At 41.5% G+C, this 72,089-nt stretch overlaps 2 protein-coding genes and 1 pseudogene across 2 annotated transcripts; all 3 read right to left on the bottom strand.

The window, feature by feature from the left end:
* Window positions 1-16,729: 16,729 nt before the first annotated feature.
* Window positions 16,730-24,581, bottom strand: LOC106555591 (vomeronasal type-2 receptor 26-like). The gene is made up of 4 exons (XM_087712066.1): window positions 23,769-24,581; window positions 20,556-20,783; window positions 18,547-18,673; window positions 16,730-17,628 (listed from the first exon to the last, which is right to left on the bottom strand). The coding sequence occupies exons 1-4, from the start codon at window positions 24,579-24,581 to the stop codon at window positions 16,730-16,732; spliced, it is 2,067 nt and encodes a 688-aa protein (XP_087568192.1).
* Window positions 24,582-26,166: 1,585 nt separating this feature from the next.
* On the bottom strand, window positions 26,167-43,324 carry LOC148046590 (vomeronasal type-2 receptor 26-like; annotated as a pseudogene).
* Window positions 43,325-57,380: 14,056 nt separating this feature from the next.
* Window positions 57,381-66,222, bottom strand: LOC148046589 (vomeronasal type-2 receptor 26-like). The gene is made up of 4 exons (XM_087712065.1): window positions 65,398-66,222; window positions 61,975-62,190; window positions 60,423-60,549; window positions 57,381-58,282 (listed from the first exon to the last, which is right to left on the bottom strand). Exons 1-4 carry the CDS (start codon window positions 66,220-66,222, stop codon window positions 57,381-57,383), a joined length of 2,070 nt encoding a protein of 689 aa, XP_087568191.1.
* Window positions 66,223-72,089: the final 5,867 nt, after the last annotated feature.

The following is a 72,089-nucleotide window of genomic DNA, read 5'->3' as shown; positions in this document are numbered from 1 at the left end:
GTCTTGCCACACTGTTCAGCCCTATTTTTAATACTTATGAGGAAGTTGGAGAGAAAGTTCACTCCAGCTAAAAGTCAACTTTGGAACTCCAGGACACTAGAATGAAAAGCCAAGCTAATATGAATTTATAAGGTCCATTCTATTAAGACCACCTAACCTGGCCAGCCACTGGTGGGTTTACCTATGCACCCCTCCTGCATCACGTAAAGGGGGTGTGCACAAGCACGCCAGAGTGTCTAATATTCCTGTGCTATTGTCCCCACCTATTGGTCTCCATTTCCTGTGTTCATGTCCATGTTTATACTTATACCTGTTATCTCGTACATATTTGACAAACTAAATAAAATAAAATAAAATAAATAAACTGGGTAGAGGTTCCAATTCTCAATGCAGTATCTGATCAATTGTGTTTCGATTAAGTTAGAAAATAAGATGTTCAATTTACAAAACATTTCTATTTATCAAGCCTTTGTAAAATGCTTGCCCTTCATACATGTATATTCTTTAGCACATCATATATAACTGTTTTAGATAGACGGACAGAAGAGAACAGGGTTAGATTAAAATCAGGCTTGAGAGATTTTAATATATTTCTTACAAGTAGATTTCTTGTTTAATCTATTGTCACCTTATTATAATAAATACCTCCTCACAATCCAATCGACTGCATTGAGTGTGGTAAAAAGTAAACATTTTGACCTTTGAAATGAGACCAAACATTGGGCAGAAGTAAACATTGAATCCTCCAGAAGAGGTGCCTCAAAGCTTTAGAAAGTTTACTGAGTAAGAAAAATTGAAATGTGTTGATTTTTCCATGAGATGGAAAGAACAGGATGAGATTAAAATCAGGTTTGAGAGAGTGATTTCTTACAAAGGGATGTTAACCGATTCCTCAGATGGATGTCTTTCAAAAATAATTTTGGGGAACATGTAGTGAACATGGGACATCAATCCACCCATGAGAAATTCACCTTCCTGGTACCACTCCTGTGGAATTCGAATGGCTTCATCTCCAGTGCACTTCAGAGGCTGTGCCTTCATGGCCAATTCTCGAAGCAACAATATGACAATAATTCCCAGCATTCCTTCTCTCCTGTGTTACTGTTGCCAGAAGCTTCAATTCAAACAGGATGCTATAGACAGCAGAATAACCGCTACTTACACTGAGATCTGTCTTGAAAATATATCATGCCTCAATAATTGATGTGGCCCCTTTTCTTAATCCCCACTTATGTCTGGATGCCTGGTTTTCAGTCTCTTTCTTCGCTACCCCGTTAAGGAGTACCGACCTGCCAAAATTGTTGCGCTGGTATTTTTCACAGGGGTGGGAGAATGGAGAATCTGTCTGCTTTGAAAACAATCAATAGTCTGATAAATATTAGCAGAGAATCCACTGTATATTTGTGCTATGAGCAGGAAATAAGTCAAATCCTGGGAACCAAATGCAGCACACCTGTTATCTTGTTGACCCTGTGACAGTTTGGGAACACTTCATCCAGGTTTGAGGAATGACCCTCAGTTGGGAGTGATATATGGAAGGTTTTTATCTATTCTCTATTTTTCTCCTGCTATTTCCTGGGAGGCATCTTGAGAGCCGCAGGAGGATTGACGTGATAATTTAATCATAGTCTTTATTATAACTGGAGAGCTGGTAATTCCTTCTAGCTGAAGATGGATAATGTTTGTGAACTGCCACAGGAAACATGTTCATGTACTTTTGGAGATTGAGGAAATGAGCTCTGTAATTTGACTCTGTGACCTATTGCCCAAAGTTATGTATATGAAATTTGTGGCAATATATATATATGTTCTCTCAATCAATCAATCAATCAATCAATCAATCAATCAATCAATCAATCAATCAATCTCCCTCTCTCACACACAAACAAACACACAAAGAGACTAATTTTAGGCTCCTAATCAGGGGTGGGCTGCTACGGGTTTGTCCAAGTTTGGGATAACCCATAGCTAATGTTATGGCCATTTTGTAGACTCTCTAAATCCCATCGCTGGCTGGCCCTCCCCTCCCCTCCCCTCCCCTCCCCTCCAGAAGTCTCCAGCAGCCCGTTTTGGGTGCAAGATCTGATAAGCGCAGGGCCCACATGGAGGCTCAGGGAGGGGGAAGAACAGGCCTCCCAGAAGTTCCAGAAGCCTGGAAATGGGCCCGTTTCTCGTCGGAGCCCAGCGGAGGAAGTTTTTGCTCTCCCAGAGACACAAGGAAAGCCTCCAGAGCCCGGGAAAGGCAAAACTGCACCCCAGCCGTGGTGCAGGAGGCTGACTAGGCCACACCCACAATGGCCATGCCCACCCAGCAACAGGGCAGAGAACCCATTGCTGAACTTTTTGGAGCACACCCTGCTCCTAATCTTTCACATATTGTGGTAGTAAGATGGCTGCATTCACTCCCAATATACAGGAAGCCTCCAATAGAGGGAAACTGCAGAAAGCACCCTGTAAACATTCAGAACAAGCTGGACTGTCCCACGATGTTGTCAGGAATAAGATTTAATCAGGAACCTGTGGCTCAGAAAACCAAATTGTTCCTTTCATTGCCCATATCCCAGCGATAGGATAACCAGCATGGTGATCCATTAGGAAGGGAAAATAATATTATGGTCACATGGATGGGGTTCTCTCAAATATTCCATTGTCACCTATAATTTCTTCTGTATCAGCTTTTTCCGTTGTATTGCTTTAATGAATGCAAAAGTATATAAACCCTAATTTGCTTTTTGCTTATGTGTGCTCAGCAAAATATCAAAAGCTTTGCTGGGGATGCAGAATATATTGAGTCATTGCTTGTATTCATGTAAATAAAATAATGTTATATCTTCAAAGTGATTTGGTTGGTTTACCTGGGTTCAATTTTGGCCACTATACTATGCTATCTTCTCCTTTTCTAATCTATCTGATAAAACCACAAGAAGGCAAAGGTTTCATCTGGATATACCGTATTTTTCGGAGTATAAGACACAGCTTTTTCCCTCAAAAAAGAGGCTGAAAATCTGGGTGTGTCTTATACACTGAATTTTTTGCCTCCCAAAACGCCACCACTTCACCAAAATGGCCGTGCATAGCTTGTAGGAAATTTTTAGAGAGCTCCTGGGGGCTGGGGAGGGCAGAAATGAGTAAAAAATGGCCTATTTTCGCTCAATTTTACCTCCCCCCGCCCCCAGGAGCACTCTATAAGCTTCCTAAAGGCTATCCATGCCCTTTTTTTCTTTACAAAAAATGGGCCCGTTTTTTGCTCGTTTTTGCCCCCCTCCCAGGAGCACATTAAAGGCTATTCATGCCTTTTTGGGGGGAAAAATGGGCCCATTTTTGTGAAAAATGGGCCATTTTGGGGAGGTTTGCAGAGTGCAAAACCTTTTTTAAAATTTGCCTCTTCAAAACCTTGGTGCGTCTTATATTCCGGTGCATCTTATACTCCGAGGTACACTTAAAGCTTCATGTCATCAAGCATCACCCATTAAATAATGCTCAAATGGCACCATGCATCTCCCACTTTAGCTGGGAGTGAGGTAAAGAGTTTGTAATGATTATATTATCAGCTTTGGTGGGAAAAAACCAATGGTATTTAAGAAGTCAGAAAACCTCTCAAGAATCTAATGAATTTTGAAGCTTGCTCACAGTCTGTTTTTTTCTATTATCTATCTTGGTAGTGACCCAATTATTTTCTTACTACTATTGAAAACCTCAATGAAGAAACTTAATTAAATCATATGGAAAATTGCTTGATGAAAAATTCTAAGAGGAAAGACAAACTCAGTCAAACGTGTGTGTTTGTGTGTGTGTGTGCGTGTGTGTGTGTATGTATGTATGTATGTATGTATGTATGTATGTATGTATCAGTGGTGGGTTTCAAAAATTGTTCGAACCTACTCTGTGGGTGTGGCCTACTTTGTGGGAGTAGCTTGCCGCCCATATGACAGGATGGGAGTGGCTTGCTGCCCATGTGACCAGATATGAAGATGTCGACGACACTTGTCAGAACCACCTTAAATTACACACAGCACTGGCATGCATAAGAATATGATGTAAACTTGCTTTTTAAAAGGCATCTTTGGTTTGCATTAAAACAACTTCAACACACGCAATGTTCTGATTGCACCACAAACGCAGTAGTCATCCTTACCTTTCACAGAGGCACTGAGTTTTATAAATATGAGCATGATAGTGTAGAATAATCATATCCAAGGACCAGTGGTGGGTTTCAAAAATTTTTGGAACCTCTTCTGTGGGTGTGGCTTGCTTTCCAGGTCCACTGGTGGAACCTCTTCTAACCAGTTCGGTAGATTTGACGAACCGGTTCTACCGAATAGGTGCGAACTGGTAGGAACCCACCTCTGGTATGTATGTATGTATATGTATCTATAAAAACAAGGCTCATAGAACTCACAGAATTCTTCAAACTTTAACTGTTGTTTTCTGTAAAATTCCCATCCCGTCACCCTATCTAAAAGCTCTCTGGGAGGGACCAATCAGTAGCCACCTGTCCCTATTTCCTTCTGAGGATGTGGGTTTCAAAGAAGGGGGCAAGAAGGTCATCCAGTCTTTCTTCTCCAGTACACTCCCCATCTTCAGGAGCATCTTTATTTGGTATTGAGCAGCTAAAAGCCTGATTCCAAAAATCTCTCCTAAAGCCATCCTGATTTGCCCCAGAAGGGGTGACAGCCTGAATGTATTGTTGGAAGCCTGGAAGTTCTTTTTTGGAAATCGAGAAGGAAATGGCTTCATGGAATATTTGCATATCAACCTCCCTTTGGAAGGCATGCAATGTGAAATCATTTTGTGCCATTGCGATCCACACTTTTTGTATGGAATCTTTCTGTGAAAGAGGTGACGAAGCAAAACCTGAAGTCACCAGTAGAGTGGAGACCAGCCACATAAAGACTGTATTTTCTCCATGTATAATAACTACATTTGCTGTTTTCTCTGTGAATACAGTACCATGACTCACAATTCGGTCAATCATGTCCGCTGGTTCATAAAAATGGAAATTTCTGTCAATTCTGTCCGTGAATTCGGAGCAGATTTTGTTTCGCGAGAGCATGGGTTCCATAATTTGAATGAAATGTTCTCCATGTTTGTCATTGGTAATGACAAATCCTACATTTCCATGCAAAGTACAGGAGGAGCTGGACTAAACCCTCGTACTGGAGATCTTCATCAGGGGCCATGCGATAAAAAGGGGGGAAACGTGATTCATCAGTTGCTACCAATTGAAATGAACCATATGCAATCTAAAAAGAAAGAAAGAAAGGAAGAATGACCAAGAGGGAATAATAAAGTAAGTGAAAGTATCAATGGATGCATTTTATTTTTTATAGATTTTAAATCACCCCATGTTTCACAATATGGGTATTTAATATTTTAATTTGGTTTAGAGACATGGCTTGCATATCATATATCATATATCATATATCATATATCATATCATATCATATCATATCATATCATATCATATCCAGAAGGGGTATTCAGCAGGTTCTGACCAGTTCTTCAGAACCGGTAGCAGAAATTTTGAGTACTTCAGAGAACCAGTAAATATCATCGCTGATTGGCCCAGCCCCCATCTATTCTCAGATTCCTGAGTCCCAGCTGATTGGGAGGAAATAGGGATTTTGCAGTAACTTTCTCCTGGAGTAGGGAGGGAATGGAGTATTACAGTATTCTTCTCCTGCCACTTCCACCCAGCCACGTCCACCAAGCTACACCCACATGGTAATAAAAACTTTTGAATCCCACCACTGATCATATCATATTAATCTATCCATCCATCATCTATCTACCTACCTACCTACCTACCTACCTACCTACCTACCTACCTACCTATCAAGCAACATGGAGAAAGCAGAACTACTTAACTCATTTTTGCATCTGTCCAACCTATCAAAAACAGCACCACAAAAAACAGAGTAGGATCACGTTAAAATAGGGAAGAAAATGGTAAGTGAGCAGCTGTCCAGATGGATTACACTCCAAAGTTCTGAAGGAACAAGGAGGTGTGATCTCAGACTCACTGGACTACATTTTTCAAAAATCTTGGAGCACTGGGAAACTACCAGAGGACTAAAGCTAAAGTAGTTCCCATTTTCAAAAAAAGAAAAAAGTAGATCCAGGAAACTAGACCTATCAACCTGACCTCAATACCTGGCAAAATTCTCGAGAAGATAATCAAACAATGAATGAGTGAACACCTAGAAGCAAACAAAGTAATAAACAAAATCCAACATGGGCCAAAAACACATGTCAAAACAAAACATGCTAGATAAATCTCCTTGCATTCTTTGTCAAAGTGACAAAATTAGTGGATGAGAGATATACGGTGAATATAATTTACTTGGACTTCAGTAAGGCATTTGACAAAGTAGACCATAAACTACTACTAGATAAAGTAGAAAAATTTGGGTAAGACAGAATCACCACCAGATGGATTCATAACTAGCTGACCAACTACACTCAATGTGTGGTCCTCAATGGAACTGCATCTACATGGAGGGAAGTATGCAGTGGAGTACCCCAAGGCTCTGTTTTAGCCCAGTACTCTTCAACATCTTCATCAATGATTTGGAAGAGGGGATAGATGGGGAACTCATCAAATTTGCAGACGACACCAAGCTGGCAGGAATAGCCAAGATGCCAGAAGATAGGCTTAAGATACAGAAGGATCTTGAGAGATCTTGAGAGATTTGAACACTGGGTGCTATCTGGAGAAATAAAATTCAATGATGAAAAAGGTAATTTAGGCAAGAAAAATAAAATGCACAGGTACGGTATAAGTGGAATCTTGCTCAACAGAAGTAACTGTGAGTGGGAACTTGGAGTCCTAATGGGCAATCTCTTAAATATGAGCCAGCAGTGCACTGCAACTGCCAAAAAAGCCAACATAGTTCTAGGCTGCATTAACAGAGGGATAGAAGTTTATGTGAAGTGTTAATACTTGGTTGGACTAGAAAACCTCCAAGGACCCTTCCAACTCTTATTCTATTCTGTCCTGTCCTGTCCTGTCCTGTCCTGTCCTGTCCTGTCCTATCCTATCCTATCCTATCCTATCCCATTCTATCCTATTCTCAGCCCTTTTTCTTGTACAGTAGTTAATGTAATCAAGATTTTTAATTTATCCTAGGTCAACATTTATTTCATATGTTGTCCTCCACATTTTTACATATTAATCCAATATGCTTGTGTACATTATGCTTAATGCTTAAAGAGCCGAGGTGGCGCAGTGGTTAAATGCAGCACTGCAGGCTACTTCAGCTGACTGCAGTTCTGCAGTTCGGCTGTTCAAGTCTCACCGGCTCAGGGTTGACTCAGCCTTCCATCCTTCCGAGGTGGGTAAAAAGAGGACCCATATTGTTGTTGGGGGCAATATGCTGACTCTGTAAACCGCTTAGAGAGGGCTGAAAGCCCTATGAAGCGGTATATAAGTCTAACTGCTATTGCTATTGTTATTGCTATTAAAATATACAGATTGAAATCCGTGAGACAGTAGTGGTAGCCCCAATAATTATGAAGATTCAAACAAATATGTTCTAAAATTCTCTAAGTGTGGATTCATATTACAATTTCTGAAAGCAGTCATATACACAAATGAAACTTAGTCAAACTCTATATATTAAACTACAACTATATCCACATCTTTTGACTGATAAACCATGAAATTGCTCTGTGATAGGAAAACCACGAGCTGATAAACACATTCAACCCATCCTCATCTATGCATCCAACCTGTGGGATCTTGAAAAGCTGTAAAATTTCTGCCACGTGTATGGAAGTTTCAGGGCTCATCCCTCCGATGATTCCCACAACTTTCTTTTCAGTCCCACAGATATAGTTGGGGACAATTTTATGCAACTTAAAAAGCAGGTCCAGAGTGGTACGATAGGTCATTTGAGAACAGTGACGTGCGGTGACGGTTACCGTTGGTGAGGCAAGACCACAGCAGCAGCGAGAAGCAATGTCCCCGGCACTGTGTCCGACAGGCGTCTCGCATTTATGGTGGACATAAACGTGAGATGCCTGTCGGACACAGTGGTGGGGGTGTTGCTTCTCGCCGCCGTCGCGCTCCACCGCCTTGTGCCCCGCCTCCTCCGATGAACAATCCTGCTGCCCCGGCCTGCAGCCAGCAGAAAGGGCTCGACCCCTCGCCCGACCTGCTCCCTGGGTGTCCCGGCTCCATCTGAGATGCTTCTCGCCGCCGTCACGTTCCACCGCCTTGCCCCCCCACCTCCTCATACGGACAATCCTGCTGCCCCAGCCTGCAGCCAGCCCGCCCGACCTGCTCCCTGCCTGGACTCACCGCTCTCCTCTGCCTCCTCCTCCCCGCTCGGTGCTGGGCTTTAAAGGGGTCTCCCCTCCCCAGCCAGCCAGCCCACCCAGCCAATTCCTCCCCCACCACCACTGTGTCCAACAGGCCAGGTGTCTCGTGTTTATGGCGGACATAAATGCGAGACGCCTGGCCTTTTGAAACACAGCGGCGAGAACGTCCCTGCTGCTTCCATGCTCCGCCACCTCGCCCCCCTGCCTCCTCCGACCCCACCGCTGTGAAGAAAGAAAACAAACACACACACAAACCTCACAATAAAAATTATTTTTTTATTAAATTACAAATTACAAATTAAATTACAATAAATTTGAACCCCCCCCTCCATCTGATCCACCTTTTCCAGCTGTGGAAACTCTCTCAACTCTCCTCTTGTCCGCCCAACGTAAGCGTGCTCAACGTAAGCTCATAAGGCATGATTCGCTGCTCCCCGATCAGAAGGCGGGAGAATCAGTGCCTCTTTTGCATATGAAAGTGTTCGCTTGTTAACTCCTCCTTAACTTTTAAAAGGCGAACAATTCCTTAGGCAAAAGAGGCCCCGAGTTCTCTGGCCTCCTCCCATAGTTAACACTGAGAGCAGACACCAAGCCACCGTGACTTTGAATCTGGTAGCAACTACCCTGGCTTTAATTATTTAAAAAAAATTATTTAAAATTCTTCCTTTCCCTCAGGAGACTGGTGAGGCCCCGCCTCCCCTGCCTCTAGTGACTGCACATCCCTGTTTGAGAATCAGAGTAGCTGTCATAGATGTGGAATCCAAGAGTGATGTTGGGTAAGAGGTGAGGATCCTTGTTGATCTCTTTCACAGCAAAGGCTAAAGCCAAGAGGTGTTGGTAGAACTTTGTCACCACACTTCAAATAAAGTGTTTCAAAAGAGAATTTTACTGTGCATTATGCCACTAGAACAGAATAGAACAGAGCAGAGCAGAGCAGAGCAGAACAGAACAACAGAATGGAAAGGGACCTTGGAGGTCTTCTATTCCAACTCCCTATCAAGCAGGGAATCTATACCATTTCAGACAAATGATTGTCCAGCCTCTTCTTAAAAAAGTCCAGTGTTGAAGCACCCATAATTTGTGGAGGCAGATTGTTCCACTGACTAATTGTTCTAACTGTCATTAAATTTCTCATTAGTTCTAGTTTGATTCTCTCCATGGTAAGTTTCCATCTATTGCTTCTTTTTCTGCCTTCAGATGCTTTGGAGAATAGGTTGACCCTCCCTCCCCCTATTCTTTCTGGCAGTCCTTTAGATATTGGAATACTGCTATCATGTCATCCCCAGTCCTTCTTTTTCGTTAAAGAAGATATACAGCAAGGGGAAGAAACCTGAAATATGTTTTGATTTTGCTTCCTTATCCTCTTCCTTATCCTTATACCTCTTGTTGTGTATACTGGAGATATTTTGGAATTTTCACAGTTTGTTTCTTAACATTCAAGTTTTATATCTTTCTATAAAATGTTTAATTGTACACTTAACAGTTATTTAAACTGTGATAGATCATGCAAGGTAAAATAAGAGTCTTCTACATAGCTGAGTACAAAGTATTGAGTTATCTCAGATTAATAGGAGGAAGTATTGAAAGACTATACCAAAGGATTCCATTTCTGAAATATCTGAAGAGTTATTATGTAAAAGAGGTCTACAGAAGAATTCCTATTTTTCCTGTCCTTAGAAAAGAGATTATTTTCATCTTAAATCTCCATGCAAGTTTTAGTCCTCTATAAACTTGTTTAATCTATTGTCACCTTATTATAATAAATAGGTAAATGTAAAGGTTCCCCTCACACATACGTGCTAGTCGTTCCCGACTCTAGGTGGCGGTGCTCATCTCCATTTCAAAGCCAAAGAGCCAGCGCTGTCCGAAGACGTCTCTGTGGTCAAGTGGCCAGCATGACTAAATGCTGAAAGGCGCACGGAATGCGGTTACCTTCCCACCAAAGGTGGTTCCTATTCTTCTACTTGCATTTTTACATGCTTTCGAACTGCTAGGTTGGCTGGGACAAGTAACGTGAACTCACTCCATTACGCAGCACTAGGGATTCTAACCACTGAACTGTTGACCTTCCTAATCAACAAGCTCAGCGATTGAGCCACCGAGCCACCGAGCCACCGAGCCACCGAGCCACCGAGCCACTCAGCCAGCGAGCCATCGAGCCACATCATGCCATGCCACCCCACCCCATCTCATCCCATCCTATCGTTTCCTATCCTATCCTATCCTATCCTATCCTATCCTATCCTATCCTATCCTATCCTATCCTATCCTATCCTATCCTATCCTACCCTATCCTATTAAAATATTATAGAGCCTTTTATGTTATGGTCAATTAATGCTTTTTTTTCTCCAACTAGGAATCGTTTGCAGTTCTCAATGTAGTATGTGGTCTATTGTCTTTTGGTTAAATTAGAAAATAGGATGACGAATGAACAAAACAATTCTATTTATCAAGCCTTTGTAAAAGATTTCCCCATCATACACTTATATTCTTTAACTCACAATGATACAATATTTCTGATTTACAGAGATGGAAAGAAGAGAACAAGATTAGATTAAAATCAGGTGTGAGAGAGTGATTGCTTACAAAGGGATGTTAACCGATTCCTCAGATGGATGTCTATTGAAAAAAATCTGAGGGAACATGTAGTGAACATGGGACATCAATCCACCCATTAAAATCTCTCCTTCTTGGTACCACTCCTGTGGAATTTGAATGGCTTCATTTCCAGTGCACTTCAGAGGTGTGCCTTCATGGCCAATTCTGGAAGCAATAATATGGCAATAACACTCAACATTTTTTTCTTTTTTTATATATCCTGTATAGCTGTTGCCTGAAATCTTGAGTCAAAGATGATACTATAAATAGTGGAAAAACTGCTAGCTACGTTGAGATCTGTGTTAAGAATCTGTCAAGCCTGGATAATTGATGTGATCCCTTTTCTTAATCCTCTCTTGGGTCTGGATGCTCTTGATCTAAATAACTGATTGTCTCTTTCTTCACTAGCACTTTAAGGAAGCATGATAAATGTTGATCAACACAATATTTACTTTTGGTTCTCCCGCTGTGAAATTTTAACAGAATTTCAATGATCTTCTTCAGATATGGTTGTCCTGGTATCTCTCACATGTGTGAGAGAATGGAGGAAGTTCCACTTACTGAAATTTAGGAGAAACCTGTCAACTGTGGAAATAATCAGTAGTCTAATAATATTACCAGGACATCCAGAAGGAACATAAATTTATGCTATGGGTAGGAAATGTTACAAAACCCTGGAAACCCAATTTAGGACACTTTTTTTCTTATTGATCCTACGATAGTTGAGAAACACTTCAACCAGTTTTGAGGAGCGACCCTCATTTGTGAATCGCATATTGAAGATTTTTATCTATTCTTTGATTTACCCCTGCTATTTCCTGAGAATCATCTTGAGAGCCACAGGAGAATTGATCTGGTAATTTCATCATAGTATTTGTTATAGCTAGAGAGCTGGTAATTCCTCCTTGTAGAAATGCTGATGTTTTTGAAATGCCACAGGAAACGTGTTCCACTTACTCTTGGAGGATGAGGAATTGAGCTGGAGGTTTATAATTTTACAAAGTGGCCTACTATCGAAGGCTATGTATATAAGATGGAGGATTATATCAATTGTCTACATCACTCAATCAAATATACAGCCAAAGATGCCTACAGAGAGAGGAAGGCACACAGTATCCAATTTTAGATTCATAATCGTTGACCTTACTTGGGGGTAAAATGGCTGAATTTATTACAGAATTTATGAGTTTGCCTCTCAGACATCTGAACTGCTGAAAGTGCCCTTGTAAGAATAACAAAATAACGGAGTTGGAAGGGACCTTGAAGGTCTTCTACTCCAATCCCCTGCCCAAACAAGAGACCCAGTGATGGATAATCTTTTCTTCCTGTCTACATCCATAAAGTAATATGACCCATCCCCCCAGCACATGCACGTATGACCCCTTGCGGTCCCCCACCCCTGTGCATGCATGTGACCCCTCCGTGGCCCATTTTGGGACTAGCAGGGCTCCCTGAAGCCTTCCGAAACCAAAAACAAGGTGCAAGGTGGGGTGGGTGAAGCACCCCCGCACTTCCCTAACCTTATGCATGTGTTCGCGACCCCCACTCCCACATATGCACCTTGCACATGTGCAACTGTCTATCCCTCCAGTACATGCACACACATCTCCCGCATGCGTGGCAGAGACCCAAAAATCAGCTGGCTGGCAGGAGGCCCATGTCCATGCACAGTGGAGATGAGCTGTGTGACGGCTCATGTGCCCATAGAGAGGGCTCAGTGTCCTACCTGTGGCACATGTGCCTTAGCTTCACCATCACAGCCCTGTATTGTGGGGGCATAAAACTCAAGGCCCAAGAGCTAGATCTGGCCTGCAGGGTGCTTAGATCTGACCCATGGAGCTGCCCTGGAAACAATGAAGAACCAGTCCCTGTTGCCTCTGCCAGAGAAAATAGAGCTCAGGAGGGCCTCCCAGGCTCCATTTTCAGCCACGATGGCCTCCTGAGCCCTCTGCCAGTGAAACCAGAGCTCAGCCCCCCCGTGTGTGGCCCCACCAAGCCCCATTTTAACTGAGAGAGGGATAGTAAAACAAACTATAAACAAAACAAAAGGAAAAATGTTTTCCCTTTTGCATTTGAGCATCCAAGAAGGGATAGGAGAAAGGGAAAGAGGAAAGACAAAGAGAAAGAAGGAAAGATGGTGTCAGGGCTGCTTCCCTCAATAACCAAGAAAGAAACCACTCAACTCCATTTTTTAGAATTAAGAGAACTTTTACTGGTTATGAGTAGATAGTAGCTAGGCAAAGCAAGATCTGAGGCAAAAGCGTGCATAATCATAGATATCAATATCAATAGCAATAGCAATAGCAGTTAGACTTATATACCACTTCATAGGGCTTTCAGCCCTCTCTAAACGGTTTGCAGAGTCAGCATATCGCCCCCACAGCCTGGGTCCTCATTTCACCCACCTCGGAAGGATGGAAGGCTGAGTCAACCTTGAGCCGGTGAGATTAGAACCGCTGAACTGCAGATAATAGTCAGCTGAAGTAGCCTGCAGTACTGCACCCTAACCACTGCGCCACCTCGGCTCTCAATATGTGACTCAACCCCCTCCCCTTGGTAACCCCATCCCATAGTCCAATCCAAAACCCCACAGGTGTCATGTGGGAGACATCTTCAAAAATCACCATCAGGTTGGTATGCCAGACAGTTGGCCTTGGCGGCAACCCCTCTCTCTGCAGCATGTGCAGTAGATGGTGAGAACAACTCCCTTATTACAGTCACTCCAGCACAGAATATTTCCCTCACCCAAATACCATTCTCCCCCTCCCCGTTTCAATGGCAGCCGAAAAGCAAGCAGCAAAACAGAGTCTGACAGATGGGAAGAGAGTAAGGAAGGAAAAAGAAAAAAAATAGAGGAAGAAAGAAGAATGAAGAGGGAAGGAAAAAGAAGAAAAGGAAGGAAGGAGATTATAAGGAGAGGGAAGGAGGGTGTGAGGGAAGTATGCCTTAGCACTTGGCCACAACAGGTGCCCTTGACAAGTGATGTCAAGCTGGTCACACACGCCTCCCCCCAAGGTTAAACACAACCCTGATGTGGCATGAAATCAAGTTGATGAAGGTGACTCTCCAAAACAAACGATTACTAGAATTAGAAGACCATGAACTAGGATTTGGATGGTCCATCCACTTACGGTATAATAAGGTTAAAATAAATGCTGATTTTGAAGAACCACTGTGTAAAGCGTGCAGTGGTGGGTTTCAACATTTTTTAGAACCTCTTCTGTAGGTGTGGCCATATGACCGGGTTGGAGTGGCTTGCCAGACATGTGAATGGGTGGGCGTGGCCAACTTGTAAAATGTGGTGAAACTCACTTAACAATGCTCTTGCTTAGCAACCAAAATGTTTGCTCAGAAATTGCCATTTGAAGCACACAAGTCTTAAAGCTGTCAAGTTACAAGACCCTTGTACCCCTAACCCTTTAGAAAAGAAAAAACCCAAGGGTGTTCAAACTTGACAGCTTTAAGACTTGTGGACTTCAACTCCCAGAATTCCTCCTCTCGCTCTTCATCTTGATGATGTGCGGACGGGCGGGGGAGGGAGCTGGAATCGGTTTTAAACAGCACTGTAGATTTGTGGAACCTTTTCTATAGAAGAGATTAGAACTGTCATGAACCCACCCCTGAAAGCATGCCATCCAAAGGGTTTGGAACAAGGCTCAGTAACAGTAACAGAGTTGGAAGGGAAATTGGAAGTCATCTAGTCCAATCCCCAGCTCATGCAGGAGACCTGTACTAGGGATTCGAACTGCCGAACTGCCGACCTTTCTGATCGAAAAGCTCAGTGTCTTAGCCATTGAGCCACCTAGTCGGGCTAGTCAGCTTCTTTTGAAGCTACCTCTTTGGGTGTCACTGCAGGAAGACTTTTTTTTTGAGAAAAAAGGTTTAACCTAGATTTTTAAAAAAATTATGGGTTTGTATTTGTAAAATAATATATTTGAATAGTATTCTGTAATATTGATGAACATGTTATAGCCAAAGTTTATAAGTTGTAAGTGAAATTGATTTTGGAGAATGAATGTGTGGAGCATTGCATGATTCAAGGGACAAAGAATTCTGGGTATAATACAATGCTTGAACAATAGGAAAATCTGTGGACAGAAGTTTTAAAACTTACAGTGAATTTTAACACAAGAATTTTTTTAAATAAAATAATGGATTGTTGTATTTAACACCCAATAAACTGTCAAAGATGTGCAAAACTATTTCAAATGTAGAGTGTGTTGGAAATGTAAATGCGAGGAAAGAACTTTTAGTCATCTTTGCTGGACTTGTAATAAAGCAAATGTCAACTCTCAAAGCATCCCTGGCCTGCTCTCGAGTTGCCATAAGCAAGAAAGGTGGGGGGAACTGATGGAGCAGCACAGCAGCCACAACCAGAAGCACATTCCACATATATTTTTCTTAAGGCTGTCTCCCAGGTTACCTGCAATAGGCAGAGGGTCGTGATCTCTACAGCCCACAAAAGTGCTCTATTGAAGTATGTGATTTATGACACTCCTTGGGGGAAGGGGGAAACAGGGTCATACTTGGGCCGTAAATTATGTAGGGTCAGAGCTGGCTTCACTTGCTATGTGTTGACATATTGCTCCTAATAAATAACTAGCTTTCTTTTGAAGCTTGGCTTGAGGCTCATGATTTAATTAAAACCATGACAGCAAAGAAATATTGGGGAAGAGTCATATTTTAATACAGAATATTTGCAAAAAGAATGTAAAAACTAAACCAGAGGCTTTTCTTTTAGGCTTAAAGGGCAAAGAAGTTGAAAAAAAAAGAAATGCTGAAGAATGCTTTATGCACAAAAATGGAATTCCCACAATAGATGGATAGATGGAAAAATTGATGGAACTGGCAGAGATGGCTAGTTTCTGGATTTTTGTGCCTGAGATGGAAAAAAATGAACTGTTCACTTTGGCTAAGTAGATAAAATTGTTGTTATAGAAATGACTAGTTGATATTAAGTATGTAAAATTGAAATGTTGATGCTGTAAAATTTCATTCTACTGCACTAAAAAGAGTCAGAATTTCTTTCTTTCTCCTCCTTTCCTTCCCCCCTTTTCCAATTATTTTCATTTCCACTTGTATTTTATATATTGACAAGTTAATAAAATCATGAAACAAATGTTCAGTGAATCTTGAGATTGATCCCTCCCTGGATCCACTTCGCAAAAGGGTGCTCCAATTGGGAAGGTTCAAAGGGCAGGAATCTGACTGTCTGCACAGAAGACCACCTTGTCTCCCCATTGAAGTGGTGCCTATTTTATCTACTTGTATAGAACATGCTTTGAACTCTTAGGTGGAGAAGTCCTGAAGTGTACCCTGACAAGCAATGCTAAGATGTGAACTGCTGGTGTAGAAACCATCTCCACTGCCATTGAGTCAATACAACTAATGCTCATCTTGATATAGACATAGTTCTTTCCCTCCCACAATAAATTGGTTTATAAAACATTGAAAACTAACATGGAACAAATTAATTAAATCATAAGGGAAATATCTTCCAGCAAAATAAATATCCCCTTCCAGAAAAGACACAGCAGGCTCTGAGAAATTCTAATGTAAAGGACAAATGCAGCAATGTCTCTTTTAACTTTATTATCTGTTTACATAATTTATTTCCTAATAGATTAGTTTTATATGTACTAACGGATTTGGAAATAAATGTACCTCATAAGTGTTTGAAATGTTTGCACATCAGATTACTTTTTTTTATTCATGTTTATGAAGATGGCCGTATGTATAGATCCAGTTAACTATTAGATAGATAATAAGATCTCATAACAATTTGCTTGTTCAAAATTGGTTCTTTTTCTATTTCTTATGTACTAAATGCTCTCTAGTGTTGAGCTCAGGCCTAAATATAATTATATAGAATTTAGGGATGAAAATGCATCCCAGTAAACCAGCACTGGAAGACAAGATAGAGAAGATCTCCACAGCCACCATGTATTTCCCCTTGGTGCTCAGGTAGGTGGGGACAAAGGTCAGCCAAACACTGCAGAACACCAACATGCTGAAAGTAATGAACTTGGCTTCATTGAAACTGTCTGGCAACTTCCTGGCTAGGAAGGCCACAATGAAACTGAGAAGAGCCAAGAAGCCCATATAGATTAAGACACAGTAAAACATGGCGATGGAGCCTTCATGACATTCAACTATGATTTCTCCATGGAGTGTCACCATGTCCAAATCTGGAAATGGAGGAGAAGTACTCAGCCAAACAATACAAATACCTAGTTGAATGAAGGAGCAGAACCAAATAATAGAATAGGCCAACTTTTGCCCCACCCATTTGTGGAATAGGCTTCCTGGCTTTGATGCTAGGAATGCTACAACAACTGTGATGGTTTTGGCCAATATAGAAGAGATTGCAATAGAGAAGATGGTGCCAAATGTTGTTTGTCGGAGTAGACAGGTGGCCTTATTGGGCTGTCCAATGAACAGAAGTGAGCAGAGGAAACAGAGAAAGAGGGAGGTAAGTAGAAGGTAGGTTATGTTGCGATTGTTGGCTTTGACAATAGGAGTGTCCTGTCGCTTAATGAAGATTGTAAACACCAAAGCTGTAAGCAGGGAAAAAAGAAGAGCCAGAGAAACCAGAGTAATGCCTAGTGGTTCTTCAAAGGAGAGGAAATTCATTGATTTTGGAATGCATTCATCATGAGCTTCATTTGGAAATTGATTCTCTGGACAACGTGCACAGTTCTCCATGTCTGAAAAAGAGGAAAAGAGTTTCTGAACAGAATGAAAGTTCCAGAATTGCTTTTCTGGAGTTTCTGGCAAAGAACATTTACACAAAAGATGTAAAGTCTTTTGTAACTCTCTAGTCTATCTATATATAAAATGAGCATTGAGGGGAAAAAATTATATAGATTTCCCTACATTAGAATCCTCTTGGCCTATAGGAGTGCACTAGCTTTAACAGCATTTCTGAGGAAGACAATAGCATGTAAAAATTTCTAAATGTCTGTTATCTAGTGGAAAAGAGAAAAAAGAAATTTTAGATCCTGGAAGACAGGCAGTAGCATTAGAGCTGTGATGGCACACAGAGCCCTATCTGCGGGCGCATGAGTCATCATCTCAGCTCAGCTCCACCATGCATGTGTGTGCCTCCTGCCGGCGAGCTGGCTTTTGGGTCTCTGCCTTGCATGCAAGGAGGGTGGGGTGCATGCGGAAGATGTGTGTGCATGTGAAGGGGGCGGAGCATGCAAGAGGTTCATGTGCATGTGTGGAAGGGTCATACTTGCATGCGCGAAGAGTTGGGCACCCATGGGTGTGTGTGCATGCATGGGGGCAGGGTGCATATGGGGGCCACGTGCAATTGCAGGGGTGGAGGACACCTGGGAGCACACATTGCCTTTGGCACTCGGCGACAAACAGGTTATCCATCACTGCACTAGAGGATAGTAGAATAGGAAGTGTCCTTCTGATTGACTGCTTGCTTTACATAAGGTTCCCCATCACTTGGATTAAACTTCACCTCAAGGATAGAGAGGTGGGCTACAGGATAGCTCTTGCTTTTCTCAATTTAAGATGAACCAATGCACCAAGCAATACAATTGAAGAAATTCTTGTTAAGTAGAAGAAATGAACTTTTAAGCATGGGTCAATTGGTATGCCACGAATCTTACCCATTTGTCTGGATATCATCTTTTCTGGACACCGAACACAAGCATAGCAGCAAAATTTCCGGCCTTCAATCTTGTTCTTTATTTTCCCCAGAGGACAAGGGTCATTACATAATGAGGAAGGAGGCAGCTATCCCCAAAGAAACAAAGAGGTCAGTATTAGTCTTTTGTTTTTGCTTACAGCCAATGAATATGAATAGCTGCCCGGAGTCCCCTGGGATTGGGCAGCCTATAAATCTAATAAATTGAATTGAATTGAATTGAATGAGATAGTAGAGAGTCAGCCCTGCCATGAAGCAGACTCAGACGGTTTAATCATGAAAATGGTTTCCCGAACAGAACAAAAAGGTGAGCATTAACCTTTTCTCCCTTCCACAGACAATGAATAAGAATCAGACTGTTGATAGTCCTTACATAAAAAAGACAATCTGACTGGGAAATGATTGCCGAAACCAGGAACTTAACTGATTTGTTTCTAGTTTAGATGAAGTTTAATCAATGAAAGACAGCCTAGTGTGAGTGCAGTGGTGGATTGCTCATCCCGTTCCAACCGGTACGGTTGGAATGGGGCCGGCGGCATCCTCGTGCATGCGTGCAGTTCACGCATGCGTCTTAGCACCTGCGCGATGCTCCAGCTGCTCACAGAGAATTGCACAGGTGCTGTATGTGCCATGCGCCTGCATGGAAGCGCAGAAGTCTCCAAAGATCGGTAAGGAGCGCGGGCGGGTGGGTGGGCCCTTCGGCATTCCCGGAAGTTACTTACTTCCAGGTTTACCGACCAACTGGTCCGCGCAGACTGCCGCGGACCAGTTGAAACCCACCCCTGTGTGGGTGGGTGACCAGGCTGAGACTGAGGGAAGGGTGAAGCAGATCATCAGTTTGGAATCTCTTTGCACCCACAAGAGATATAAATCCAGCCCTCCTTTGATTTCGTTGATTCTTATTTACCGCCAACTTGGTTTAACTGTTAGTAGTTCAGATTTTTGTAGAGATCTTTATCAGGCAATAAACTGAAGTTTAGCTGATGTCTAATTAATGAAACACAGCCTACTGTAGAAGATGGCCAGACTGAGACTGAGGGAGGGATCAAGGACATCATCAGTTTGGAGATCTAAGAGATGTAAGTTCAGCCCTCCTTGTTTATGTTGATGCTTATTTACCACCCATTTTAGTTTGACTGTTAGTAGTTCAGATTCTTGCAGAGACCTTCAGCAGGCAATAAACCTTTATATTTATTTGAACTCCTTGGACTCCTGATTTTCTGAGCTTGACATTCACATTTTCATATACCGTATGGAGTGGTTACTTGACACACAAGTAAAATTGTCACCGGTATGTTTCTCACAGTCACCTTGACCCATGAGATGAGCAGGAAATAAATTAAACAATCAACCAATCAACCAATATTCAAATTCCTATCACCTTATTCCTATAGGTTAGAAACTCTAAAGGTTAAACACTTTAAAGAATGAGAGTATCCATCAATAAGCAGTCCAGTAATGTAGTACATCTGTTTTGCACACCTTTGATAGAGATGCACTGAAATTTAATTGGGGCCTAGGGGCTAGTTGTCCTCTATGGACTAAAGAAAAGACTGGAAGGACAAAAAGCAGTGTATATGAAATTAATTCTTTTAGTCCATTTCATTGTAATGGTAAAAGGCAAAGGTAAGGGTTCCCCTTGCACATATGTGCTAGTTGTTGCCACCTCTACGGGGTGGTGCTCATCTCGGTTTCTAAGCTGAAGAGCCAGCGCTGTCTGAAGATGACTCCGTGGTCATGTGGCCGGCATGACTAAACACCGAAGGCACACAGAACACTGTTAAGTTCCCACCAAAGGTGGTCCCTATTTTACTACTTTCATTTTTACACGCTTTCAAATGGCTAGGTTGGGAGAAGGAAGTAATGGGAGCTCACTCCATTATGCAGCGCTAGGGATTCAAAATGCCGAACTGCCGACCTTTCTGATCAACAACCTCTCAGTGGCTTGGATACTGAGCCACCTGATGGTACCTGAGTGAATTCATGATGCCACTGGATTTTGTCTGAATGTATGTGGAAGGTTTTTCCTGGAGGAGCTTGGGGGTTCATTTCTCCAACTGGGATGTTGATGTAAGAGTTGTTTGGGAAAGTAATCAGGTTCACAATGTCAAATCCGGCTTGTAATGTTCCATCTTCATTAAATTTAATTTCATCTCTAGCATTGTTGTTGAAGGAGATCCTCTGCAGGAACGGGTGGAGCTTGCAGGAGAAAAAGCATAAAGGTTAACGAGCACATCGAATATAGAATAACCAAATTGGTAGGGTCCTTGGAGGTCATCCAGTCTGCTCAAGCAGAAGACTCTATACCAGTGATGGTTAACCTTTTTGGTAACGTGTCTCAAACGGTAGCGAGATTGCTATGTGTAACACCTCTGGCACGCATGCCCGAGGTTTGCCATCATGGCTCTATACTATTTCAGACCAATGTCCAGTTTTTTTTTTGAAAGCCTCCAGTGATGGGGCACCCACAACTTCCGAAGACAAGCCATTCCAGTAGTTGATTTTTCTCACTGTTAGAATTTTTCTGCTTATTCTTAAGTTGCTTCTCTCTTTAAATACTTTCCATCCATTGGTTCTTCTCTTGCCTTCTGGGGTTCACTGACAAATACACGCTCGACAAAAGCGCGCGGATGAAACCGCGGCGAGAAAACCGCAAAGTCAAAATCACGCCGACAAATGCGCACAGAAGCGTGCCGACAACAGCGCGCTGACAAAAGCGCGCCTTCAACAAACAACTAATAACAACCTAATAACCCTAACCCTAAACCTTACCTTAACTTAAATCACGTTTTGTGGGTGCGGTTTTGTCGGCGCATTGTTGTGGGCGCGTTTATGACATCGCGGTTCTCTTGCCTTGGTTTCGTCGGCACGCTATTGTCCTGCGTGCATTTGTCAGGTCACGGCCTTCTGGTGCTTTGGAAACTAGGAAACTCATCTTTGTGGCAGCCCCTCATATGTTGGAACACTTCTATCATACGTCCTTAGTCCTTCTTTTCACTAGACTAGTTATCCCCAATTCCTGCAACCATTCTTTATATGTTTCAGTGCCATGGTGGCAAACCTATGGCACATTTTTGAAAGCATGCGAGGTGTTGCCTTGTCAGCTCCAGCTGATTTTTGGCCATTTTACATCCTCTGGAATGTTCAGGAGGCTTCCCTGAAGCCCCCAGAGGGCGAAAAACAGCCCATGTGCAAACCGGAAGTTTGGGAATGGACTTCCGTTTTCCGTGTTGGGCTGTTTTTCAGCCTCCAGAGGTTTTAGAGAAACCTCCTGAAACTTCCAGAGAGTGAAAAACTGCCCAAGGTGTAACCGGAAGTTTGAGAAAGCCTGGGGAGGGTGAAAAACCAACCGACCAGGCCATTACTATTTCTGGAGGGCTCCCAGGTTGGGTGTTAGGAGAGGCTATTTTCACCTTCCCTAGATTCCAAGAAACCCATGCCCGCATGTACAGGGCAGAGGGGGGGGCATGAACACAGGCGCAGGGGGCATGGTGCAGGAGGGGATTAAATTATGGGGGTGAGCACATAAGCGTGCACGATAGCGACCATATTCCATGTTAGATTTTTTTTTAAAAATTGTACTAAATGATATTGTTCGCTGATAACTCAGAAAGGTAGTTGGAAAGAATAAGAAGCAGCAATGGGAAGAAAATCTAGGGCAGAGAACTAGAAAGGCAGAAGAAAGTTGAAGATCCATTGTTTGGTGTGGAAAGAGAGATTTTGCAGTGTCCTTCCCCAAGGAGTGAGGAGGGAATGAAGATTTTGAGTATCTTTCCCCTGAAGTGGGGTGGGAATGTAGATTTTGCAGTATCCTTCCCCTGGAGTGGGCTGGGAATGTAGATTTTGCAATATCCTTCTCCTAGGAGTGGGGAGGGAATGGGGATTTTGCAGTGTCCTTCCCCAAGAAGTGAGGAAGGAATGAAGATTTTGAGCATCTTTCCCCTGAAGTGGGGTGGGAATGGAAATTTTGCAGTATCCTTCTCCCAGGAGTGGGGAGGGAATGGGGATTTTGCAGTATCCTTCCCCTGGAGTGGGGTGGGAATGGAGATTTTGCAGTATCCTTCCCCTGGAGTGGGGAGGGAATGGAGATTTTGCAATATCCTTCTCCCAGGAATGGGGAAGGAATGGGGATTTTGCAGTGTCCTTCCCCAAGGAGTGGGGTGGAAATGAAGATTTTGAGTATCCTTCCCCTGGAGTGGGTGGGAATAGAGATTTTGCAATATCCTTCCCCCAGGAGTGAGGAAGGAATGAAGATTTTGAGTATCTTTCCCCTGGAGTAGGCTGGGAATGGAGATTTTGCAATATCCTTCCCCTGAAGTGGGGTGGGAATGGAGATTTTGCAGCATCCTTCCCTGGAGTGGGGAGGGAATGGAGATTTTGCAATATCCTTGTCCCAGGAATGGGGAGGGAATGGGGATTTTGCAGTGTCCTTCCCCAAGGAGTGGGGTGGAAATGAAGATTTTGAGTATCCCCCTGGAGTGGGGTGGGAATGGAGATTTTGCAATATCCTTCCCCCAGGAGTGGGGAGGGAATGGGGATTTTGCAGTGTCCTTCCCCAAGGAGTGGGGTGGAAATGAAGATTTTGAGTATCCTTCCCCTGGAGTGGGTGGGAATAGAGATTTTGCAATATCCTTCCCCCAGGAGTGAGGAAGGAATGAAGATTTTGAGTATCTTTCCCCTGGAGTAGGCTGGGAATGGAGATTTTGCAATATCCTTCCCCTGAAGTGGGGTGGGAATGGAGATTTTGCAGCATCCTTCCCCTGGAGTGGGGAGGGAATGGAGATTTTGCAATATCCTTGTCCCAGGAATGGGGAGGGAATGGGGATTTTGCAGTGTCCTTCCCCAAGGAGTGGGGTGGAAATGAAGATTTTGAGTATCCCCCTGGAGTGGGGTGGGAATGGAGATTTTGCAATATCCTTCCCCCAGGAGTGGGGAGGGAATGGGGGTTTTGCTGTATCCTTCTCCTGCCACACCTACCAAGCCACACCCACAGAACCAGTAGTAAAAAAAAATTGAATTTCACCACTGGGACAATGTTTCTAATGTATGAATGTTGAAGAAAGGTGAACATCAGTGATGTTCGGATAGCTGGCCTAGAATGATCTATTGGTGAATTAAGTCCTGCCACTCAGTTTTAACCATGAAGAATCTTTTAAAAGAGCATTGAGAGAGGGGAAATCTTACCTGCCAAGGTTCTACAATCTTTGACCGCATTTGATCCCCATCCTTTTGTCTCTTCTGATGTGTCCTAATTGTGTGAGCAGCATGTAAGGCTTGAGCCAAAGCATAGACGGCATTGTAGATACTATAACTATGACCAAGTATGCTAGTTTCAAAGAAGGGTGCGGGAAGGTCCTCCAACCTTTCCTCTCCAGTACATTCCTCACCTTGAGAAGCACCATGATTGCGTGGTATGCAGTCAAAAGCTTGGTGCCAGAAATCTCTCATAAAGCCATCTTCATTTGCCCCAGATGGGGTGACAGCCTGTACAAATTGTCGGAAACCTGGAAGTTCTTTTTTGCTAATTGAGAATGAAATGGCCCCATGGAACATTTGCATATCAAGAACCCTTTGTAAGGAATGTAATGTAAAGTCATTTTGGGCCATCGTGATCCACACTTTTCTCGTACAAAAGTCCTCTAAAAAATCAGAAGTTGTTGGGAGAATAAATTTGGTCAGCACTATAGTAGAGGCGAGCCACATAAAGACTATATTTTCTCCGTATATGACAACTGCATTGGCCACTTTCTCTTTGAAAATGGTAATATGCTGCGCAGCTTGTTCAATTATCCCAGATAATTCATAAAAATGGAAATTTCTCTCAACCCTTTCGGTGAATTCGGAGCAGATTTCATTTTGAGAGAACATGGGTTCCAGAGTTTGTATGAAATGTTCCCCATGTTTGTCATCTACAATGACAAGTCCTACCCATCTCCATCCAAAGTGCAGGAGGAGCTGGATTAAACCCTCGTACTGGAGAGCTTCATCGGGGGCCATGCGATAAAAAGGGGGGAAACGTGATTCATCAGCCACTGTCAATTGAAATGAACCATAGGAAATCTAAAAGAAAGAAGGAAGGAGTGAGTGAATTGTCTATTAATCTGCCTCTCTGTCTCTCATCCACCTAGTTCAGGTCTTTTGCTCTAGCTAAGCTGTTTGAATTTAAAGATACAAAATGTTGATTTTTCCCCAGGTTAACCATTCTTCCATATGTTGTCCTCCACATCTGTCAATAGAAAACCCAGATCTTAAAATATATGAATTGAAAACAAAGCAGCAATGATAAGTGTTCTGAACCCCTCCTCCATCCAGTAACAAATGCCGAGACAAGCTTAACTGGAATTTCTCAGTACTTTATTAGCAAGAAACCAAAACCTCGGTGGCTGAAAGCCAAGCATAACAAACAGATAAGAACCTTGGCAGCAACTCAGACTTCAACAGATAACAGCTTCTCCAGCGTTAGGAATGACATTGAATCCTGCAAAATCAGGCTCCTCCCAGTCTCTCTTTAAATACAATCTTGAGAGGAGCCTAATTATAATCACCTGGATCCAATTATCTTTTGTAACTGCGTAGCTGCTCTCTACGTCGATCTGCCCGCCGTTGCCGGGCATCCAGGATCACCTCCCTTGTCTCCTCCCCACTGCTCCAATGCATGACATCAGGATCACACACCCTTGTCTCCTCCCCACTGCTCCAACAGCTCCTGCTGGGCCACAACAGATAAGTATCATAACCACACACATTCAACTTTGCTCTAAAATTCTGTATGTTGCAATTGCTGAAAGCAGCCATCTCCTGAAGCAAAATTCATATTAATCACACTCTGAACCTTAAAAGGTAAAGGTTCCCCTTGCACATATGTGCTAGACATTCCCGACTCTAGGGGACAATGCTCATCTCCATTACAAAGCCAGCGCTGTCTGAAGACGTCTCCGTGGTCATGTGCCTGGCATGACTAAACGCTGAAAGCGCACAGAACACTGTTACCTTCCCACCAAAGGTGGTCCCTATTTTTTCTACTTGCATTTTTATGTGCTTTTGAACTGCTAGAATCTGGCAGAATCTGGAACAAGTAACGGGAGCTCACTCCATTACATGGCGCTAGGGATTTGAACTGCCGAACTGCCAACCGTTCTGATCAACAAGCTCAGTGTCTTAGCCACTGAGCCACTGTGTCACCTCTGAACCTTACATTGTTTCTTATCTAATTCTACATCTCTTCACTGATGAACCATGAAATTGTTCCTTGAAGGGAAAAATATAGATTGATAATCTCTGTGATAGCAATTTCACAAGTCCACTCATCTTAATCTAGGGTCACTACCAACATGACACAGTCAACTCACTGCAGAACAACTTGCCCAGGGATAACTTAATTGAAGATAACTGTACTCTAGAGCCTCTCCCCTCTTAGTATCATTAATATTACTATTAATAATAGTTATCTCATGTTGAGTTGTCTTGTGACAAGTTGTACTGCGGTGAGTTGGCAATGGTGAGTTGGCAATGATGAGTTGGCAATGATGAGTTGGCAATGATGAGTTGGCCACAGCTAGTTGTTCCATTCTGCCTGGCTAATCTATAGTTCAACCTGTGGGATCTTGAAAAGCTGCAATATTTCTGCCATGCGTATGGACGTTTCAGGGCTCATCCCTCCAATGATCCCCGCAATTTTCTTTTCGGTTCCACAAATATAGTTGGGGACCATTTTATGCAATTTAAAAAGCAGGTCCAGAGTGGTACGGTAGGTCATTCGAGAATCAGAATAGGTGTCATAGATGTGGAATCCAAGAGTGATGTTGGGCAAGATGGGAGGATCCTTGTTGATCTCTTTCACGGCAAAGACTAAAGTCAAGAGGTGTTGGTAGAACTTGGTTACCACGCTGTAAATAAAAAAAAGATCTGCTTCAAAAGAGGATTGGGCTATGCATTACGCTATTAAAGAGATACTCAGTGAGGAAAAAAAATCATAAATGATATTGAAAACAAAGTAAATATATTGTGCTTTTCCTTTCCTAGACTGCCCCATTATTGTATGTATTGGAGATACTGTATTGTTGAATTTTGCAGTTTGTCTCTTTTGCCTCAAATTCACCTTCAATATAAAGTGGATTGTTGAACTGTACACTTTAATAGATTCTTAAACCGCGATACCCAGAAAAGTTAAAGTAAGTTCTTCTGTGTGGTTTAATATAATGACATGTGGTCCGTTTAGAACTATTGGCTGAACCATGAAAGATAAAAGGGAGATATAAATTCCTGAAATTGCTGAATAAATATCATGTGAAAGAGTCTACACACACACACACACACACAAATTCATATTATCCAGGCTTTAGAAAGGAGAGATTATTTTTATCTAAATTTTTCCATGTGAATTTTAGTCCTTTATCAATTTTCATTTGATCTACAATTGGAACACATTCACCTTATTAATTACTGCACAATCTGCTAATACCATTCAATCTTGTAAAAACATTTTGCTCTTTGTAATGACAATTGTATGGGAGAGCAGCAGTAATCATTAAATCATTCCAGAAGATGAGCGCCAAAACTTTGAAGAAATTACTGAGATGGAAAAAAAATGGATTGGGTTGATTTTTCAGTGAGAATCTGAGCTGAGTGTAACTAATTTATGAGTAAATATTTCAGACTAGGTCAGCAATGCATCTGAGAATCCCAGCCACCTATTTAGAAATTCAGGTTTCTTCCCATGGAGAATTGTTTCTGCTGTAAGAATTTCAGAGAAGATTGTGAGTATAGAACAATCTGTGTTTCTACCCTTCTGGAGAATGTTTGTATCGCCCCATTGCATTGCTCATTCCTAAGATTGCAAGAAGCCTGGAGATATTTTGAAACAGGACAAGTGGACCTCAAAAGTTTAACCGGTACATTAAAAAATGGCAGTCATGACATGAATAACTAATGCCTCCCCAAAGTTTTGGAAATTATTTTTCAGTCCACTGTCAATGCATTGCTGGACTCAATGGTCTAAGGCAGCGGTTCTCAACCTGGGGGTTGGGACCCCTTTGGGGGTCGAATGACCTTTTCACAGGGGTCACCTAAGACCATCATAAAACACATATTTTCGATGGTCTTAGGAACCGAGACACCAGTTTAATGGTTGGGGATCACCACAACATGAGGAACTGTACTAAAGGGTCGCCACATTGGGAAGGTTGAGAACCACTGGTCTAAGGAAAGGCTGAGGATAGAAAAGAGTATATCTAAAATATTATAGTACTTTTTATGTTAAGGTGAATTATGGCTGATGCTTTTTTTTTCTCCAACCAGGAAGAGGGTTCAGTTCTCAATAGAATAGCTGCTTGCCCTAGTCCAGTGATGGCAAACCTTTTCAGCACCGAGTGTCCAAACCAGAACACCTGTGAATGCGTGTGCATATATGCGCACCGTCGCACCAGAATCCCGAAGACCAGCTGCCTGGCACGTGGATGCCTGTTGTTTTGGCTGTTTTTCGGGCCAAAAACCTGTTTTGGGGCGGTTTTCAGCCATTTTCCAGCACTCCCTTGTGTGCGCTGGAAATTAAAAGAGGAGCTGGTGATGGGGAACATGCCCACAGAGATGTCTCTGCATGCCACTTCTAGCACGCGTGCTATAGGTTCGCTATCAGGGTTCTAGTCTATTGGCTTTGTGTTCAATTGTCTAAAATAGGACGCTGAGTTAATTTATTTCTAGTTATTAAGCTGTGACAAAGGATCAGACATTTCTATTCGTTATCACACGATGATGCCACCTTTCTGTTTTACAGAGATGGCAAGAAGAGAGCAGGGTTAGATTAAGATCAGGCAAGAGAGTGATTTCTTACAATGGTATGTTAACCGATTCCTCAGAAGGATGTCGATTGAAAATAACTTGGGGGAAGAGGTAATGGAAATGGGACATCAATCCACCAATGAGAAGTCCTCCCTCTTGGTACCATTCGTGGGGAATTCGAATGGCTTTATCTCCCATGCAATTCAGAGGTTGTACCTTCATGGCCCATTCAGGAAACAGTAATATCGCAAAAATGCCCAACATTCCTGCTCATTTCACTTCTTCTGTACTGATGTTGTCAGAAGCCCTGATTCAAGCAAGAGGTCGGCAGAGCAACTGCTAGAACAACTGTGTTGAGATCTGTTTTAAGAATATCTCATGTCTCAGTACTTGATCTGTTCCTAACCTTCAGCTTCTTCTATGTCTGAATAAAGGGATGCGGTGGCTCAGTGGCTAAGACATTGAACTTGTCGATCAGAAGAGTTGGCCATTCGGCAGTTCGAATCCCTAGTGCCACATAACGGAGTGAGCTCCCGTTACTTGTCCCAGCTTCTGCCAACCTAGCAATTTGAAAGCACGTCAAAAATGCAAGTAGAAAAATAGGAACCACCTTTGGTGGGAAGGTAACAGCGATTCGCACACCTTCGGTGTTTAGTCATGCCTGCCACATGACCACAGAGACATCTTCGGACAGCACTGGCTCTTCGGCTTCGAAACGGAGATGAGCACGGTCCCCTGGAGTCGGGAACGTCTAGCACATATGTGCGAGGGGAACCTTTACCTTATGTCTGAATGCCTAAATACTCAAAGTGTTGCTCTTGATTTGAATACCTGATTTTTAGGCTCTTTCTTTGCTCATAATTTAAAAAAGCATCAGCAGATTATGTCCATCACAATATTTTCTCTTGATCCTCAAGCTTTGCGAATTTTGAAGAATTTTAATACATTTTATACATTTCCTTTAAGATGGTTTTCCTTGTATACCTTCCACGTGTACAGCCATGTAGGTAGCCTCACTTTTTGAAGTCTGGAGAATCTCTCCACTCCGGAATGGGCAATAGGCCGATAGGGATTGGCTGATATGCAGTCTAAAAATATGATTTGTGCTGTGAAGAGCAAACTGCCCCCCAGGTTTGGCAGCCGTTCCCTTACTGGCTCCGTAATGGCTGTAAAACACTTCAACCAGTTTGGAGGAAGGGTCCTCAGCTGGGAACAATATACAGGAGGTTTATATTGATTCTGCAGTTTGTCACAGGTATTTCCTTCAGAATTATCTTGAAGGCCACTGGAGGATTGACCTGGCGACTTAATCACAGTGTCTGTGATAACTAGGCATTCTTATTTGTAGAACTGCTGGAGCAAACATGTTTGTAAGATGCCACAAGAAACTTTCTCAATTTGCTGTGCGAGTTTGATGAACTTGAGGTCTATAATTGGACAGAGTGATCTGTTGAATGGAATTTGGAGGCTTCCCTCATGGTTAATTATCCTTACATCACTGTCCAATTGGATTAACGCCATGTATGATGTAAAAAACCATGATCACAAAAATAACCACAACTGCTTGAAAGTGTTAGCTGGTCCAGAATGGAATGGTGTGCACAATTTTGGGTGCATCAACCTTCAATGTTTAGCACTGTGGTGGTGCAATGTACATTGCCACAAATATGTTTGTGGGTGAATTCAGGATACTGGTCAGCCAGAGGTTTCTGCCTATTCCACCAGATTCCATAGATTGGCATGCTCCAGATCCTCTCTATTAAACAATGACATCTGGTGTGACTTTGCAATATGCTGTCTCTGTTGTGGCACCAGCCTTATGATACAGACACACCCACAATCTGGCATGTTTCAACCCTCTAGCCTTTGCAGACAGATGAGAAGACTTGAGATACCCCCAGCTACTCATTCAGGACATTAGGTAAAGGTAAAGGTTCCCCTCGCATTTATGTGCTAGTCGTTCCTGGCTCTAGGGGGTGGTGCTAATCTCTATTTCAAAGCCGAAGAGCCAGAGCTGTCTCCGTGGTCATGTGGCCAGCATAACTAAATGCCAAAGGTGCACAGAACACTATAATCTTCCCATAATTGGTGTGGGACGAGGGGGGTCAGAACACATGGGTAATTTATTTCCTAAAAGATTAGTCTTAGAACATAGAAAGTTGGAAGGAATCTTCGGGGTCTTCTAATCCAACCCTATACCATTTCAGATAAATGGCTGTCCAATCTCTTCTTAAAAGTCTCCAGTGATGGAGCACCCACAATCTCTGAAGGCAAGTACCGTATTTTTTGGATTATAAGATTCACTTTTCTCCCCCCCCCCCAAAAAAGAGGGAGAAAATCTGTGTGCGTCTTATACACTGAATACAGCATTTTTTCCTTCCGAAACCCTGCCCCCTTTGCAAAAATGTCCATGCATAGCCTTTAGGAGGCTTCCGGAGTGCTCCTGGGGGCTAGGGAGGGCAAAAATGAGCAAAACATGGGGTGAGTTTTGCTTGTTTTTGCCTCCTCAGCCCCCAGGGGCACTCTATAACCACTTATAGGCTATGCATGGCCTTTTTTGACAAAAAATGGGCTGATTTTCACAAAAAATGGGCTGGTTTTTGCTCGAATTTGCCCCCCCCCAGCACTCTACAAGCCTCCTAAAGGCTATGCATGGCCTTTTTTTGACAAAGAATGGGCCCCTTTTTGTGAAAAACTGGCTATTTTTGGGAGGTCTGCTGAGTGCACAATTTTTTTTTTAAAAAAAATTACCTCTTCAAAATATTGGTGCATCTTATACTCTGGTGCATCTTATACTCAGAAAAAATATCGTAGTTCCACTGATTAATTGTTCCCACTGCCGGGAAGTTTTTCCTTAGTTCTAGGTTGCTTCTGTGCTTGATTAGTTTCTATTCTTTGTTTCTTGTCTTGTCTTCTGGTGCTTTGGAAAATAAGTCTTGTGTGTGCTTTGGAATTTGGACAGAAACATTTTATGTACCTGTTTGAAACATCCATGGTGAAAACAGCTCAAATTTATACATACTTTATTTGTAAATGACCAAGCTGAACTTGAGGGCAAGGTCAAATGCATTATCAGTTTGGAGTCGTTAAATCCTCATTAGAGACCAAATTCCATCCCCCTTGAAGTCCATTGACTCTTATCTGGTGCCAGTTTGCTTTGACCATTAGATCAGATTCTTGTGAACTGGTAGCATGAAATAAACTGGAAAAAAAATTTGAGCTCTATTCTACCTCCTGATTTCCTGAACCTGAGATTATTAGCTACCGTATTTTTCAGAGAATCAGATGCACCCTTCCCCCCCAAGAGGGTGGAAATTTGGGTGCATCTTATACACCGAATGTAGCCCTGCCCCCCCCCCCCCCGAGGCCGAAAACATGAGGCATGGAGGCAGCGATGGTCTGTGGCAATCCCTGCAGCCTGGAACAACTGATTGGGGGTCCAATCCACCTGCCAATCAGCTGTGCTGAATCAGGCTGCAATAAGTACTAAAGCCGACCTGGATGGTCAGAGTTTGCAGCAGCAATCACATTCAGAGAGCACGGTAACTGATTCAGCAGGATTCAAACTAATAATAATATACAATACATTAGCAAAAGCAGTTTTTGCCAGGCAGCAGTAAATACAAGCAAAACACAAGCAGTTTCACTTTCAGTTCTCAGCTAAGCCAGGCTCCTTCCTGTCTCCTTGTTGTTCACATGGCAAATTTCAGAGTCCAAATAGCCCTCATTGGCTGACTTAGCTGCTATGCCTATTCATTGGCTGACCTTGTTACCATGTGTCAGCTGAGCACCATGGATGCTGATAGGCAAAGGCAGAATTTTTCTTCTTATTATTTTCCTCCCCAAAAGCTAAGCTGCGTTTTATAATCCAGAGTGTTTTATGCTCTGAAAAATATGGTGTATGGATAATATATTTCCTAATAGATCTTCTCTTTGGTACTAATTGAGTTTGGGGAGAAATATTCTATTGTTTTGACTTTTAAAGACAGCAAGGTCCACATTCTGGATAGAGAGGATCTATTATATGTTTAGTGTCTGAGGTAATGAGGAGACCTGTGTTGATGTAACAGGTTTATTTTGAAACGACAACCATAGCAAGAACAAGAACTTACGCTCTGACAGCTCTTTTATACTCCCAGCTTTCAGAGCATTAACCAATAGGAACGTGCCAATTCTCCCGCCTGAATGCAGTCATCAGAATAGACCAATCAACTAACGCCATGCCTTATTGACAGAAAGGGGGTGGGACACATCAGTACGTAACAGGATCATTGGTTTGAAATAGTGGTACAAAGACCATTTATGTTAATATTGAGCAGTCCTCTCTCAACATTGGGGAAGGGATAAGACATCACCTATTCCCAGTCTACCACACAACTCTTGCAGCAGTGCCAAAATGCCACAACCAATTACACTCTGATTCAGATGACACTGAGGGCACAGATAAACCCTTGTGAGAGCTCTACTAGAGAATGCTAAAGACCAGAGGACATCAAGGAAATACAATCCTTCCATCTCCCCTTCCTCCATCCTTTCAGAACCTATCCTTCCATCAGTGGTGGGATTCAAACAATTTAACAACTGGTTCTCTGCCCTAATGACTGACTGGGTGGACAAGGCCATGGTGGGCATGGCCAGGGGGCATGGCACACAGCACTTGGCCTCCTGCAACCCCCTGGGAGCAAAAATGGGCTGCGGCAGGGGAGTGCCACCCCCCTATGCCCTGTTTTGGGTCTGGTAGGCTTCCCTGCAGCCACCTGGGAGCAAAAAGAAATTAGAAGGGGCGAGGCCAGCCAGCAATTTAAAAACCAGTTCACCCAAACAGCCCAAACTGGATGAATCCCACCAATGCCTTCCTTCCCTTCACCATCCAGTTTCAACTGTCAGTACCTGTCCTTCCATCCTCCCCCGCCATCACAATCAAGGAAAAAAACAGTCCAGTTGTCTTTTGAAAAAGCACATTTGAGATTCAGTCTTGTTCGTGTTCTATTTCTTATGTATTAAATGCTCTCTAGTGTTGAGCTCTGGTCTCCATATAATTATGTAGATTTTGGGGATGAAGATGCATCCCAGTAAACCAGCACCAGAAGACAGGATAGAGAAGATCTCCACAGCCACCATGTACTTCCCTTTGGTGCTCAGGTAGGTGGGGACAAAGGTCAGCCAAACACTGCAGAAAACCAACATGCTGAAAGTAATGAACTTGGCTTCATTGAAACTGTCTGGCAGCTTCCTGGCTAGGAAGGCCACAGTGAAGCTGAGAAGAGCCAAGAGGCCCATGTAGCCCAAGACACAGTAAAACATGGTGATGGAGCCTTCGTGACATTCAACTATGATTTCTCCATGTAGTGTCTGCATGTCTAAATCTGGGAATGGGGGATTAGTACACAGCCAACCAATACAAATACCTAGTTGAATGAAGGAGCAAAACCAGATAATAGAATAGGCCAACTTTTGCCCCACCCATTTGTGGAATAGGCTTCCTGGTTTTGATGCTAGGAATGCTACAATGACTGTGATGGTTTTGCCCAAAATAGAAGAAATAGCAACAGTGAAGACGATGCCAAATGTCATTTGTCGGAGGAGACAGGTCACCTTATTGGGCTGTCCAATGAACAGAATTGAACAGAGGAAACAAAGGAGGAGAGAGATAAGTAACACGTAGGTGAGGTTGCGGTTGTTGGCTTTGACAATAGGAGTATCCCGTTGCTTAATGAAGATTGCAAGGACAAGTCCTGTAGTAAGAGAGAGAAAAAGACCCAAAGCAGCGAAAGTGATGCCCAAAGATTCTTCAAAAGTCAGAAAGTTCAACTTCTTAGGAATACATTCTATACGAGCTTCATTTGGAAAATGATCCTTGGAGCAACCCTTACATTTTTCCATGTCTGAAAACAGAAGAAGATAAGATTGTTTGGAAAGAACGCCAATCATTTTTTGGACTGGAAGCTACTTTATCTTTTGGTCACATGTGTTTTGGAATGTATTTCAAATACTATGGAACAGTGTATAGTCCATATCACCATAATGATAATCATAGTCCATATTACTTCTTGCTGGCTGATGCTCTACAGCAGGACTGTCAAACTCACATTGTCATGGTGGCATCACATGACATATCAGGACTTTACCCCCCTTTGCTAAACCGGGTATGGGCATGGCCAACTCATGATGCATCTGGACCACGGCCCATGAGTTTGACAGCTCTGCTTTATAGCATCAACTCCAACCCACTTATACTCCAAAGTATCTGCTTGCAATGCCCTGTTGTGGCCCACCGGCAGTCAGAGGAGCTGGCAGAGAGTCAGACAGTGAGGTGGTTGGGAAGGAACATGGGTGAGTCCTGAGGAAAGCTCAGATGAGGACTCTACATTGGAGGCAGAGAGGGAGTTAGACAACAGTGAGACAGAGGAACAGCTGGGACCTGTTCCCAGTGTGCGCATGCACAGAACTGCCAGAAGCCAAGAACAACTGAGAAAGCAGGGTCTACTTGGGAGTAAAGCCACACCGTGGAGGTGATTGGCTCCTCCCATAGGAAACAAAAGAGGAGCGAATGAGGAGTGGGCTTTTGCAGGAAACAAGTCATTCCTTTGGTCATTTCAAGAGTGGAAAGGTCTGTTTGTGGCTATAAGAGACCCTGTGCCAAGTATTGCCTTGCCCTGCATTTGGAAAGTAGCTATCTGGCAGCTTGCCAAGTGAGATAAGGTTCGTGTTGATAAACATTCCTCTGAAAGACTGTTTGCTAAGCCTTGCTGACTGTGAATGAAAGGAATTCACAGTCTTGTAAATAAAAGAGGTTTTGCCGGGACCAAGACTCTGCTTCATGCTTTTTAAGGAAACCTAGGTCAGAACTTGTCAATTTATCTGCAACCCTTAATTGCTGGCTTGATTTCCTAAGACTGCACACACATCAGAGGTCGTATTCAGCAGGTTGTGACCAGTTCTGGAGAATCAGTAGTGGAAATTTTGAGTTTACAGAGTCAGCATATTGCCCCCAACAATCCGGGTCCTCATTTTACCCACCTCGGAAGGATGGAAGGCTGAGTCAACCTTGAGCCAGTGAGATTTGAACAGCTGAACTGCAGAACTGCAGTCAGCTGAAGTAGCCTGCAGTGCTGCACTCTAAACACTGTGCCACCTTGGCTCAGTGGAAATGAGTGTATTTTGCACCACCTTGGCTCAGTGGAAATGAGTGTATTTTGAGGAAATGGGTATTTTGCAGTAACCTTCCCCTGCCACACCCACCCAAGCCAGACCACGTCCACCAAACCACACCCATCAAAGTGAATTTTTTTGAATTGCATCACTGAGACACACCCATGGATATTCACAGTAAAAATGCTAATGCACATGTGCATTTAAAAAAATAAATTGATTGCTGTATTGTTAAAAGTTGCAAGTAAAAAATAAATACTGAAATGCACTGTAAAATTTGCAGTTATGATAAAATAATAATAAGACGGCAGTTATATTTTTATCTTATTTTTCTTACCCTTCTGATTTGAGATCATTCTTTCTGGACATAGAGAACAATCATAGCAGCAAAAATTTTCCCCTTCTTTCTTTGTCTTTTGGTATCCAGGTGGGCAAGGGTCATTGCATAAGGAAAGAGGTGGCACCTATTTAAAAATAGGATGGGATCATTATTAGGAACACAGTATTAGAATTTGCTTTATGGTAAATGAAATGTCCAGTATTTAACATTTCTAAGCATGTGGATGGACCAGGTATTGGGGAGCAATTGAGGCATACAGGTAGTTGTAACTTAGTGATTGGAATTGGTAATTCTGCCATTAAGCAAAGCAGTCACAAAGTGAAAAATCACATGAGTATGGCTGTGCTTATTATTTCATTTCAGGTTTCCTTTGCTTTACAGCATCAGAAGGATGGGAATCTAACAGCCCAGACCAGAGATGGATTGCTCCTGGTTCAGCCCAGCTCGGGTGAACCGGTAGAGGCTCTACCCACCCACCCGGATGCTTCTGTGCATTTGCAGAAGCGCTGTGCACGCATGCGAGCGTGTGCACACGGCAGGGGTGGGTTCCTGCCAGTTCTAGTCTCTTCTATAGAAGAGGTTCCACAAATCTACAGTGCCGTTTAGAACCAGTTCCAGCTCCCTCCCCCTGCCCATCCGCACATCATCAAGATGAAGAGCGAGATGAGGAATTCTGGGAGTTGAAGTCCATAAGTCTTAAAGCTGTCAGGTTTGAACACCACCCTTGGATTTTTTTCTAAAGGGTTAGGGGTGCAAGGGTCTTGTAATTTGACAGCTTTAAGACTTGTGTGCTTCAAATGCCAGAGTTCCTGAGCCAACATGACTGGAGGAGGAAATCTGGGAGTTGAAGTCCACAATTCTTAAAGCTGTCAAGTTTGAACACCCCTGGGTTTTTTTTCTAAAGGGTTAGGGGAGCAAGGGTCTTGTAACTTGACAGCTTTAAGACTTGCGTGCTTCAAATGCCAGAGTTTCTGAGCCAACATTTTGGTTGCTAAGCAAGAGTGTTGTTAAGTGAGTTTCACCACATTTTACAAGTTGGCCACACCCACCCGGTCACATGGCTGGCAAGCCATGCCCACCCAGTCACATGGCCAGCAAGCCATTCCCACCCAGTCACATGGCTAGCAAGCCACTCCCACAAAGCAGGCCACACCTACAGAAGAGGTTCTAAAATTTTTTGAAACCCACCACTGGTGCACGGGTGTATCACCACTGGCCCAGACAATGGAGAAGGTTTCTGGAACTGGATTAAGGAGAAAGTCAGATAAAAGGGCAGATCTTATAGCCTTCTCCCTTCTATTGCCTTGCCCGTGGAATAATTTGCAGGAACAGAATTTATGTTTGCATGTAATTGCAAAGAATCACTGTGTGAGGCAACTGCTTAACAAGGACTATGACCAAAATACTTATATCCATAAAAAAGTTGGTTTTAGCTCAAGTCCCTTTAACTTTCACACACACAATTCAGGAGTAAAATATCACATTTTTGCCTTGGCTAATGCAAAGGATTGCCTATTCATTGATTTTCTGATTGATTGATTCATATTTATTTATTTATTCATTCATTCACTCAGTTTGCAAACTGACACTACCCAATGACTCTGAGTACTTAGACATATTTGCTTTCTGCAATATGATACAAATCTATCTATCTTTTGGTCGCCACGATGTAGAAAAAATGTGGAGACTCTAGAAAGAGTGCAGAGAAGAGCAACAAAGATGATGAGGGGACTGGAGACTAAAACATATGAAGAACGGTTGCAGGAACTGGGTATGTCTAGTTTAATGAAAAGAAGGACTAGGGGAGACATGATAGCAGTGTTCCAATATCTCAGGGGTTGCCACAAAGAAGAGGGAGTCAAACTATTCTCTAAGGCACCTGAGGGCAGAACAAGAAGCAATGGGTGGAAACTAATTAAGGAGAGAAACAACTCTATTCCTCGGGCGGGAGATCCAGTAGAGCCATTCTGGACTGGATTGAACAGGGAACTATTGTGCCAGGGAGGGGGTAGCTGCCTCGGATGGCACCAAAGGGGACCGTTCGGCAGGCTTGTTGTCGCTGTTACGCCCCCCCCAGGCGCCCCCCCTCTCCTGCATTACTTCAATGATTATGGAGTCGCCTTCCCTCTTTTACCATCTTTACCACCTGGCTCTTTTTGTTTACTTTGTTTACGAACTTCGACTTGGACTCTCGGACCTCCAGAGCTACGTCCCTGCTCCTTTGTTGCGACTACCGCTGCCCACCACTGCCCCATGTAGAGCACATTGCAGTACTCCAGCCTAGAGGTCACAAGGGCCCGAGTGACTGTTGTGAGAGCCTCCCGGTTCAGATAGGGACGCAACTGGTGCACCAGGCGAACCTGGGCAAATGCCCCCCTGGTCACAGTTGACAAATGATGTTCAAAAGTCAGCTGTGGGTCCAGGAGGACTCCCAAGTTGCGGACCCTATCTGAGGGGTGTAGTATTTGACCCCCCAGCCTGAGAGATGGAACACTTGGCCAATTAGTGGGAGGGAAGCACAGCAGCCACTCGGTCTTATCTGGATTGAGTACAAGCTTGTGCCCTTGTGACCTGTAGGCTGGAGAACTGCAATGTGCTCTACATGGGGCTGCCCTTGAAGAGTATTCGGCGACTTCAGCTGGTCCAGAATGCGGCCACGCGAGCGATCGTGGGTGCACCTCATTTCACCCACGTAACACCTATCCTCTGCGAGCTGCACTGGCTGCCTGTTGATCTCCGGGTGCGCTTCAAGGTGCTAGTTGTCACCTACAAAGCCCTTCATGGTATTGGATCTGGGTACTTGAGAGACCGCCTACTGCCAATTACCTCCACTAGGCCAATAAGATCCCATAGATTAGGCCTCCTCCGAATTCCATCAGCCGGCCAATGTCGACTGGCAACTACCCAGAGGAGAGCCTTCTCGGTGGCTGCTCCAACCCTCTGGAATGAACTCCCCATGGAGATTCGTACCCTCACCACCCTCCAGACCTTCCGCGTAGCCCTTAAAACCTGGCTGTCCCAACAGGCCTGGGGCTAAAGACTCCAACCCCGCTCGAATGGTATGACTGTTGCGCTTCTTTTAACGATGTCTTCATGTTTGTAACTTGTTTGTCCTTCCCTCCCCTTGAATTGTGAGCCGCCCTGAGTCCCCTCAGGGAAAAGGGTGGCATACAAATAAAGTAAAATCAAAATCAAAATCAAATCAAGAATGGAGGAGAAATTTCCTGACAGTTAGAACAATGAATCAGTGGAACAGAAGTTGCCTCCAGAAGTTGTGCATGCCCCAACACTGGAAGTCTTTAAGAAGATGTTGGATAGCCATTTGTCTGAAACAGTATAAGGTTTCCTGCCTAGGCAGGAGGTTGGACTAGAAGACATCCAAGGTCCTTTCCAACTCTGCTATTGTATTGTATTGTATTGTATTGTATTGTATTGTATTGTATTGTATTGTATTGTATTGTATTGTATTGTATTGTATTGTATTGTATTGTATTGTATGTATCTGTCTGTCTGGGTTCCACCACAATACCACGAAGCCCTTATCCACGGAGACATAAGCGCAAGTGCTAATCCGTGCCATCTGAATCGCTAAAGTAAATGCGACCTTACCGCACTGACATAAGGGCGGAGGGCAAATCTGCGCTTTCCGAAGCACTCAGCCTAACCCTAACCCTAACCCTAACCCTAACCCTAACCCTAACCCTAACCCTAACCCTAACCCTAACCCTAACCCTAACCCTAACCCTAACCCTAACCCTAACCCTAACCCTAACCCTAACCCTAACCCTAACCCTAACCCTAACCCTAACCCTAACCCTAACCCTAACCCTAACCCTAACCCTAACCCTAACCCTAACCCTAACCCTAACCCTAACCCTAAACCTAAACCTAAACCTAAACCTAAACCTAAACCTAACCCTAAACCTAACCTTAAAGCAACCCCCTAAACCTAATCCTAACCCTTACCTTAATTTAAATCGGCTTTCTGCCGCCACGCTGTTTTAAAGCGCCCTTCTGTCGCCGCGCTGTTGTTGCGGCGGTGATGACGCGCGGTAATGACGTTGAGGCTTTAGCGACACAGTTTTATCACCGCTATTTTGTTGAGCGCGGTTGTGTCGTGCCACGGTCTGTCTGTCTATCTACTATCTGTCTGTCTGTCTGTCTGTCTGTCTATCTATCTATCTATCTATCTATCTATCTATCTATCTATCTATCTATCTATCTATCATCTATCTATCTAGAAATGGCTGTGTGTGTGTTTGTGTATGTTTGTGTGTGTATGTTCTAGCATAACTCTGGAATGCCTTGAGCACTTTCAACCAAACTTGGTACACATATGAGTTAATCTCTGGGAAAAAAATACTGTGGGGGTAAGACATGTTTAACACCCCTCGAGCTGTGTGTTCTGTTAAGATACAGCCTGTTGTACCTTAAAATTGCTTCTACTGTACAGCACAGTGGAGTTGCCTATTATGCACTTACATTTCCACTTGACATTGCCATTCCTGTCTAATACAGGATTGGGGTAAATGAATACTCAGGCAACGCTGGGTTATCAGTTAAATAAGAAAACTACCAATAATTAACCTGCAGAACTGATTCATTTTTTCCAAGACACTTTGAAGAGAGTTTGGAGGTGTATTTTTACAGCTCTTATTAAAACTATATCTATCATATGCTGATTTGTGACACATGGGAAGTCTAAGCATGTGTCATGAATTCTGTCAGTGAAGATCATGCCATTGACACCTACCTGAGTGAATTTCTGGTTCCACTGGATCTGGTCTTCCTGAATCAGGAAGGTTTTCCGTGGAGCATCCAGCTCCCCAACTTGGACTTTTACATAAGATTTATTTGGGAATGTGACCAAGTTCGTAATGTCAAATCCAGCTACTAATTCACCCTGTTGATTGAATGCAATTTCATCACTAGCACTGTTGTTGAATGAAATCCTCTGCAGAAATGGATGTAGCTAATAAGAGACAGAGTGAGGTACGGTATGGAAAAGAGTATTATTAAAGAGCTATTATCTCCAATAATTTATCTGCCAATAAAAGAGAAAATTTGAAGAAAAAATGGTTGCTAAATGAGTCGCATCTAGCTCAGGGGTCAGCAACCTTAAAGAAAGAGCCATTTGGATCAGTTTCCCACAGAAAATAAAAGATTGGTAGCCACAAAATCTACCAGGGGTTAAAAAGCTTAATAAATTGTGTCCCGGTGGGTGCCACACATTGGCAGTTGTGACACATATTGTGAGTGACAGGAGCTGCAGCAGAGGGATGAAAGTGCCACATGCAGCTCCAGAGCCACGGGTTGCTGACGCCTGATCTAGCTTTTTAGGCACTACTTATGGAAATGAATCAGTTGTGATGCATATCACTTAATTTCTCTGCTATCAGGCCTCAATTGTTTAAGGAATGTTAGGATTGCCAGATAATTAGGAGTAGAGTGAGTCTTAGAAAATGAACAGAGAAAAGAAGTCCACGACTAAAATATATGAAGAACGTTTGCAGGAACTGGGTATGTCTAGTTTAATGAAAAGGACTAGGGAAGACATGATAGCAGTCTTCCAATATCTCAGGGGTTGCCACAAAGAAGAGGGAGTCAAACTATTCTCCAGGGCACCTGAGGGTAAGACAAGAAGCAATGGGTGGAAACTAATCAAGGAGAGAAGGAACTTAGAACTGAGGAGAAATTTCCTGACAGAACAATTAATCAGCAGAACAGCTTGCCTCTAGAAGTTGTAAATGACCCAACACTGGAAGTCTTTAAGAAGATGTTGGATAGCCATTTGTCTGAAACAGTACAAGGTTTCCTGCCTAGGCAGGGTGTTGGACTAGAAGACCTCCAAGGTCCCTTCCAACTCTGCTATTATATTGTAATCATGTGAGGGCCTTGCTTTACGACCTGCTTGGTCCTCAGTTTAACTATGGCAACTGGGTCTGCCAGAATTGCTGTTGCTGAGCAATAAAATCATGCGATATTTTGCTGTATGACAACTTCCCATTGTGACAAGTCCTTGGTTCATTTCAGAGGTGGGTTCCTACTAGTTCGCACCTATTCGATAGAACTGGTTCATCAAATCTATCGAACCGGTTAGAAGAGGTTCCACCAGTGGACCCGGAAAGCAGGCCACACCTACAGAAGAGGTTCCAAATTTTTTTGACACCCACCACTGTTCCTTGGATATGATTATTCTACACTATCATGCTCATATTTATACAACTCAGTGCCTCTGTGAAAGGTAAGGATGACTACTGCGTTTGTGGTGCAATCAGAACATTGTGTGTGTTGAAGTTGTTTTAACGCAAACCAAAGATTCCTTTTAAAAAACAAGTTTACATCATATTCTTATGCATGCCAGTGCTGTGTGTGAGGTAATTTAAGGTGGTTCTGACAAGTGTCATCAGCATCTTCATATCCGGTCACATGGGCAGCAAGCCACTCCCACAAAGGAGGCCACACCCACAGAGTAGGTTTGAACAATTTTTAAAACCCACCACTGATTCATTTGTCAAAGTGGTTACTTTGAGGAATCACTGCGATCTTTGAACAAACTATCGTAATTAACTAAGAAGAGTTGCAATGAGAAATTTGATTATTTTACCATTCTATTATATTGATGGAGAGAATTCCAGGCAAGTTTCATAAACGTTACCTTCCAGGGATGTACATTCTGGAATGACTCCTCAGCTTCTTTCCTGCTAACGCCTCTGGGCTTCAATCTATGAGCAGCGTGTAAAGCCTGTGCCAATGCATAAACCGCATTGTAAATGCTGTAGCTGTGGCCAGTCATGCTCATTTCAAAATAAAACGCAGGGAGATCCTCCAGGCTCTCCTCTCCAGTGCATGCCTCCTCGATGTTCCTCGCTTGGTCAGAATTGGGAACATAGCAATCAAATGCTTGCTCCCAGAATTGTTTGATAAAGTTGTTTCCCTTTGCATCGGTAAGCTCAACTTTCTGAAGAAATTTCTGGAAGCCCAGAATCTGTTTGGAGTGAATTGCAAAGGAAAGAGCCCCGTGGAACATCTGGATATCAAGTCCTTTATGCACAGGGTGCAATGTGAAATCTATCTGGGCAGTTGTGATCCACACTTTTCCCGTAGAGATTTTCTCTTCCATTTTGGAATCGGTTGGAAGGAGACTTGTGGCCACTGCGATAGATGCCAGCCAAATAAAGGCTATGGTTTCCCCATACACGATGATTGCGCTGGCTTTGTTCTCTGTAAATATGGGAATGTGACTCACTATTTGGTCCACCATTTGGAGAAAGTCACCCAAATGTATAATTTGGTCGAATCCCTCCGCAAACTCTAAACAGATTCTATTCTGCAAAAGCTTTTCCTCCAGAGTCCTTGAGAAATGTTCTCCGGCTTCATCGTCTATGGTGAGGAGTCCTACCCATTTCCAGCCAAAATACAGAAGGAGCTGGACTAAACCCTCATACTGAAGGGCTTCATTTGGGACCATATGGTAGAAGGAAGGGAAATGTGATTCAGCAGTGACTTTAGATCCAAATGACCCATAAGAAATCTAGGGGAAGAAAAAATGAAACATGAGAATGAGAAAGGAACATAATATGTGTGTATGTTGTTGTTGTTAGTTGCAAAGTCATGTTTGACCCATCACGACCCCATGGACAACGTTCCTCCAGGCCTTCCTGTCCTCTACCATCCTCTGGAGTCCATTTAAGCTCATGTCTACAGCTTCAGTAACTCCATCCAGCCACTTCATTCTCTGTCATCCCATTCTTCTTTTCCCTCAATCTTTCCCAGCATGAGGCTCTTCTCCAGTGAGTCCTCCTTCCTTCTCATTAGGTGGCCAAAGTATTTGAGTTTCCTCTTCAGGATCTGGCCTTCTAAAGAGCAGTCAGGGTTGATCTCCTCTAGGACTGACCAGTTTGATCGCCTTGCAGTCCAAGGGACTCACAGGAGTCTTCTCCAGCACCAGATTTCAAAGGCCTCCATTCTTTGGTGCTCAGTCTTTCTTATGATCCAACTTTCACAGCCATCCATTGCAACTGGGAAAACCATAGCCTTGACTATATGCTAAAGTGACCAGATTTTAACATTGGTAAAGCGGGACACCATTGACTTGGGGTGGTGGTTCTTAATTAAAAATTTAGTCTATATGCCGCCTCTGCCTCCAACAGAACCACCACATTTGCCGCCCGGCGCTGTGGCTGAAGTGAAGCTGCCAAAGCTCCCACTGGTGCCCACACCCGTGGCAGCGGTGGCACCACCTCCTCCTCTGCTCAGAGCACCTGAGCTGGGCACCACGTTACCCCTTCACCACCACCGCCTCCTCTGCCATGCTTTTGAAGAGCCAAAAGCGGCAGAGGGGGCGGGAGCAGGAAAAAAGGCCCCAGGGTTTCTCAAAAGCATGGCGGAGGAAGAGGCAGCGGCGGCAGGGGTAATGTGGTGCCCAGCTCAGGTGCTCTGAGCAGAGGGGGAGGCGTTGCTGCCATGGGGGGCCGCATCCGGCGCAAACTACCGTCAGTCACCCCGCGTTCATCAAAACAAGTCCGGGGAGATCCTTTGCAGGTGGCCACTTCTAGCTGCCTGCAAAGGACCTCCCCAGCTTCCGGAGCCTGTGACAGTAGAAATCACAGTGCGGCAATTGCAAACTGCTACACAGTGTTTTCTTGCCACGTGTGCGGCCAACTGAAAAATCGGGACTTTTTAAAAACGCAGTGGAACACGGGACAGATTTTTAAAAAGCGGGACTGTCCTGCCAAAAGCAGGACGTCTGGTCACCTTACTATACGCACCTTTGTTGGCAAGGTGATGTCTCTGCTTTTTAGTATGCTGTCTAGATTTGCCATAGCTTTCCTTCCCAGGAGCAAGCGTCCTTTAGTTTCTTTAGTTTATCTGAGAGACCGCCTCCTGCCAATTACCTCCCTGCGCCCCATCAGATAGCACAGGGTAGGCCTCCTCCGAATTCCATCCGCCAGTCAGTGCCGACTGGCGACTACGCGGAGGAGAGCCTTCTCAGTTGCAGCTCCGACGCTATGGAACAACCTCCCCATGGAGATCCGTACCCTCACCACAGTCCAGGCCTTCCGCACAGCCCTCAAGATCTGGCTATCCCGTCAGGCCTGGGGATAGGATTTATTCTCACCCCGCCCGAATGTTGAGTGAATGTTGTGTTTTTAGGGTTAATTTTTTACTCACGTTTTTTTTCTTTTAAGTCTTGTCTTGCACTCCCTTCCCCCATTGTTGTAAGCCGCCCTGAGTCCCCTCAGGGAAAAGGGTGGCATATAAATGTTCAATAAAATCTAAAAAAAAATCTAAATCTAAATCTTGGCTGCAGTCCCCATTTGCGGTGTTCTTGGAGCCCAGGAAAATGAAATCTGTCACTACCTCCATTTCTTCCCCATCTATTGGCCAGGAATTGAGAGGGCCAGATGCCATGATCTTAGCTTTCTTAATATTGAGTCTCAAGCCAACTTTTGCGCTCTCCTTCTTCACCCTGCTCTTTCTTTACAATACATTTGATTCCAGTTTTATTTCTTCTTCCGGATGAATCCCAAACATAATTTATATAAACATATACTTTCGTATCTGTTTTAGGACTTCTGTTCAATGGATTTTATGCTAATGGTAATGCAGCCAACATGTCTAAAAGCAGTAAAATGCCGTTTAAAACAGATAAGGCTCCTTCAAGCAGCTGGTTTGAATAGTGGTTAAGGCATTAGGTTGGAAATCAGGAGACTGGGAATTCTAGTCCTGCTTGAGATACAGTATAAAGCCAGCTGGTAATCTCAGGCCATCACTCTTCCTCTCAGCCCTAGGAAGCAGGCAATGGCTAACCATTTTTGAAATCTTGTCAAGGAAATTGCAGGGCCTTCCTTCTCAAGGTAGTCACCAGAGTCAAGACTGATTTGAAGGCACACACGTGTGCACATGTGTGAGAGTGCATGCACACACGCACACAGCCAAGAACACAAGAAAATTTATATCCCTTTATTTGTATTCATCTTTAGTAAGGAACCATTTTCATTTTATTTGTCCCACTGAAATCAAGTAAAAAAGGAGATCATTTTCTTCTAAAGTAAAGGTAAACGTTCCCCTTGCACATATGTGGTAGTCATTCCCAACTCTAGGGGGCAGTGGTCATCTCCATTTCAAAGCCAAAGAGCCAGCAGAAGTCCTAAGATGTCTCCGTGGTCATGTGGCCGGCATGACTAAATGCCGAAGGCGCATGGAACACTGTTCCTTCCCACCAAAGGTGGTCCCTATTTTTCTACTTGCATTTCTACATGCTTTCGAACTACTAGGTTGGCAGAAGCTGGAACAAGTAACGGGAGCTCACACCATTATGCAGTGCTATTGATTCGAACCGCTGAACTGCCAACCTTCTGATTGACAAGCTCAGCATCTTAGCCACTGAGCCACTGGCTTTCTTCTTTTAAATCTATGTAAATGTTTGATTTAAGAGCATAGACAATGTATTTTTTTCCTTACATATATCATGAGTATTTTTTTTCCATTTAGCTACATAACCCAGATGCTTTATTACTGAAAGTATCATTCAGACTTAATTTGCCATAGATGATGTCCATTAGAACTAAGTTAATTGTCAGGCCTGCAGCCATATTCCTTGCTGAATCTGTGGCCTGTCACACTCACTCTTATTTTACTATGCTGTTTCATTAGTGGGGTAATTGGGAGGGGGATAAGTAAGGAGTAAAATGTATTTGTCTTCAAAATAAAAAAATTCCTTTCTAGAAATCAAGGCCATTCTTTGTCTCTGCACCTCTGCACCTGACCGGAAGTGGATGGGTGGAGATGCCAGCGTGGCAATGGAAGATTGGACCATGTGATGGACTTGTGGGTGTGGGGGCAAGATCATGAATTTTCAACTGAGTGGAAACCTCAGGAAGTTTTCAGATTCAGGTTTCTACAAATGTACCAACATGTCTCTCTTAATAAATTGGAACTTTGAGGAAAGATTTGCCTTGAACTCGGATTTAATTTTGGATGATATTTGGAACACTGACATTAATTATGACTTTTTACAAAAATAAAAAAAGACTATGTTACAACCACAGTTTCTGGATATATCCATATCCGTAATATACTATAGGTAATGTATGCATAAGTAATAATACTAGAATTCCACATTCTATTCTGGCTTTTGTATTTTTTAATCCATGTATGCATCTTCTTTGAAATCATTGGGGTGATTATAAGAAGCAGCAAACAAAGGGAATGATTTATGATTGATACTTCAACTGATGCATTAAATCCTTACCTGTGGAATCTTATACAGGTGAAAAATATCTGCTATGCGTGAAGACGTATCAGAGCTCAGTCCTCCAATGATGCCTATGACTTTTCGTTTAGTTTGACATATGTAATTGGGGACAATCGTATGGAATTTGAAGAGCAGATCCAGACCACTTTGATAGGTCATCTTTGATTCAGAGTAGCTGTCATAGATGTGGAATCCAAGAGTAACATTTGCCAAGATCTGCCGATTCTCATTGATCTCCTTAATGGCAAACACTAAGGCCAAGGCATGTTGGTAGAACTTTGTCACCACGCTGAAAATAAAGCAATCTGCCTTCACAAAATAATTCTATCAGGTTTTATCTCTCTGAATGCGATGGGAAAATCCTCTTGTAACAGTTTTGAGGCATTTCTACTGGAATAAGGGATTTCCTTCTAAAAGTACATTTCCTGGAATCCTTGTATACGTCTACCTTTTAATGAAGTACTAGAAAATTTATTCTCCTTTGTGCTCTTCGCGGTTTGCTGTTTTGTTGCCGATGCTTTATTGTACAAGCTAGGTAACACCATCAGTGCTATCAAGAGAATGAAATTGATCAACTGCTTACATTCTACTTACAAAGTCTGGATAAGCTGGAAAAGGAGAGATTACACCAATCTTTAAACATGTGAAGAAAGCATTTTCCTTCATGTACGTGCAAAAGAGATTCCCTCTGTTAACATTTTCCCTTAAAATTGAGATTCTCTGTTCAGTCTCTGGTAGCTCTAAATTCTGTAAATCTCTCCCTCTCTCCCCTCCCTCCTCCCTTCCTCTCTCCCTCCCTCCCTCTCTTCCCCTCCTCCATCATTTATCTGTCTATCTGCCTACCTATCCCAATCATGTATCTTCTGTCCTCCCTCCCCTGTCTCTCTCCTACCTACCTACCTACCTACCTACCTACCTACCTACCTACCTACCTACCTACCTACCTACCTATCTCTATATCTCTATATCTCTATATCTCTATATCTCTATATCTCTACCTACCTACCTACCTACCTACCTACCTACCTACCTACCTACCTACCTACCTACCATCTGTCTGTCTGTCAGTCATCCATCCATCCATCATGTATATCAGCCCTTTTCCTTGTAGCTAACTGAATCAAGGGTTTTAATTCATCCTAGATCAACAAATTCCATTTGTTGTCCTCCACATTTTTAAACCAATATGTTTCTGTACATCATGTTAACATTTTCTCTTAAAAATGTAGAATCACAGAAGACTGAATAGACTCTAAATTCAATCTTCAGTAATTCTAAATTCTGTGAATCTCTCATATCTCTCTCTCTCTCTCTTCTATCTATCTATCTATCTATCTATCTATCTATCTATCTATCTATCTATCATCTCTCTCTCTCTCTCTCTCTCTCTCTCTCTCATCTCTCATCTTTCATCTCTAGATACAGATATGATAAAACTGAAGGGTCCTTAGTGCTCTCTAAGCTTAGAGAGCACCAAGGATCCATTTCATCCTCAAGACACAAATATTCTCATTTAGCAACAGAACTATCTGTAAGATAAGTAGAAATTTTAATTAAGAGGAACCATTAGGTTAAAACCAAAACTAATAGTATAAATTATGGGAAGAAACAAATACTTACAGTGAAATTTGAATTAACTCCTGAGAAGGGTTCTGGGTGAAAGAAAATTTAGGGAACAGATAATGAACATGAGACACCATTCCACCAATGAGGAGGTCACCTGCCTGGTACCATTCATGCTGAATACGAAGGCCGTCACTTCTAGTGCATTTAATAGTTTGTGGTGTGATGGCTCTGTGGGACAGCAGCATGATTACAATCTTCATCAACCATCGGGCCAAAATTCTACCAAATCTTGTCTCTTCCAAACTATGGGGAAGCACCATTTCTGGTACTCTCCTATGTTTAGATAAGCTGGCTTTAAGCTTTAGCAAAGCATTTTCTTTGGCCAAAATGCTTCTTAAATGACTCACTACATAAAGAGACTGAAAGAATCAAAGTCCCTGATGACTATTCTGCCTAAATGTAGCTGTGCTATATCTCCATTGAAGACTTCATTGCTAGATGTATTGTTCAGTGTCACCTTAAAAGCCACTAGAGTTTTTTGATATGGCAAACTAATTACAGTATTTCTGACAATGGAAGGGAAATTGAGATTTGAGGCCTTCAGTAGCAGAATCACTTATGTAAACATGTTGATTGATACCGTGTTTTCCCCAAAATAAGACAGGGTCCTATTTTCTTTTGACCCCTGAAATAAGCGCTTGGCAGCTGCTACTAAGAGAAGGGGCGCGGTAGCGAGGGTTTGTCCTAGCGGCCTCCATGAGGTCGTTCCATGTGGATGGAAGGTGAATTTAATTTAATTTAATTTAATTAACCACATTTGTATGCCGCCCAATCCCAAAGGACTCTGGGCGGCTTACAAAAATAAAGAGAAAAAAAGACACATAACGAACACATAACAAAAGAAAATGGTTTAAAAAGCAACACCTCATACATTCATTCTAATCGGGGCTGGACCTCAACAGTGAGGTCAACAGCCCTAGGCCTGCAGGATATTGGGCATGTCTCTCCCTTCCCCCACAGGAAATGGCAGAGACCGGCTTCACATGCGGTTAAATATTTTAGGGGAGGGGCTTATTTTCAGGGGAGGGCTTATTTTGGGGAAAACAGGGTAGAAAATTGAAAGGGACTTATTTTGCTTACAGAATTATTGCAACCATGCTGAAATTCCAGAATGAACCATAGGGATATCTTGGATGGGTAGAATGGCAGAGAAGAAGGAAGTATTTGGGATGAAGTTGATCTTTGTTTCTAGGAGACTGTGGTTTATGCCACTAAAAGTAGTTCTTGTTTAGCAACTGCCTCATTTAGTCACCATTCAGAGTTATAACACGAATGAAAAAGTAATTTTATGACTTTTTTTATTTGAAGTCTCACATTTATGAACAGGGGTGGACTGTTGGGGGTTCGCACAGGTTTGGGCGATCCTCTAGCTAGGATTCTCCCCAGTTTGGGTTCTAACCCACGAATGTCACTTCTGGCTGGCCATTCCCCTCCCACCCTGCCCCTCTCTCCCCTCCCAGGACTTTCCACAAAGCCCGCTCACCATGCCAAGTAAGTGCAGGGATGGTGTGGAAGCTCAGGGAGGGAGGAAACGGGCCTACTGGAGATTCCAGAAATCTGGAAATGGGTCTGTTTCTGGCCTCAGAAGAGCCTCTGGAGCCCGGGGAAGCAGTTTTTGACCTCTTGGAGATTCAAGGAAAGCCTCCGGAGCCTGGGGTAGGCAAAAAACAGGCTTACTAACAGGCTACTAAGAGAAGGGGCGTGGTAGCGAGGGTTTGTCGTAGCGGCCTCCGTGAGGTCTTTCCATGTGGATGGCAGGGGAATGCTGAAAGTTCTGGAAGTCCGGAAATGGGCCTGTTTCTGGCTCCAGAGGGCCTCCGGATCCTGGGGGAAGCAGTTTTGACCCTTCTGGAGGCTCGAGGAAAGCCTCTGAGCCTGAGGAAGGCAAAAATATTCCCCCTGCCATGGTGCAGGAGGCCGACTAGGCAATGTCCACCATGGCCCACCCAGCAACAGGGCAGTGAACCTCTTGCTGCAATTTTTGAAGCCCACCCCTGCCTTTGCAAGTATGTAGAGGAAAGGAAAACTGAACTAAATTGATAAGCGCAGTTGAGGTTTCCCGTAACAACTGAGTTACTAGTCCCAAATTATGGTAGTTTAATGAGGACTTCCTGCTCAATAGATTATTATTCTTCTGTTTTCATTAATTTCATTCAATTTTTGGGCTCAATTGTGGTTGTAAGTACAACCACAATTGGTTGTTTGGGAACTTAACATGGCCATAGCTCTCTGGATTTGATTTTTGCTTCAAGCCCACTTAATCAAAGACTTTCACTTTCACTTTCACTTTATTAGGATTTGTATGTCGCCCACTCTCGAGAGACTCAGGGCAGCTTACAGATAAAAAAGGGGAGGGGGAGCATATAAAAACATTAGCTTCTAGTGTCTTTCCAGATACAATTCAAAGTGCTGATTGTTACCTTTAAAGCCCTGCATTGAAATATATCTCCAACCATATTGTTTGCCCAACACACCAAATACTTCCACAGAAGAAGAAGTACTTCCACATGGCAGAGAGAAGTCTTGAACAAAACTGTATTTTATTTGAAATAGTTGCTGATGATTTATTTACATGTTGTTTACATGTTGATAAATATACGGTAGATGAAGAAAACAGCTTATTATCTGCCATTATGTTACTGTCAGCTCTTAGTGACTAGATTGGGATTTTTAGAAGGATCTTTCTTCAGGTCTTCAAACAACACCCTTATCATCACTTCACCACAGTTTACCAACCCTGAGTGCATCATTCAAAATATATTTTGAACTATCCTCTTTTCGATCAGCTATTAAAACATAAACTTGGATAACACTCATACTAAATGATGTTCAGAAAATGTAGCCAAATACAATTAATACCACCAAAAACTAAACTAACTAACTAATACCACTACAACCTAAATTAGGACTATCAAATAAAATCCTGTTTAGAGTCCTCCTCCATCTCCCTCCCCCTCCTCTTTCTTTTCCTGCTATAGTACTTCTAAGTATACATCCATACATGCTACTGGTTTGGACTGGTTCGTGCGAACCGGTAGTAAAAACTGCTACTGGTTCAGGTGAACCAGTAGGTCTGATGATCAGCTGTGTGACAATCAGCTGTGTTGCATGATTTATATTAGCTAGAAATTGTGAGGCACAGCTGATCGTTGGAAATATCAGTTTGCCAGAACCGGTAGCATTTTTTTTTACTGCCAGTTCAGGCAAACTGGTAGTTCCAACAATCAGCTGTGCCATGCAATTTATATTAGCTAGAAAGCAGGAAATCCTGTGCTTTATAGCAAATGTAAATTGCATGGCACAGTTATCCCCCCCTTGTGATTCTATTCACCTTTGCAGACTCAGAAAAAGCTTCTGAATCCTCCCTTTTCAGCGCTGCGCAGTAGCGCCTGCGATGTGCATGCACGCAAAGCGCACATTTGGCACGCATGCGAACCGGTAGCGAAGTGAAGCAGTAGCAGACATTTCACCTCTGCATCCATACAATGACACATTCTCTTATTCACTTTTTTTGTTTTTGCCACACCAGCTCCTGGCTATCTATTTTCCCCTCTCCAAAAACCATCGAATATCATTCCCTTGTGATAATCAAAGTTCTTAAAATGATCCATTTGGTGATCTTAATTTATTACTGCTTGACTTTTTATTTGTATGATAGTAATTTGTGTGTGTGTGTGTGTGTTTTCCATATTTCTTCCCCCCCTCCCCCCCTTGTATGCATTTTGGAATTATTTTAACGCAGCTATCTGAGATTAGAAAAGAAAAATAAATAATTTCTGAGAAAAGAGAAGATAAGACAAGATAAGACAAGAAAGATGCCCTTCTAAACTACTTCTCATTCAGTAGTGGGATTCAAAATATTTTACTACTGGTTCTGTGGGCATGGCTTGGTGGGCGTGGCAGGGGAAGGATACTGTAAAATCTCCATTCCCTCCCCACTCCAGGGGAAGGTTACTGCAAAATACCCATTTCCTCCTGATCAGCTGGGACTCGGGAGACAGAGAATAGATGGGGAGGGGCCAGTCAGAGATGGTATTTACTGGTTCTCCGAACTACTGAAGATTTCCCCTACTGGATCTCCAGAACTGGTCAGAACCTGCTGAATACGACTTCTGTTCTCATTATTCCAGAAGGCACGCCCTCATAATGCAGAAACGTGCAGAGAAATGCATTCTATTTATTTCTCTACATATCCATGCAAGTGATACTTAAGAAGTATTCTAAGTTGTAATTAAATTATATTCTACAATAGTTACATCTACTTATTTACTTATACAAGAGAAAGGAAATATTAACAGATAGTAAGCCACATAATCACACCTAACTACTTTGTCTTTCTGGATGTTAAGGTGGTAAAGCCACACCATGGAGATCTAGTCTATCTTCAGATCACATAAGATGCCTGGTAGTGCAATTGTTAGAATGCTGTATTGCAGGAAAACTCTGCCCACAGTTTGGAGTTTGATCCGGAGGGGCCTCAGGTTTTTCATTCTTTAAAGTTGATAAAATGAGGAACCAGATTTGGGGGCAATATGCTGACATTGTAAACCTCTCAAAGAGTACTGTAAAACATTAGGGAGAAGTGTATATATGTTTAAGTGCTATTGCTAAATAAATAAATAAATAATTATGTATTGCTAAATAAATAATTATTTATTGCTAAATAAATAATTATTCATTGTTAAAAATAAATAATTATTCATTGCTAAATAAATAATATTTATTGCTAAATAAATAATTATTCATTGCTAAATAAATAATTACTTATTGCTAAATAAATAATTATTCCTTGTTAAAAATAAATAATTATTCATTGCTAAATAAATAATTATTCATTGCTAAATAAATAATTATTCATTGCTAAATAAATAATTATTCATTGCTAAATAAATAATTATTCATTGCTAAATAAATAATTATTCATTGCTAAATAAATAATATTTATTGCTAAATAAATAATTATTCATTGCTAAATAAATAATTATTCATTGCTAAATAAATAATTACTTATTGCTAAATAAATAATTATTCATTGTTAAAAATAAATAATTATTCATTGCTAAATAAATAATTACTTATTGCTAAATAAATAATTATTCCTTGTTAAAAATAAATAATTATTCGTTGCTAAATAAATAATTATTCATTGCTAAATAAATAATTATTCATTGCTAAATAAATAATTATTCATTGCTAAATAAATAATTATTCATTGCTAAATAAATATTTATTCATTGCTAAATAAATAATTATTCATTGCTAAATAAATAATTATTCATTGCTAAATAAATAATTGTTTGTTGCTAAATAAATAAAATGAACACCTAACATCAAAAACATCATAAAAAAACAGAACAAAGAATGTTCTTTCCGCGCCAACTCAAGAAACTCAAACTGTCCAAAGAGCTGCTGATTCAGTTCTATGGAGGAATTATTGAGTCTGTGATCTACATCTCCATAACTGTCTGATTTGGCTCTGCAAGCCAACAAGACAAACACAGACTTCAGAGGATAATTAGATCCGCAAAAAAAATAATAATAATAATTGCTACCAATCTGCCTTCCATTGAGGACCTGGACCCCTCACATCCTAGACATAAATTAACTTCTGCCCTCAAAATGATGCTATGGGGCACTGCACACCAGAACAACTAGACACAAGGACAGTTTTTCCCTGAATGCCATCACTCTGCCTAACAACTAATTCCCACATACTGTCAAATAATTTACTAAGACTGTATTACTATTATTCTTCTCTTCCTTCCTAGTATCTATCTCTTCCGACTTATGACTATAACCATGTTGCTCGTATCTTTCAATTTATATTATTTTATTTATTCGTATGATTTGATAGCTTATTAGTAACCTTGAGTGTTGTATCTTTTTATTCTTGATGAATGTATTTTATTCTCCTTATGAGAGCATATGCACCAAAGACAAATTCCTTGTGTATCCAATCACACTTGGCTAATAAAGTATTCTATTCTATTCTATTCTATTCTATTCTATTCTATTCTATTCTATTCTATTCTGTTCTGTTCTGTTCTGTTCTGTTCTGTTCTGTTCTGTTCTGTTCTGTTCTGTTCTGTTCTATTCTATTCCTATAGTAGCTTATTGGACAATTTAATATGACATGACAATTTTTTCAAGGAACAAGAGAGAGAATATGTATGCTGCATTAAGTCCTTTATGAATGTGGAATATAAGTCATATACGTACATAAGGCTGTAAATACACACATACAAAAAGAGAGAAACTTGAGGAGGATCCAACATTGCAATGATACGGACGTGCGATCTTGATGCTCCGAGACTGAAGCCGATACTTTTGCCACTGGGTGGTCCAACCAGACCTAAATCGTCCCGCAGAAATGGTGAACAGGAATAATACGTCTTGCTGATCTCAGGGACATCACAAAGTCCCTGATCGATGCAAGAGAAGTTCTTCAAGCCGGCAACAAAAAATCCAGCCAAGGCTGATGTAGTCGGGGCAGCTCCAAAATGGAAGGATTCAGAAAAAGAAAATGTTTCCAGCTGGTGAGGAATTTTTACCATTTTAAAAGACACTGCCTATAAAAAACTTAAAATTAATTTAAATTGGAGAACAGAAGAAATAAGTGGTGGAATTAAGTTTGGAATGGTTTTGGACAATGGGTTATCTTACTTTTTAAATGCTATGTTCATGGATGGAATTTATGCAAGCCTTTTAAAATAAATGGATTACGTTTTCTTCTATTTTTTTCTTTTATTATTCTTTGTAACCTATGGACTAAAATTCTCCTCTTTCATTACTGTGGGTGTTTTTCTAACTCTTTCAAGAACAGGACCTTTTTTTAACTTGAAATATAAAAAAAGATACAAAAAGAAACAAAGAATATTGCAACAATAACACTGCTACTCGGAGGCTGGAGGTTTGTGTAATGGAAATGAAACACTTTTACTTTTCTTACTGATTATCCTGGCTTGGCACTCCAAGATCTCACTGCTTGTTTATAGAGAGTGATAAGAAGAAAAGTATACAGATGTCCTTTTGAAGTATATCTTCAACCAGAGAAAAGTGAAAATAAAACTTTATTGTGAATCTATGCTTAATCTTGTAAAAACCTTCCAAGCTAGAGCAGCAGTGTTTGTTAGCTGGAGATAATGGCACAATTTCAACAGCAGAAAGAAACTTTAAGCCTGCAAAAGATATTCGTAGAAATTCAGAAATTATCAAACACATTTGAGAGGATGGAGAAGAAGTTGGAAGACTTAGAGCATCTAACAGTAAAATATGACGAAGAAGTTGGAGATGTTTATCAAGTGGAAAAAGTGGAGGTTAGAATCCTAAAAATCGAAGAGGAAAATGACCATAAAGAAATTAAATTTGCTGATATTTATGGTGATTGGTTTGTTTTTGAAAATGGAAAGAGTGGAATACTGAAAGAGGAATTAAATGGAGGGGAACTCTACCCCAGATGGAAAGACACATAAGAAGAAAAAACAAAAGAATTTATGGATTTAAAGAGAGAAATTTTATTAGCAACATCATTGATAACATTACTGACAATTAAAGATAAGCTGATTAAGGAAACAGCTGATTAAGAAGGGCATCAAAATTACATGAGAGATTTTATAAGCAAGGAGTTGCTAAGAGGAGTCCATATAAACCTGATTAAGGAGATGATTAGAGGATGGACACCACAAATGGCAGAAGACATGAGACTGTTATGCTACTGGAAAGATACAGGTTGATAGATGGAAGTGTATAATTTAAAACTAGTTAAACTTAGTGAAATTTAGTGACAATAGATATAGTTAAAAAATAATTGATAATGATAATAATGTATACAATGTGTAGTGTTATGATAATTATAATTGGATATGAATATTGAATTGTACCCATGAAAGGAAGATTAGAAATCCTTTTGGATTATATATAAAGGTTAATAAAAAAGAACTAAGTTAGATTCAGTTAAGTCTTGATTATTAGGTGGGGAAATGTTATGATACAGGATATAGTCAAATAAAGGAGGGATAATGATTATATATATATATATATATATATATATATATATATATATATATATATATATATATATGTGTGTGTGTGTGTGTGTGTGTGTGTGTGTGTGTGTGTGTGTGTGTGTGTGTGTGTGTGTGTGTGTGTGTGTGTGTGTGTGTAAATGTATGTATGGGTACAACATAAGGAAACTGGATGTAAATTGTAAACAGTGATTTGGAAAGGAAGATTAGAAAAATTTGTTACTAAATATTATGGATGTTTAGCTAGACTAGGACATAAGGATTCAGTGTTATTGGAGGATTTTAGAAATAGTAAATGAAATGCCAGTATGTGGTTATGTATTAAACCTTGGTATATTTTATGATGAAGGATGTTTAAACAATTATAGTCAAATGAAAATGGAGGTATGATGATAGCAACATGTATAAATATCTGAATTAAAATACTTGAGTTAATATGAATTATGCTTGATGACTGTGGAAGAGATGCACGAAAGCCTTTTGTAACCAACTGATACACTTTCTACAGTATGTAAAGAAGGAAGATTTTATGTGTTGTGTTTGTTTTGAAAATAAAAAATAAAAAAAATATTTAAAAAAGAGAGAAACTAGACTAAGTCAATAAACCTATCTAAAACTTATGTCTTTCTTCGAATAAGCTGTTCTCGATTATTCAGTTCGGGCGTTACCAAAATAATATAACACTTAGGGAAAAAGATGCAACTGAGTAACCCAGCACTGGAGGTCAAGATAGAGAAGATCTCCACAGCCACCATATATTTTCCTTTGGTGCACAAATAGGTTGGGATGAATGACAACCAAACACTGCAAAACACCAGCATGCTGAAGGTGATGAACTTGGCTTCATTAAAACTGTCTGGCAACTTCCTGGCTAGAAACGCCACAGTAAAACAGATAATAGCCAGAAAACCCATGTAGCTCAAACTGCAATAAAACATGGTAACTGAGCCTTCATTACATAAAATGATGACTTTTTCAATCATTGAGTGCACATCCATATCAGGGAATGGGGGGGAAATTGCCAGCCAGAGAACACAGATTCCTGCTTGAAATAAGGAGCAGGTGAACACAATGGAATAGGCCAGTCTTTTCCCCACCCATTTCCTCATCCTGGATCCTGGTTTGGTAGCCATGAAAGCCAAGACCACTGAAATCGTTTTTGCCAATATGCTAGAAAGGGAGACAGAAAAGACTAAACCAAAAGTGGTCTGCCGAAGAAAGCACGTTGCTTGATTGGGCCTTCCAATAAACAGCAAGGGACAGAGGAAACACAAGAGGAGGGCGTGGAGAAGGAGGTAGGTGAGACTTCGATTGTTGGCTTTCACAATGGCTGTATCGCGATGCTTCAGGAAGATGCCTAGGACCAGAACTGTGATCAGAGAAAGTAAAAGTGCTGAGAAAGTTGCAACGATAGCCAAAGGATCTTCAAAAGCGAGAAAGTTTGGAATTTTAGGAAGGCATCCATCCTGGAATTTGTTTGGATAGTGATCCTCTGGACAACCGAAGCATGTTTCTGTATCTGAAATCAACAAGCATAGAATTTGTCAGAAAGAATCACAATTCAAATCCTCTGATGTTACATGATCACAGAGACCCAGATGTATATTCATACAGTTAATATGATGCAGCAAAGCGGTCTTATATTAAATGGCTCAGATGTTGCCCTATTATTTGTAGATAAAGCTTTATTTATTTCCTGCCTGGACTGAACGCATGGATAAGTTTGCAATTTGTCTTTTAACCAGAGGTGGTATTCTACTGGTTTGGACTGGTTCACCCAAACCAGTAGCAGAAATTACAGGTAGCCCTACCCATCAGCCCTGTCTCTATGGCATCTCATTTAGGCCCCTTTTTTTGCCAAAAGCGCATGCGTGCATGCTCACATTGCGAATCAGCAGGGAAGGTAAGTGTATACCACCCCTGCTTTCAACCCTTTGCTTTTGAACATGTTGTAGATCCATCTCCCTATCTCATGGTTTAGGAACAAATCATTTAGATTAGCTAGGAAATTTCTTCAGATAGTTTTTTTAGTAGCTCTTGGCAATTACTGCTGTTTAAATGTTCACATAATGTGCCTTGAAATGGACAAAAAGTTGCTTTGCTTGAGGCTCACAAAAGCAATTTTCAATTAATCATACAATCAACTTCATTCTTCCAGAATATATCTGCAACCTTACGGAATGAATCTTCACTTCTGTCTCCTTTTAGCTGTTAAGACTGCATTTATTACACTCTCTCCTCATTTATTCATTCTTGATTCTAAGCCTAGCGATGGTGAACCTTTTTTGGCTCATGTGCCATAGGGGAGGAAGCATATGGGGGGTCATGTGCAGGCGTACTGCACCCATAATGCAACACGTGACACCCCCAGTGCGCATGTATGCATGAGATGCACTCCCCCCATTTTCCCATGCTTTTTTTGCCCTCCCCAGGCTCCAGAAGCTTTATAGAAGCCTGGAGAGGGCGAAAACAGCCTCCTCCGCCCCCTGGAGGGCCCCCGGAGGCTTCAGTGACCTTCAGGAGGCTTTCCTGAAGCCTCCAGAGGGCTTAAACTGACCCCCCCCCAAGAAAACTGGAAGTGACTTCTGGTTTGCTCATAGGATCCTTTTTAGTCCTCCAGAGGCTTCAGGGAAACTTCTTGAAGGTCCCTGAAGCCTCTGGAGGGCTTAAACTGACCCTATGAGCAAACCAGAAGTTCATTCCTGAACTTTCTCTTTCCCATAGGGCTGTTTTTTGCACCCCGGAGGCTTCAGGGAAGCTCCTGAACTCTCCGGAGGGCCTCCAGGGGGCAGGGGAGGCTCTTTTTGCCCTTCCCAGGCTCCTATACAGCCTCTGGAGCCTGGGGAAGGTGGAAAACGGCTTTAAAAAGGCTGAATTCAGCTGGCCAGTATGCCCATGCATGCTAGCCAGCTGACGGGGCAAAGCCTTGCGTGCCCTGACAAATGGTTTCCTGTGCCACCTGTGGCACGTGTGCCATACGTTTGCCATCCCGGTTCTAAGCTATTAAATTCACCGTCTCCAGATTATTTTGTTCTATTGTTTTCCAGATTAATTATGAAACGAACTATTATGAAGTATTAATTGTGAAGTTAAAAGATAGAGGTAAAGGTTCCCCTTGTACATTTGTGCTAGTAATTCCTGATTTTCAAACTGAAGAGCCAGCACTGTCCGAAGACATCTCCGTGGTCATGTGGCCAACATGACTAAATGCCGAAGGTGCATGGAATGCTGTTACCTTCCTACCAAAGGTGGTTCCTATTTTTCTACTTGCATTTTTAAATGCTTTCGAACTAGGTTGGCAGAAGCTGGGACAAGTAACAGGAGCTCATTCTGTTATGCGATGCTAGGGATTCCAGCCACCAACTGCCGACCTTTCTGATCGACAAGCTCAGCATCTTAGCCATTGATCCACCATGTCCCTTGTGAACTGTGAGGTTAAGTTAGCTTTAAAACAGTGATTCTAATAGTCAAATGCCAATGGAGAAATATTAGAAGATCAACAACTGAGTTCTCTAACTAAATAAACATTTATAAAAGAAAAGTTGCATTCCAGCTCATTTAATTTTTGAAAATATTTTATATGCATACTGACTCTGCAGAAGGGTTTCTTACATTTTTGTCCTGAACCACTTCCTATAACTTTGTACAATGGGTCCTACCTTCTTTGTTTGAGAACATCCCTTCTGGACACCGAGCACAATCATAGCAGCAAAATTTCTCTCCCTCCTTCTTTTTCTTACTGTAGCCAAGGTGGCACTTTTCATTACACAGGGAAAGAGGTGGCACCTATCCAAAAATATAGAAGTGGTTCTAGTATTCAGGATATCCTTGGAGAATGGGTTCTCACATTTGGTGCTTCACTCAATGTATTTCGAGGAATCATCTATTATGTGTTTCCAGACTAAGAAACTGTATCTTTTCAATGAAGATTTTCATACTGTGTTTCCTCAAAAATAAGACAGGGTCTTATTTTTTTTGACTCCTGAAATAAGCACTTGGCCTTATTTTCAGGGAGGTCTTATTATTTTTGAGGTGCAGGAAGCAGCAAGCGTGTCACCTCTTGGCTGCTGCTGTGTTGCAATATTTTCAGGGAGGGCTTATTTTTGGAGGAGGGCTTATTTTAGTGCATGGGCTCAAAAGCCCAATTGGGCCTGTTATCCAGGGAGGTCTTATTTTCAGAGAAACAGGATACTTAGAATGATGGATGTTTCAACTAAGATAGCACAAAATAAAATAACCCACTGATTTAATTTTTTTTCAGATTGCTAAACACACACATAGATATCCAATTGGTTTTATTACTTGCATATGTTTGATTGAAGCAACCCAGTGTTTTTACCCGAAGGGGCTGTTCTGAAAAGCAACTGGAATTTCCTGGTGTTTTCCTCAAAAATCTTTCTCTTTTCCTCCAAAGAAGTTTCCTCAGGATGGGAAGCGAAAGGTTTTCAAGGTAAAAAACCAAGAAAGTCCAAAGGTGCTTTTTGGAAAAGCACCTTTGGCGCAACCACGATCTGGATAATTGAGAATCTCTATAGACATTCAGTGAATTAACACAACATGATAAATTAAATCCAAATTAAATTGGGGTTCTGCTTGTTCTAGAACATGGTCATTATATGAGCATGTGTCATGAAATAGGCTATTGCATTAAGTCATGATATTGGTTCATCTATTTGGGCATAATGTATGAATGTAGGAAGTTTATTAACCCCAGTTTGGAATTTACTGTCTTCTGTGTAGTAAGAGAATCCATGTTTCTAGTTGTCAGGACAGTGATTTAAGAGCTGACCAGCTGCTGCAATGCTGCAATGCTGCAATGCTGCAATGATGTAATGATGGAAATGAGTTAGCAAGATTTTTGGCTGTTATCCCTTTAAGAACTTGTATAATAATAAGAGGCCCTATTAGGGTATCTCTCTCTCGTCGTGTGTTTTTCCCTGCTGTAATTGCTGATTGTTTGACTTCTGCTTATAGTACATGCATATATGTGTATGTATATATTCTTTTGTAGATAAAACCTTTGTTTACTGTTATTGTAGTAAAGCTTTTCACACTCTGACACTAGTTCAACTGGTTTTCTGGTTTCTTTATAGGAGGAACTATCTGTGGGGTCAAAAATATCTTCTCTGGACCAGGAATCATTGTCCTGATCTACTAGCATCATTGGAAGTGAATATTGTTCTTTCGAAAACATTTCTGTTATTTTCCCACCTGGGTGAAATCTCTCTCCCATTCAATTTTGTCTTCATCAATAGTAAATCCTTTGTGAGGATCCAACCTTCCAACCTGGACCTTGATATAGGAATTATTAGAAAAAGTGACCAAGTTTGTAATATCAAATCCACCTGCCAATTCTCCATGCTCATTAAATGCGATTTCATCTCCAGCACTGTTGTTGAATGAAATCCTCTGAAGAAATGAATGAAGCTGCATATAAGAAGGAAAAATAATGTAACAGGCTGTAAAGGATTGCAATGTCTTCTCTCTCTTTAATCATTTTAATGATTAAAATAGCAAATGTTTACTTGGATTCTGAGAAAAATAGGATTATTCCTGTAAAAGAAAGAGCAATAGTAACACCATATTTACCCTCTATATAACCTAAGAATTCAGCTGGAGGAGATTATGTAAGGAATTGCGTGCAAATGTTAATCGTAAGGAAATAACAAAGCTATAAAAGACTATAATTACATTAGCAAAGGAAGCCAGCTCTCATGATACAATTAATAGTGTAATTGTTATCAGGATGTAGGGGATATAATTTTTGGGAAGACTGTGCACCCAAAATCATCTGACCAATGGTGATGGAGGGGCAGTGATAGGGGAGGGGTTTGGGGAATTTTTAAATCATGTACTTCTTTGTATCATTGCTCTTCTGTGACTTCACTCCACCTACATGAGTGCAGGGAGGCAACTTTTGCAAAAGTTCAAATAAAGCTCTAGATCAGTGTTTCTCAACCTTGGCAACTTGAAGATGTCTGGACTTCACCTCCCAGAATTCCCCAGCCAGCATTTGCGTGAAGTCCAGACATCTTCAAGTTGCCAAGGTTGAGAAACACTGCTCTAGATTGTTCATAGTGTCTCCTGTTGATTCAAACTGAGAAATTTAAATCTCATAGATTCTATTTTTTTCTTTAAATCACAAAACTATATCTGTAACTGCTTCAGCCCTGCTTCACTTCACTTTGATGGCAGCCTGCCAGTGGTGGGATTCAGCCAGTTCTCACCACTTCAGGAGAACCGGTTGTTAGGTTTCTGAACAGTTTGGTGAACTGGTTGTTGGAAGAAATCATTAGGGCAGAGAACCGGTTGTTAAATTATTTGAATCCCACTACTGCTGAGACTGACCTATATTGTTGGGAGGGGAAATGGGAAGCTAGGGAAGGGAATGACAGGAAGCAGAGGTGCCACCCAGAGACAACAGTTAAAAGATCCAAGGATATAATGGGAATGGAATGAGAAACACCCATCCAAAGATGCACCAAAAAGTGAAACTCTTACCAAAATACCTAATTTGAATCTTATTGGCCATCACCAAGATGACCAAGTGGGGAGGGCCTGGGAGAAGGGAAACTAATGGACTAATTGGGAAATCCTTGGATCTGGCCGTGCTGTGCTTAACTACTTGACATCAGTGAAATTATACCTTTCACTACAAATGGCATTGAGGTCTTTCTTTCTGAATACCCAAGCTGCTACAGGTCTGACACTTTGTTAGGCCATGTCTTTACAAACTTTTCGTGGAATAATGTATAACTCACTTAAAAACAAGCTAAAATGTACCCAAACATGAAGCCGACCTGCTGGAAGTGTAAAAAAGTACAAGGGACCTATTATCACATATGGTGGACCTGCCTGGAAACACAAAAATATTGGACAAAAATTTGGAAATGGGTGCAAGAAATTACAGGAGAACAGATAAAATACAAACCCGAACTCTTTCTACTGGGAATAATCAAAGGGAAATATACAAAGAAAATTAAGTACATATTAACACATCTGTTAACTACAGCTAGAATAGCATTTGCCCAATGCTGGAAACAAAATAATACCCCCTCGGACGAATTAGTGATTAAAAAAAACTTTGGATTGTGCAGAGATGGACAAATTAACACTGAAATTAAAAGATAAAGAAGAGTCGGAATAATATGAAATTTGGAACAATTGGTACAAATGGCTGCAAAACAAGAATAAAATTAATTAAGCCAGAAAACTATATATAAATATATATATATAGAACTGTGTATAAAGGTGTGTAAATATAGAAGTGAAATATTATATACATGTACAGGTATGATGACATAACAATATTAATGTAATGACTGTAAGAAGGGAAAAAATAATAAAAAAACCTGCTAAACAAAAACAAGCTAGGGAAAATATGTAATTTTGGGGATTCTTTTTATCCGTTTAATAATAGCTCGACTTTTGGTTATGTGATTTAGAAGAAAAATCTTGGAGAGCATAAAATAAAACTCCTGGCCACATTCTGAGCTGCTACTGATACTCCCCCCCCCCCGATATAGAATCCTTATTCTCCATTTTATCATTTTCTTTCAAGCATATTTGATTGGAAAAAAGGTGAAAAGAATTCCCCATTTTCTTCTATAAGGGTGTGGGTTGATGATTACTTGAGGAATCATAGTTCACAACAGAATTATTCCCCATTTCTTTGCCCTATTTAAAAATCTTCCCAATAAAAACACAGTTCCTTAAATTATGCAATGAAAACCATTCAAGGCATTAAACAAATTGATATACCTGTATTGTTAATATAAAGTGTGCTTTGGTTTCTAGAAATAATCAAAGACATCCTAATCAGAGATTGACTTGTATAAAAGAAGGTAAAGACTTTCTCAAGTTGAGACCAACATACAATGAAAAGGACTAGGGGTGACATGATTCTAGCATTCCATTATCTAAAGGGCTGCCAAAATTTTCATGTCTAACACCAGTCTTGAAATATTGCATTCAGCTTTGCTTGCCACAAATTTTTTTTAAAAAGATGTTGAAAGTCTAAAAAGAGCACAGGGAAGAACAATAAAGATCACAGGGGATTGGTGGCTAAACCATATGAAGAACATTTAGAGGAATTGGTTATGTCTAGTCTAATGAAGAGAAGGACCAGGAGTGAAATGATATCAATCTTCCAATATCAAGGGGACTGCCACACACAAAAGGTGGGTCATCCTATTCTCCAAAGCACCTTAGAGCAGGACAGGAAGCAATGGAAACTAATCCTAGAAGTAAAAATAATTTTCCTGACAGATCAATCATTGCCTCCAGAAGTTGTGGGGGGCTCCCATACTGGAGGTTTTTAAAGAAAAGATTGGAGAACCATTTGGCCAAAATGTTACAGGGTTTCCTGCTTGATCAGAGAGTTGGACTAGAAGACTTCCAAGGTCCTTTCCAACCCTGTCATTCTGTTATTTACAAGTCCATGCGGGCTTCTGGTAACACTATGGAGGTCTTTTGCCTTTCAAAATCTACCTTATAATTTGTGGGTCTTCTGGTGATCTCCCAATAAAAGCATCAACTGGATGTGATCCCGCCTAGCATCCAAGAACAGAAAAGGCCAGGTGGATCTTGTCAATATTTTTAAACATTAGGTTTTTGTCATTCAAGTGATATTACCTGCCAAGGTTGCACATTCTGCGGTGAAAGTCTGCCTGTATGGTCCCATGGTCCGTGGTTGACTCTGGTTGAGTCCATTTCATGTAAGGCATGCGCCAATGCATAGACAGCATTATAGATACTATAACTGTGACCGAGCATCCTCATTTCAAAGAATGGGGCAGGAAGATCCTTTAAGGTTTCCTTTCCACTACATGGCCTAAAGGCGAGATTTATCACATTCATTTCGGAAAGGAAACAGTTGAATGCTTGTGGCCAGAATTCATAGATAAAACCATCTTTTTCTTCCAAAAAGGGATTTATAGTCTCAAGAAAGTGTTGAAAACCTTGAATTTGTTTTGAGTGAATGTTGAAAGAAAGAGCTCCATGGAAGATCTGGGGTTTAACATCAAGAATCTTTTGAAAGTGAAATAAGGTGAAATCAATTTGGGCTGTAGTAACCCATACCCTTTTCGGACTGTTCTTCTTTCCCCATGAAAATATATATTGCATGGTCTGAGTTGTTTGTATAGCAACTGTCAACCAAGTAATGGATGCAGTTTCTCCATGAACAATGACAACTTTCGCTGTACTGAACATAAAATTCTTCAGGATGTCCATTCTCTCCATGATCATTGTATCGATTGCATCAAAAAAATAGATATGTTTGGTCAACCTTTCTGAGAAAGCTGGGCAGATTCCTTTCTGTAAAAGCATTTGCTCAACCATCTGTAAGAAATACGTTCCACTCTCGTCATCTGTAGCCATAAGTCCCAACCACCGCCATTGGAAATACAGAACCAATTGAACAAGTCCTTGGTACTGAAGTAATTCACTGGGAACCATGCGGAGAAAAGGAGCAGAATGGATCAGATCGTTGGGTGCTGGTTCAAATGAGCCATATGAAATCTAAAAAAAAAAAAGGGGGGGGGGAAATTTCGGAGTTGAAACAGGGATTCTAGTTTTTCCCCCCACCCACCAGGAATAATTGCTTCATTGATTGATTGAAGGACATCTTTCCTTATTCAGAAATGCTAGCATAAGCCTGTCAATTCTCAGTTATCCAGACAAAAGTATTTGAAGTTTGAATCATGGCAACTGGACGTCTTTATTGTTTAGCTCAGTGGTAATCAATCTGGTCCCTACCGCCCACTAGTGGGAATTCCAGCTTTTATGGTGGGCAGTAGGGATTTTGTCTGATACTGAAGCACTTTCCTTTTTTAAAATTTAATTGACTTTTTAAAAAAAAAATCATAGCATTATTTAAAAACATTTTCATTAGGTTTTCATAAAATCACCATTACTGTGGAACTGGTGGGCGGTTAGAAAATTTTACTACTAACAGAGATACAAAAGTGGGCGGGAGGTATAAAAAGGTTGACTACTCCTGGTTTAGCTAGTCATTTTAGGGACGTGGTGGCTCAGTGGCTAAGACGCTGAGCTTGTCGATCAGAAGGTTGACAGTTCGACAGTTCAAATCCCTATTGTCGCCTAACGGAGTGAGTGCCCATTACTTGTCCTAGCTTCTGCCAACCTAGTAGCAGTTAGAAAGCATGTATGTATGTATCTCTCTGTGTGTGTGTGCGTGTGTGTGTGTGTGTGTGTGTGTGTGTGTATGTGGGTTGTAAAAATCTAATATATATACATACATACATACATACACACACACACATACACACACACACACACACGGACACAAAACACAAATGTAACAAAAAGGCAACAATAAAAATATTGGGTTTCTGTCTGGATGGTCTCTTGTGACGAGCCGATGGACAGAGAATGGAAGCAGTAACCTTCCTCCCATATTTGGGCATACCGGGGGTTGTAACTCACTCACTCTCTCTCTCTCTCTCTCTCTCTCTCTCTCTCTCTCTCTCTCTCCCTCCCTCCCTCCCTCCCTCCCTCCCTACCTACCTACCCACCCACCCACCCACCCATCCATCCATCCATCCATCCATCCATCCATCTCTCTCTATATATCTATATATATCTATATATATCTATGTATGTCTATGTATATCTATGTCTATGTATATGTATATGTCTATGTCTATGTCTAGGTTTAGGTTTAGGTTTAGGTTTTATTTAATTTGTATGCTGCCCTATTCCCGAGAGACTCAGGGTGGCATACAAATATATATATTGTATGCCACCCTGTTGTAAAATCTAATAGATACCTTTCACCCTGGCTTGGCTGATAACGGATCAGAGCCTGTGGCCTAATGGCTAAGATGTCTGCCTAATATGTAATATAGCCCAGGTTCAAATCCCAGTAAGGGTATGGCTAGCTGATGAGAGCTAAATAGCTTGAAATAGATCTATACTAGTCTCCCTTTATTTATTTATCAGCACAAATACAACATATGTAACAAAAAGGCAACAGTAAAAATATTGGGTTTCTGCCTGGATGGTCTCTTGTGACGAGCTGAAGGACAGAGAATGGAAGTAGTGATCTTCCTCCCATATTCGGGCATACCGGGGGTTGTAAAATCTTATATATTTCAAGCTATTTAGTTCTCATCAGCTAGCCATACCCTTACTGGTAATCGAACCTGGGCTGTATTACATATTAGGCAGTTATATTAGCCACTAAGCCACAGGATCTCTTCCTTTTTCAGCTAGGCCAGGGAAATAGGTATGTATTGTATCACAACCCCTGGTATGCCCAAATATTGGAGGAAGCATACTGCTTCCTTTCTCTGTCTATCGGCTCATCACAAGAGACCATCACGACAGAAAGCCATTATTTTTATACTGTTGCCTTTGTTACATTTGTGTTGCATTTGTGCTGATAAATAAATAAAGGGAGACTAGTATAGATCTATTTCAAGCTATTTAGCTCTCGTCAGCTAGCATATACACATATACATACAAATAAATAAATAAATAAAATTAAAAAATACAAGTAGAAAAATAGGGACCACCTTGGTGGGAAGGTAACAGTTCTCCATGTGCCTTTGGCATATAGTCATGGCAGCCACATGACCATGAAGACATCTTTGGACAGTGCTGGCTCCTTGGCTTTGAAACAGAGATGAGCACTGCCCCCTAGAGTCAGGAATGACTAGCACATATGTGCGAGGGGAATCTTTACATTTACATTTCTTCTTAGGGTTGAGAGTGACTGGCCCAAGGTAATCCAACTAGCTTCATTTCAAGACAGGATTAGAAATCCTGGCATTAGGTTTCCAGCCTGGGGTTTAATCCTTAAAACAAACTGGCTCCTAAATAGTCAAATTAGTCAGGTGCAATCTAAATCACCTGAATCTAGTGCAACCATTTATGAATATGATATTCAGCACTTTTTGTTTTCCCCTTATCATGTCCCTCTCACCTAAAGGATCATTATAGTGGTGGTGTTGATGAAGGCGAAAGATTAATAAAAATGGAGAACTTCTCATATATTACCTGTGGAATCTTATAAAGATGCAAGATATCTGCCATGCGTGAGGTTGTATCGGAACCAAATCCCCCAATTATTCCTATTGCGTTTTTCTGACTGCCACATTTGTAGTTTGGCACGAACACTTGGGAAGTGAAGAGCAGGTCCAAAACGGTGCGGTAAGTCATCTTTGAATCAGAGTAACTGTCAAAGACGTGGAATCCGAGAGTAGCATTGGGTAAAATCTTGGGATTATAATTGATCTCATCAATAGCAAATACTAAAGCTAGAATATGCTGGTAGAACTTGGTCACCACTCTGGGAATGGAGGACATTTTTGTTAGATGATAGTTTTAAACAGCGCAAAAAATCAGTACGTTTAAGACATAGTAATGTCATTTTGAATGGGAAATTGTATGTGCCTCACTATACCAAAGGAACACAATTTAAGTAAAATTAATCAAATTAGCATCCTCTTTGAAAATGTATTGTGATTATCTTGGAATAATGGATTCAGGTTTTCATGCCATAGCACGAAACCTGTTTTGATCAGTTTTTAACCAAAGTCATCGATTTCTCCGAGCTGTTCTCAGTAGAATGGAGTTGTCAAAAGAGAATTTTAATTCCACTTTTTTTTCTTGAAAATGGAAAGCAATGGATGAATAAACTTTTAATGAGTCAGACTGCTGATTATTCTATCTCAGTGTTGATACCCTGAAGTATAGTCATCCAGGACTTACGCTCGTTTATTCAAATAATTTTGTTCATAACTGGCAGAATGGCTAAACCCATTCCTAATAAATCATCTAGGTTTTACCAGGTAAAGGTTCCCCTCGCACACATGTGCTAGTCGTTCCTGACTCTAGGGGGTGGTGCTTATCTCAGTTTCAAAGCCAAAGAGCCAGTGCTGTCTGAAGACATCTCCATGGTCATGTGGCCGGCATGCCTAAATGCAGAAGGCACGCAGAATGCTGTTAGCTTCCCACCAAAGGTGGTTCCTATTTTTCTACTTGCATTTTTACATGCTTTCGAATTGCTAGGCTGGCAAGTAACAGGAGTTCACTCCGTTACGCAGCATTAGGGATTCGAACCACTGAACTGCCAACCTTTCTGATCGACACGCTCAACATCTTAGCCACTGAGCCACCACGTCCCTGTTAATAAATCATCTACACAGGCTCAAATCTATTTCCAAATCTAAAACAGTGTCACTTATATCTGAATATAAGGACTAATAAAACACACATCAAAAGGCTCTGAAAAGTTACAAAAAAGAATCAGTATGGGGAGGGGGGAACAGTGCAAACAAAATTTGGATTATTGAGGACAACAGTTGAACTCACCACTTCTGATCTTTAGTAGAAGGGCTAATAAGAAGAAATTTAACCCCAGCATATGTGGTCCTGATCATTAAGCATCTTATTTTATGATGATTTTCCAATATACTTTATACCTCATTTTTTTCTATTTTCAGATCATGTATTCCTTACAAAGTTCAAAATAAACTGTGTGTTATATCGCTTTATAAATATACCTCTGGCATAATAAAGTCTTTTCTTCCAAGTTCCCCTTCTATAAATAGAAGGCTCAAAATCTATGCATTATAATTGGAAGTCAGGAAGGAGATATAGGGATCTATGCAGATTTTGTGTCATTGTGTCCTTTTGGAATGATATTCTTTTAAGTACTAAAGTAGGACACAGTGGCTCAGTGGCTAAGATGCTGAGCTTGTCAATCAGAAAGGTTGGCCGTTTGAATCCCTAGCGCCGTGTACTGGAATTAGCTCCTGTTACTTGTCCCAGCTTCCACCAACCTAACAGTTCAAAAGCATATAAAAATGCAAGTGGAAAAATTGGAACCAACTTTGTTGGGAAGGGAAAAGCGTTCTGTGTGCCTTTGGCATTTAGTCATGCCGGCCACATAATCACGGAGAGATCTTTAGACAACACTGGCGCTTCAGCTTTGAAATGGAGATGAGCACTGCCCCCTAGAGTTGGGAACGACTAGCACATACAGTATGTGCAAGGGGAACCTGTACCTTTTATGTACTAAAGTAGGTCACAGCTGAATTTCCAAGTATTATGTTGATAATATGAGAAGATTCTCCTCACAATATAAAGCATTTATAAACATTTCACTTTATTCTCAACAAATGACTGGTGTCCATATTGACCCATGCACCCATGCACCCATGCACCCATGCACCCATGCACCCATGCACCCATGCACCCATGCACCCATGCACCCATGCACCCATGCATCCATCCATCTTCTTTTTTGAAAAGTTTTATTATTTTAATTAATCAAAAATACACAAAAAAGAATCACCTTTCATTACATCTTGTAGAAAGCGTGTCGATTGGTTACAAATACATTTTGTGTTTGTGATAGTAAAATACATAAATTTTAAAACGTACAATTCAATTTGAATGAAGTATATGTAATGATTGTGGAAGAAATGCATGAAATATATTTGTAACCAATCGACACACTTTCTACAAAATGCAACGAAAGATGATTCTTTTTTTGTGTGTTTTTGATTAATGAAAGCATCCATCCATCTTCTATTGATAATATGAGAAGGTGAAGTTTGAACATTTCATTTTATTCTCAAATGACTGATATCTATATCCATCCATCCACCCACCCACCCACCCATCCATCCATCCATCCATCCATCCATCCATCCATCCATCCATCCATCCATCCATCCTATTAGAATTAAATACTTTGCAAACAATCAAATAAACATTAAAAAGAAAAAAGTATTTTTATAGGCTAGTGTGTACACTGGGGGTGATAAAAAACCTCTTACATTGGGATGCTAAGTGACTCCTGAGAAGGGTGTTTGTTGAACAAAATATTGAAGAAAACATAATGGATATGAGACACTATCCCACCAATGAGGAAATCACCTGGTTCATACCATTCATGTGGGATATAGAGAGGATCTTGTTCATGGCATGAAAAGGCATGTAACTTGTTCACCACATTGGGGAGAAAGAGGAGAAGAAACAGAGCCAGCATCACTCTCATTTTGATGACAATGTTCCCTCTGGACATTAATCCTTCCATTTGTCTCTACTACATTATCGCAACTGTTGGCCAGGTTTCAATTTGAGTGACTAGATGACCAACAGCTTTGTTTCCCAAAGCACCTTGTATTCTCTCTATCAGAATATCTTGCCTTCAGAAGTTGTGGGTCCTCCATCACTGGAGGCTTTTAAGAAGAGCCACCTGTCTGGAATGGTACAGAGTCTCCTGCTTGAGCAGGGGGTTAGATTAAAAGACTTCCAAGGTCCCTTCCAACTCTGATATTGTATGTTCA

The sequence above is a fragment of the Thamnophis sirtalis genome, unplaced genomic scaffold (genome assembly GCF_051295495.1).
Source record: "Thamnophis sirtalis isolate CommonGarterSnake01/CBP01778 unplaced genomic scaffold, rThaSir2_p1.2 scaffold_4, whole genome shotgun sequence".
Lineage (NCBI taxonomy): Eukaryota > Metazoa > Chordata > Lepidosauria > Squamata > Natricidae > Thamnophis > Thamnophis sirtalis.
This window is presented reverse-complemented; position numbering and strand designations above follow the sequence as displayed.

Coding starts and splice junctions, on each gene's coding strand:
- LOC106555591 (XM_087712066.1), bottom strand. CDS start 24,581: ATGGCCCCCGATGAAGCTCTCCAGTACGAGGGTTTAATCCAGCTCCTC. Junction 20,784..23,768: donor AGATTGTAGAACCTTGGCAG/GTAAGATTTCCC, acceptor TTCTCCTGCAAG/CTCCACCCGTTCCTGCAGAG. Junction 18,674..20,555: donor GGCATCATGAATTCACTCAG/GTACCATCAGGT, acceptor CTTTGGGGATAG/CTGCCTCCTTCCTCATTATG.
- LOC148046589 (XM_087712065.1), bottom strand. CDS start 66,222: ATGGTTCCCAGTGAATTACTTCAGTACCAAGGACTTGTTCAATTGGTT. Junction 60,550..61,974: donor GGGAGAGAGATTTCACCCAG/GTGGGAAAATAA, acceptor ATTTTTGGATAG/GTGCCACCTCTTTCCCTGTG. Junction 58,283..60,422: donor GATGTTCTCAAACAAAGAAG/GTAGGACCCATT, acceptor TGTTGATTTCAG/ATACAGAAACATGCTTCGGT.